The 72,089-nt window shown below is 38.5% G+C and overlaps 3 protein-coding genes across 4 annotated transcripts in view; 1 reads left to right on the forward strand and 2 right to left on the reverse strand.

The window, feature by feature from the left end:
- Nucleotides 1–3,819: 3,819 nt before the first annotated feature.
- Nucleotides 3,820–9,466, reverse strand: Llph (LLP homolog, long-term synaptic facilitation factor). Its single transcript, XM_069988134.1, has 3 exons — nt 9,373–9,466; nt 7,770–7,981; nt 3,820–5,061 (listed from the first exon to the last, which is right to left on the reverse strand). Exons 2-3 carry the CDS (start codon nt 7,972–7,974, stop codon nt 4,892–4,894), a joined length of 375 nt encoding a protein of 124 aa, XP_069844235.1. The 5' UTR covers nt 7,975–7,981; nt 9,373–9,466; the 3' UTR covers nt 3,820–4,891.
- A 2,938-nt stretch (nt 9,467–12,404) lies between these two features.
- Nucleotides 12,405–33,934, reverse strand: Tmbim4 (transmembrane BAX inhibitor motif containing 4). Its single transcript, XM_069988149.1, has 7 exons — nt 33,736–33,934; nt 27,455–27,563; nt 25,632–25,737; nt 23,285–23,318; nt 21,340–21,457; nt 13,612–13,657; nt 12,405–12,683 (listed from the first exon to the last, which is right to left on the reverse strand). Exons 1-7 carry the CDS (start codon nt 33,830–33,832, stop codon nt 12,477–12,479), a joined length of 717 nt encoding a protein of 238 aa, XP_069844250.1. The 5' UTR covers nt 33,833–33,934; the 3' UTR covers nt 12,405–12,476.
- Nucleotides 33,935–41,788: 7,854 nt separating this feature from the next.
- Nucleotides 41,789–72,089, forward strand: part of Irak3 (interleukin 1 receptor associated kinase 3) — a 38,571-nt gene continuing 8,270 nt past the window's right edge. The window contains exons 1-9 of one of the 2 annotated variants that reach the window (XM_069988161.1): nt 41,789–42,021; nt 49,467–49,649; nt 52,588–52,652; nt 53,767–53,821; nt 55,465–55,539; nt 55,634–55,785; nt 59,230–59,294; nt 63,695–63,809; nt 65,021–65,139. In XM_069988161.1, coding sequence (XP_069844262.1) covers nt 41,883–42,021; nt 49,467–49,649; nt 52,588–52,652; nt 53,767–53,821; nt 55,465–55,539; nt 55,634–55,785; nt 59,230–59,294; nt 63,695–63,809; nt 65,021–65,139 — 968 coding nt within the window. In that variant the 5' untranslated portion in view covers nt 41,789–41,882. The remainder of the gene's footprint in view (nt 42,022–49,466; nt 49,650–52,587; nt 52,653–53,766; nt 53,822–55,464; nt 55,540–55,633; nt 55,786–59,229; nt 59,295–63,694; nt 63,810–65,020; nt 65,140–72,089) is intronic. The other variant, XM_069988172.1, reaches the window with a different exon arrangement.

The following is a 72,089-nucleotide window of genomic DNA, read 5'->3' on the forward strand; positions in this document are numbered from 1 at the left end:
AAAGACACCAAATATTAGTTTATTAGAAGCAGCTTCAAATATTGCTGTACAAAGCAGTTCTCCAATGGAACAGATTTATGAAGTAATGGCTGAAAGGTATGCAGATCACAAGATCCATGACAAATATACTTTATTACACGGATCAGAAATTCCATATGTCCTTGCAGTTACTGTACAATGATACACAACACCCAACTAAGACCACTTAGAGGTTTTGCTGATATTGAAAACTATAAAGACTCAATGTGAGAGTAAGAAAGTGTTTCATAAGATAGCATAATGCCAAGACAATTAATCACTTTAGGACATAAAATACATTCTGCCTATTACAAGTCCAATCTATTATAAAGTAATGCCATTCTTTAAATTAAATTCCAAGTGTTTACCCTGATCATTGTTTAAAGCAAATATTTATAACAGTTTTCCATGCTTTAATTTGGTGCTTAATCAAATGAATACTGCATTCAGCATTAACAAAATTTAGGAATTTCAATTTTGTTTTTTCCACCAAAAAAAAAATTAGGTTTACAGCATATAGAGAAAAAAGACTGCTTAGACCAAAATCAGAACATCACATTTCAAACACAATTTTCTATCAGGCATTTCTTGGCTGAAAGGACTTTAACAGCTTTGAACCTGAATTCTTAGTATAGTATTTAATCCATTCTGCTACATTCCAACCAAGTGGAATGCAGCCTGAACTCGATAGGCTCCCAATTCAGCCCATCTCATCCCCAGTGTTCTAGTTAGGAGATTCTCTTCAGATTGCAATCTGTCTCTGCAACTTCCCATCGTGGGCATTCATTCTATTCCTCCTCAAACTCTTTTCTGATCATAAACTATGAATGAGTATTGGCCTCACATCATTGATTTACAGATTCAATAATTTACATTGGCTGCTGTGTTGTTTTGGATAGAGATAATTTATCATTTTATCAAATGAGTTTTATTGGACATTGAATTGTATTTTTCCCCTGCCTTAAAATAAGTATAAAGAACCCTTAGCAATCAACTATGTAAACATTAGGGTTTTTTATAAGTGGACCTCTACCTTTCTGGCTGTCTGAAAGTCCTCCTGGGACAGTAACCTTTAACCTGGTGTGAGTACTTAATACTCCCCACTGACATCCAAATATTTCCCTATAATATTGGTGTCTTTTGCAATGATGTTTTCAAATACTTGAAAATATAAGAGAAAAATTACATTTTCAAATCACTCTACCTGGGCTGGGAAGGTGGCTCAGTGGTAGAGCGCTTGCCTTGCATGCCTGAGGCCATGGGTTCGATTCCTCAGCACCACATAAGCAAAAAGAAAAAAAACCAAATCAAGTCACTCTACCAGATGGCATGAGAAGTCACTTGTAGCTAGTTAAGTCAATAGCTCTGTATCTGCATTCTACTTGTCATCTTTATAAATCTGATAATTCCTTGAGGTTTCCTTTTAAATTTTTAATTTTTTTTGTGAGTCCTGGAGCTTGAACTCAGAGCCTTGGGCACTGTCCCTGAGCCTCTCTGTGCTCAAGGCTAGCAGCAATATACCACTTTTGAACCATAGCTCCACTGGTTTTCTGGTGGTTAAATGGAGATAAAAGAGTGTCAGGGACTCAGGGCTTTGAACAGTGATCCTCAGATCTAAGCCTCCTGAATAGCTAAGATTACAAGTGTACGCCATCAGCACCTAGCTTTCTTTAAGCATTAAAAAAAATTATCTTTATCTAGTCTTAAGATCTTTAAAAACAAGAATGTTCCATTCAATTCCTAATGTGATTTAGCTCAGTCTCATTCCAAAGATGATCTGGTCCTCGAGCTCCACCTGGTGGTTGTATATCAATTCTCTGGAAAAGTAAAAAATGACAAATTTTTAAAAGGTATGGTAATTATAGAAAAGATTATAGAACTATACTATACTTCTCAATTACTCAACCTTGAAGAATAAAATAACAAATAAGTGACCATATAATTATTGAGGTGGGGAGAATGCATGGTATCTTAGACCTACTGATAATATTATACTGGGAAATTTCTCCTCTTGCTAACATGTGATTTCCAAGTTAAATTTTCTTGATAGTAGTATCTTTTATTTATTTTTAAGTTATTGAATCCTGAATAGATCAACTTCACGATTAGACATGCTTAAGCCAATATCCTAAAATTCATGGAGAAGCCCTGGATAAGAACTCAAAGCTTCTTCCACAGGAGTCACATTAGAGGTTATCAGCCATAGATAGAAAAAAATAAACAAATTCCAGATACTTCAACTTAGGAAAAACTACCAAAATTTAAGTGTCAAATGTACATCATTAATGAAGACAATTCCTATGATGGAGGGTAAAAAGAGGATAATTTTTTTGGTATCCCTCACAAATACAGTAGTCATAACATTAATGAGCTCATCTTCCAACTCACATTTAGCTTTTTTTTTTTTTTTCAGTAGTATAGGAGATAGCCTTCCAGGCTTGTACATGCTAGCAAAGACGTGCCACCAAACTACATCCCTATTTCTTAGCTTCTTTAAGAAAAAGTATTGTATGTATTTTATAATAGTCACTAACTTTTCTATGAACTATTGAGTAAATTAAAACCCATTACACTAAAATAATTTAGAGATTTTATTGGCATGAACTTTTGCAGATTCTGATCTGCAGAATTTCAATCATGTGATATCATGTTGCAAGGTCCTGTTTATATTGTGCCCCAACTTGGCACCATATGTATGGCTTGAAGACCAAGTACTCTCATTCATATTTCACCTTTCACATTAAGAAGCTGTCAAGAGCTGGTAACTCAATCTGTAATCAGGAGGCTGAAATCTGAGGGTCACAGTTCAAAGCCAGTCAGGTCAGGAAAATCTGTGAGACCCATCTCCAATTAAGCACGAAAAAAGTTGGAAGAAGAGCTGTGGCTCAAGTGGTACCACACTAATCTTTAAAAATAAGCTCTGGGCCGGGCGCTGGTGGTTCATACCTGTAATCCTAGCTACTCAGGAGGCTGAGATCTGAGGATCGCGGTTCAAAGCCAGCCCGGGCAGGAGACCGTGAGACTCCTATCTCCAATAAACCACCAGAAAACCGGAAGTGGCACTGTAGCTCAAGTGGTAGAGCACTGGCCTTGAGCTGAAGAGCTGAGGGACAGCGCCCAGGCCCAGAGTTCAAGCCCCAATGGCTGACAAAATAAATAAAAATTAAAAAAAATAAAAATAAGCTCAGGGATCCAGGCACTAGGGCTAAATAAGATTACAATTGAAGAAGGCTAAGTAAGTTTTCCAGGAAAAATATTGATAAAGTTTTCCAGGAAAAATCTTTGTTGGCCATGGATCTTGAACTCTGGCCTGGGCGCTGTCCCTGGGCTCTTCAGCTCAAGGAAAGCACTTAAGCCACAATGCCACTTCTGGTTTTCAAGTGGTTGATTGGAGATAAGTCTCACAGACTTTCCTACCCAGGCTGGCTTTGAACGCAACCCTCAGATCTCAGCCTTTTTTTTTTTTTGGGGGGGGGGGGGAATCCCGTCGTGGGCCTGAACTCTGCCTGGGCGCTGTCCCTCAGCTCTTCAGCTGAAGGCTAGCACTCTACCACTTGAGCCACAGCACCACTTCCGGCTTTTTTTTTTTCCTGCTTATGTGGTGCTGAGGAATCGAACCCAGGGCCTCATGCATGCAAGGCAAGTGCTCTACCACTGAGCCACCTTCCCAGCCCCAAATCACTAAGCCACCTTCCAAGCCCCAAATCTCAGCCTCTTGAGTAGCTAGAATTACAGTCGTGAGCCACTGGCAACCAGCCTTGAGATATTTTAATACATCCTAAAATTAAGATTTTTAATATATAGCATTAAAAAAATTTTTATTGCAAAGGTGATGTACAGGCGTTATTTACATAAATAATGAGTACATTTTTTGAAGTGTTACCCCCTCCCTCATGTTCTCACATTCTCCCAGCCCCCTGCCACCCCAACTCCTTTACTCCCAAGTTTGTTAAGTTCATTTCTAACTTAAGTGTCTAGTATCACTGTTGCGTTGGCTGACTCTTTGTCCTGCCATTTCTGTGACTCCCCTCCCCTTCTGCAAATCAGATAAAATTACATACAAAACAAAGCGTACAGAAATAAAAAACAGTAATAATGGCATAAACCAAAGTGGGAAAAAAAGAAAAAAGAAATTACTGTAAACAGTAATTATAAAAACCTGTTTCCATTTCTTGGAGTTAATTTTGATAAGCTTCATTTTACATGGTTATATGCACCTACCTATTGAGCTATTGTGATCCTATACTAAGAAGAGTATCACATTCTAGTTAATATATATTCTAGTTAATACAAATGAGGGAAACTATGCAGCCTATATTTATTTGGGTCTGGCTTGCTTTCCTTAATATAATTGTTTTGAAGTCTTTCCATTTCCTTATGAATGGGGCAATGTCACTAAAATTAAAATTTTTAACAGGAATCTGGTCTCTAGCACTGGGAAACCCTAGGGATATACAAAGATCAACATTCAATACCTATATAGAAAATATTTTTTATTCTGAATTATACAAATTAAACACACCAAGCAAGTACTGTTCATACAATCTGGTATCTTACTTTTAAATATTATAATATCCTTTTAAATACATGAGTTCAGTCAGTTCAACAGTATATCATTTGTTGGATTTTTCACTGATATTACCAAATTGTCAAAATGATTTCAACCATGTTGAACTGTGATGTCTTACAATATCTGGACACTGGAAACATCAATATAGCTTTGACTCATCAAAGGAAATTCAAAAGTTATTTGAGGGTGTAAGTGGAAGAAAATAAACCCAGTTAAAAACAAATAGTTTTCACTCTATGAAATCAAGGTATACATTTTAATCAAACATCTGTCCCACTGATACATTTTCAAGTTTTTAAGAGGCTACCAGGCCAGACCCTTTGCTGCTTTTGCTTTGTTTTTTCCTTTTCCTTTCTCTCGTTTTGCCTTCAGCCGTTTTCTCTGCCTCTGGTTCATCCATACTGGGTACTGTCCATGCTGGTCTAAAAGAGTTTTTTTGTTTCTCTTAATTTCAGTCTCCATCTTCATGTCATCTGAATAAATAAATGAAAACAACTATGAACACCCATGCATTGAAAAAAAAATAAACTGAAGCTGGTCTGAAGCTACAAAAGAAAACAAAAACGAAGTAAAAAGCCAATAAAACCAACCCTTATTTGTGGCATGTTCTTTGACTGCTACTGAAAACTCCTTAAAGGAAACTTAGAAGAATTAAGACATATACTGACACATGTTCTTTTAACCATTAAAGACATACGATATGTCAATAGCTAAGGACACCATTTACTTTGCTGAGAAACTTTCTAAAGAATGTCCTTACTAGAATAGTAAAGTTCAGTAGGAAATACTTTAGGATATATAGCTTTGATTGGCTTCATTAGTGGATAAATGGAGGGTTCTGAATACCTGTGAACTGTCAAAACAATTCCCATAATATTAAGTGATTCTTTGAGTAAAATAAGGCAGTTGAACTAATAAGTGCATCCAAGCTTCATGGCCATTACATATAAGTAAATGTACTCATTAGGAAAGACTGGTTATTTCTTAGGAACCTAACTAACTTCTAATGGACTTAGAATCAGATTCTAATGAACTTAGAAAAGTGGTCAGTGACAGAATTGTGATGACAAAGACAGGCAAACAACATATATGACAGACCTGAATATATACATCCTCAAGCTTCCAAATCAGATCAATGCTATCCACAGGCCAGACTCAGTGCTACTGACAAAGAACTTGACACTGAGCTCTGTGCAACTGCACTGTGGTATGTCTAGCAGCAACCTTATCTACTGTGAAGGAACATCTCCAGAATATTTCCCCCGGATTACATATAAATGATTACATTTATATGTAAATGTAAATCCAAAGAGATGGTTAAGTATTTTGTATACCTAAGGTATTTTGGCATAATGAGGACATTTTGGAACTAAAGGTGATGGTGACACTTTGTGAAAGTACTGAATGCCTCTGAATTGTACACATTAAATTGGTTGATTTCGGATTGGGAGTATGGTTCAAGTATGAGTTCAAGCCACAATACTGCAAAGAAAAAAAAAGTTAGCTTTGTTATATAAATTTGGCCTTAAGAACTAAAGCAGAATAAAAAGGCAGAGGTGGCATGTATGTTTAGAATGGGAGGCAGCAAATGAAGGTCAAGTGTTTCAAACCTTCAAGGAGAGAGAAAGATGAAATCAAGGGATATGTAAGACCATAGTATCTTCCAGCAGAGGGAACCAGGAAGAACAGGATGCTTGAAAACGGTCTGAAAATGCAAAAGAGCAAAGGATTTACAAGTGAAGAAATTAACTTTTAAAAGTTTAATAAAAGAAGGGAAATATTGTAGAACTGAATTCTTAAGAGAGCGAAGTATTTTTTGTTGATTACATCTAAGTTTTACAGCACTTGAAATAAAGAGCTTTCTGTAATTTTTGTTTGTATAGGGAGGGAGATGGAATAGAAAGAGAAAGTTTTAAGGGTCACTTTGAAGAATGGGAAACTTCTAAGATTGAAAGCTTGAAGAATAACGCTCTTTAACTCTAAGACACCTCATAATTACACAGATACTATTTTAAGAATCTGGATGTTGTTAGTGGTTAATTTAGCTTGTGCCAAACTAGTCCATTAGGATATAAAGAACAATGCACATTTTCCAAACTGAAACCAGCATTAGATGTAACTTCCAACTTTAGACTATGATTAAAATACACAGGACTTGTCTCTAGGATCTGTAAAGATTAAATATAGTAAAATTCTCAAAGTAATAGCATTAAGTACATAAGACGCACAGAATGGAAACTACATTTGCAAAGATCCAAATGTGAAACTACCTTTTTTTTGGGGGGGGGAAAGGGAGGGGTCTGGTCGTGGGGCCTGAACTCTGGGCCTGGGTGCTGTCCCTCAGCTCTTCAGCTCAAGGCTAGCGCTCTACCACTTGAGCCACAGCGTCACTTCGGCCTTTTTTCTTTTTGCTTGTGTGGTGCTGAGGAATAGAAATCAAGACCTCATGCATGCAAGGCAAGCGCTCTACCACAGAACCACCTTCCCAGCCCCTGAAACTACTTCTTTTTATCCTGCCTAGATGTTGACTGAATTATGCACCTGTTCCAATCAAGGCATGGTTAAATTTATCTTTTCTTACAGTATAAAATACACCTAGAACAATCAAGCTGTTGTATAACCACCAAAACTCATCGTACATAAAACAGTCTAGCATAAGCCTTCAAAAGAATAAACATGTTGGTAAGATCAGGGGTGTAGAGAGGAAAGCAGATGTGGAGATTGGTTAATGATAGTCAAAAAAATAAAAGAGTGGTAGAGTGCTTGCCTTGCAAGCATGACGCCCTGGGTTCAATTCCTCAGCACCACATAAGCAGAAAAGGCTGGAAGTGGTGCTGTGGCTCAAGTAGTAGAACACTAGCCTTGAGTTGAAGAGCTCAGGGACAGCACCCAAGCCCAGAATTCAGGTCCCACGACAGACACAGACACACAGACACACAGACACAGACACAGACACAGACACACAGACACACAGACAGACACACACACACACACACACACACACACACACACACACACACACCAGGCCCAGAGTTCAACTCAAGGACCAACACACACACACACACACACAGGCAGGCACGCACACACGCACGCACACACACACATACACACACACATGGAAAAAAAAATCACAAAAGAAAATTGATAGTTTTTTTTTTTTTTATGAAGCATATAAACTCACCATTTTCATCCTTCTCCACACAATCCATTTTCTCTTGGCAATGTTTGGGTGCCACCACAGTTGCTATTTCTTCAACATCTTTCATTAAAACATCACCACTGACTTTGAGAATACTTTTAAGTCTGTTGAGTTCCTTTGGGGCATTCTTCTTTCTCTTCTCAGCACGCATTTTCCTTTTCCACTTACTCCGTAAACTTTTAGCCATGCTTCACCTGATAGTTACAAAAATACATATTCAAAACAAACTGTTTACTGTTTTTTTAAAAAAGGATAAATCCTTGGGAAACTAGACCAACAAATATCTCTACAAAACAGTAACAAATGGAAGATAAACGACTTTGTTCAAGAATGGCTTCAAGTGTAATTTCTGTTAGGATCAATGTGGAACAAATAGTCATTAAAGAACAAGAAAGACAAATCAAACTCCCTGTGATCAAGGCAAACTGCAACCCAATTCCAAAAGCTCTTAATCATATGCAAAAAGTACCATTACTTTACATTTATGCAAGTTTACAAATTACAACTGGGGGGGGGGGGTCAGTCTTGTGGCTTTAACTCCGTCTGGAGGCTGTTCCTGGGCTTTTTTTTTTCCCCCTCAAGGCTAGCACTCTAACAACTAAGCCACAGTTCCACTAAAACTTTTTTTTTTTCCCCTTGAGAGGTGGTGATAATTGGAGGTAAGAGTTTCATGGACTTCCCTGCCAGGGCTGGTTTCCAACCACTGTCCTCAGGTCTCCACCTCCTGAGTAGCTAGGATTACAGGGGTGAGCCACTCTCCACCGGCAAATTACAAGGCAATCCTCCCATTATTCTTACCCTTCCCCTCAGGCCAAGCTACTTTAAATTTATCAATTTCCATTCTAACTTCTTACATCATTCCCAGCCCTAGATCCTTTAAAAAGTGGTTAATGTGAAGTCTGAAAAACCTTAGGGTCTGTCACTGCCTTTCTTATTATTCTACTCTACTAAAGAACTTCTTTCCCTCTATGTTCAAGATCATTTGAGAACTGTCCCTGCCTGCTTCCATTCTAACGCATCTCTCTCCCGCCTCCCCCTCCACACACCTGTGCCCTCCACTACATTCCCCATAAGTCCAAACTGTGTCCACTTCCTTTGCGCAGTCTCCCAGGCTTGCAACCTGCTCTAGCCAAGGCTGGCTCTTTTCAGCATCCCAGGACTTCTTTGACCAGGGTAAGCGTCTCTCTGCTCCACCACTTGTGACAACCTCTGGATGGAGGTCCAACCAACCAAGGCAGAGACTGAAGTAGCTCTAGCTCACCGCCGGGCCCTCCGTGCACCGCGCTTTGATATCAAGGGAAGTTAGAAACGTGTGTTCAATGCACGCAACTCTGGAACGCCAATGACCACAAGCACTCTACTCCCCAGTCTAAAGCCACCCAGACACGGCACGGAGAGCTGGGCCCACGTTCATCTCGGCGGGATAAGCGGCTGCCTCCCTGGGCGGGCTGCACTTTACCCGGTGCGCGGGGAGGCCTGCGGGCCCCGGACGCAGCGCTGCGTATCTACGCTGGAGTTCAGCCTGCGGTGAACTTCCCCATGGGCGACAGAACCGAGCCCAGGTCCCACGCCGCCCGGGACTCACCAGAGGCTGCACCGCGCCGGCCACGAGCGACACTCCGCGGACAGGCCACACGCCGACCGGAAGCCCGCGCGCTCCCGGCTTCCGGCCAGGCGGGCGCACTGCACGCCGGGAGCGCTGAGAGGCGGGGCCTCGGGAGCCCCGGCCCGGCGCCGTCTGCGCTGGCGTGGCTCGGGGTTGGGGGCGTGGCTGGCCCCAGACGGGTCCTCGCGTGGGACCTGGAGCATCGTGCGTTCCCGTGACTGCAGGCCGGCGCCACGACCTGGTCTCGAGTGTAAACCCGCCCAAGTCACCTTGCCTGTCCGGAAGCGAGCGGAGAGCCTCCCTTCACCTACCGTCGTCACCTGATACTCTCTCCTTAGATCTCATCATCCTGTTCTTCCAGAGACTGAGTTTAATTTTCCTGCCCAAGCTGATGGACGCTTTACACATGTGCAACGTATCTGTACACTAGTTTGATCTCAGGCAGTCACCCAAACTAGAAAACAGTTCTTCCCAATCCCAAAGGAGAGTTTCAGGAGTAAAAAGATCAACAACCATTTGCCTGACATATTAACAAATAACTGTGCTAAGAGTAGGGTAAGTGTCAGGTCGTGAACACCATTTATTTTACGTAAGCTTCTGAACACTACAAGTCTTCAACACTTGTAAATGATATGGGTGAATGTCTTTAGAATCTGGATTTCCTTGCCACTAAAAGGAAGATAACACAACCTCACTGCCCTAAGTCGGTGGTTAAGAGCTCAAAAACATAGTAGCTCCTTTTCTACAGTATAGTTTCAAACACGTAACTACCCAAGATTATTTGCAGTGTTTTCTAGAGATTTACAATATAGACCAAAAGTCAAGAAAGTGTCCTTAATGACAGCCTAGTAAAATCTTGTGCAGTTGCTAGGTTTGTAAGACACTTTTGTACCTTTTGTTTAAATCTGTGTCCTTTATGAAACCATACACCCATGGTGGTTCACTGTAATCCCAGCACAAGTTCAAGGCATGCTTTGGGCTACACAAAGAGATCCTGTCTGAGAAAGAATGTAAGGGAGAGGAAGGAGGGAGAAAGGGAGCCATACATAGTATGGAAACAACTGAATTCCATACATAGTATGGAAACAACTGAATTCAGAAGACAGAACTTTTTTTCCCCCTTAAACAAAAGCTGAAAATTTTACAATGTGTCATATAAAAAGGAAAAATGCCAGGGAAACATAGCTTCTTTAAATGGGAGATATAACAAGTGAATTTCTACTTTACAAATTAACTATATACCTACCTAGTCTTTCAAGTTAGAATTTAGCAGACTCTCCCTGAAAATGAAATCTCCTTTCCAGATAGTCCAAAATGACTGCATCTAGCTTAACATACCCAAAAGTCAACACTTTTGAATAGAAACTTGACACGAGGAAATAACGTAACCTTTATGCAAACATTATGGTGCTGAACATCTTGCCATAATTCAGTATTACATGTACTTTAAAAAGCTGAATGAGGGACTGGAAAGGTGGCTCAGTGGTAGAGCGCTTGCCTTGCATGCATGAGGCCCTGGGTTCCATTCCTCAGCACCACATAAGCAAAAAGAAAAAAGCCGAAAGTGGTGCTGTGGCTCAAGTGGTAGAGAGCTAGCCTTGAGCTGAAGAGCTGAGGGACAGAGCCCAGCCCTAGAGTTCAGACCCCATGACCAGACCCCACCCTCCCTCCCCCAAAAAAACCGCTGAATTTAAGAGTTGGGAATGTGGCTCAGTGGTGGAGCACTTGCCTCGCATGCATGAGGCCCTGGGTTCAATTCCTCAGCACCACATACACAGAAAAAGCTGGAAGTGGTGCTGTGACTCAAGTGGTTGAGTGCTACCCTTGAGTGAAAAGCTGCTCAGGGACAGTGCCCAGGGCCCTGAGTTCAAGCCTTAAGACTGGCCAAGAAAAAAAAAAAAAAGCAGAATTACAGACTGCATTATTAAGTTACTTACATTCCTCATCAGTTTGTATAAAAGTTGGTCTAACAGAAGTCAAATGGCCTTAGTATTAATTTTTTAATTCTAACACATGCCCTCATTTAAACATTCAAGTATAATAGACAATTTCCTGAATATACAAAGATGAGGGGCCCAAACAACTTTGTTTGGATAGAGGAATAACACTTAAAGGTCAAAATAGGCATTGTTATAACTTCTTATGGAGCTGAAAGGCTGCTATGGAACCAGATACACAATGGATAGTGCTGAATACCTGCCAGTAAAACAAATAACCCATCTCAAAAACACATTATGCTACTGGCACCAGTGTGTGAAGCCATGGAATCCTCCATTTTCATGACTTAATCAGAAACAGACAGATTTCTGAAATTCAGATGGTGACCCCACATTGCCAGTTCCTTAGATACAGGAGACTTCTGGACTAAGTTCTATGAAGATAAAAGGTAAAAGTAAAAGGAATGTAAATGCCTAGTTGTTCAAAAAAAGGCTGCAATGGGTTGATGACACTACTAATCCCCAGAACTGTATCAAATGGATTGGAGACTGGTCTGATGATATGCAATAATGCTTCTCAGCAGGCTCTCAGAACCTACTCTTTTCTCATTTTCCTTCCACTTCCATTTTCTTCTATTCCTCTGTCTTTTGCATAAAATTAGTTGTTGTTACTCTACTTCCTGTTAGTTCCACTTGCTTAGTATTTCTTGGGTCCATATTTTCATCTTTAGTTGATATAAAACAATGAACTTGAACGTGCCCTTATACCTGCCTACTTAGTTTTGAGTGGCACAGAAATAACTATGGCTAATTTAGGTATGAAAAAAATTACAACCAAATTGGGCATGGTGGTAGTACATGCCTATAATCCTAGCACTTGGTGAGTTGGAAGAAGGAATAAGTTTGAGGTCAACCTAGGCTTGCTTTATAGTGAGACTCAGTTTCAAAAATAAATTTTAGCAGAATTCTGATATCTCTTACAAGAGTTTCTAAGTAAAAACTTTACAAATGTGATGTTATGAAGAATAGTAAATTTAAGGCACACAAAAATACAGAATGCCAATAAAGACCATGAAAGTTTTAAACAACATTTAATTATATTTCAACTTTTATTACATAATGATAGTCTCTGTATACTGCTCTCAGTTACTTCTTATTAACTGCTTCCAAAAACCGTAAGAGGTGCAGGAACAGATTGATAACATCCAAATAGAGGCTGATGGCAGCTAATACATACTCTTCAGGTGACAGTTTATGCATCAGGGAGTGTGTATCATAGATGATGAAACCGCAAAAAAGAAGGGCTCCCACTGCAGAAAGGACCAGCTCCACTGTCGCACTATAAAAAAAAATCTATAGGCAAGTGGTTAAATATGTAAATTGGTTCTTGAGACCACCATTAATTAATAATCACACTTCCACTGCTCATCTAATAATACTGAATAGATATCAACTAAATTATCCACTTGATTTTAAATATTATCATTCTAATTATAAATTGCTGTAAAATATATTTCTCAGAATCAATGGGCCATTTGGAAGTTCACAGATACAAGCAAAAACCAGGGTGTTTTTGTTGTTGCTGTTGTTTTGGGGGGAGGTTGTTTTTTATTGGGGGGATGAGTAGGGTACCTTGTGCCAGTTCTTGGGCTTGAACTCTGGTCCATGAACTCTCCGCCTTTTCTACTCATGACTGATGCTCTACCACTTAAGCACTTCTGGCTTTTTTTTTTTTTTTTTTTGTCGGTCATGGAGCTTGAACTCTGGGCCTGGGCACTGTCCCTCAGCTCTTTAGCTCAAGGTGAGCGCTCTACCACTTGAGCTACAGCACCACTTCTGGTGGGTTTTCTGGTGGTTTATTGGAGATAAGAGTCTCACAGACTTTCCTGCCCAGGATGGCTTTGAACTGTGATCCTCAGATCTCAGCCTCCTGCGTAGCTAGAATTACAAGTGTGAGCCACCGGCACTGGCTTTTTGCTGGTGAACTGGTAATAAGACTTGTGGCTAGCTGTGATTTTGTGACTAGATTCTCAGATTTCAGCCATTTATTATAGGCATGAGCAACTGGTATCTAATCCCACACGCACTTTTTCCTATGTAATATAACTCACTCACAGTCATTCATCTTTCTTTCAATAAGTAATAATGATCAATGCAAGACCTTGATTTTTTTTTAGAGATTACTGTATAATCATTCCACATACAAATGTTACAGTGTCTTCTGAGAGTAATTTCAACTGACATGGCCAGAATTATATTTCAACTATACTAAACAACTTACCTTCAAGAATACTGACAAGCATAAAATCCATAAAACAGCAAACAGCCTACAAAAATAAAATTTTTAATAATTTACAAGATTATACCTTACTAAAAAGTCTATAATCCTATTCATTTTTTAAAGAAATAATTCCAACTCAGATGTTTGCCAAAGAATAATTCAAGTATAAGAATTCATAACACAGGGTGACATTATCCAAAAAGAAATGTACTCATTTCCTGACTTATGTAACTATAACCTCTCTGTTTATGACCTTTATAATAACACTAAAAATTTTTAAAAAGAAACAAAAACAAGAATTCATAACACAATGAATACTTAAAATACCCATTTTGTTTTTCTTTTAAAGAAACTGAACTAATTGCTATTCAACTTTCTTATGGCAATCAGTAGAGAGTATTAGTTTTAAGTAAGTTTTCAACTAGCATGCAAAGAAAATATTGATATAACAAATCATTACAAAATGTTTAAATCCTGAGACCTGTGAAAATGATAGGAAGCCAGATCTGATGGCTCATGGCTATAACCCTAGACATTCATGAGGTTGAGTCCTGAGGATCTCCATTTGAAGCCAAGTGGTAGGGCACCAGCCATGAACAAGAAAATTAAGTGAGAGCCTGAGGCCCTAAGTTTAAGCCCCAGTATCAAAATCAAACACACACACACACACACACACACACACACACACACACACACACACACACACACACACACACACACACACACACACACACACACACACACACACACACACACACACACACTAGAACTTTGATGAAATGCATTTTTAAGCCAAATAACAAGAGCAAGTGTACTTTCTAATTTTATTCTTATGTATTAAGAATTTTATCCAACAAATCTACCACTACTCTAATTTTTTGAGTTACCATTCAATTGTTAGATAAAGTCTAATTATATGACAAAATACATCTAAGAACTCAATTTTTTATCAAATATGGGACTTAGCAGCTGCTTCAGACCACAGGGAATTATGAAAGCTAAACTTACCCTCCCTTCTTAAAGAAAACCAGGCAAAATATAAGAAGCAACAGCTTTCAGATGTTGAACAAGACAGTGATTCCAGACATAAAGGAAACAAAGATCTACCCAGCTGTAGAATTTCCAGACTATATTGTAGGACAGGAACCCACACAGAGACCATGCCCTCCTTGAGTTATTAAGAAGACAAAAACTCAGAGGTCAGAGAGAATAAGGTGACTAGAATTTGCATGGCAATATATCAGACATGAGAGAGACAGAGAGAAAGAGCTCTGATGATATGTGTTAAGGCTCCCTAGAATCTTCAAGTTCAGTCCTGATCAATGAATGCAAGTTAAAATGTTATCAAAGCTGGGGAGACCACAGAAATGGAGGGACAAAGGGTGAACAATTGCAGCAGTCAAACTCCCTAAACATTATATTTGTGGGTGAGGATGGGAGGGAAACACAGGGAGAGAGTGAGGGTAAGGGGTGACATTGTCCAAAATGTACTCATTACCTGACTTATGTAACTATAACTCATGAGTTATGTCTGCACATCATCTTTATAATGACGATCAAAAAATAAAGCTGGGAAAAGATTACAATACAGAAGTAGGTAGAATAATCCTCAGAATTCACTCAGACTCCAGACAGAGTGGAAAGACCCCCAAAAATACAGGGGACTGAAGAGTTCTCACAAGGGTACTAAACTCAGTAACGGGCCAAATTAGCTCCAAGCTAAAAAGCTGTTTTGGACCCACCAAATAGAGCTTTAAAAGGTTCAAAGAAATTCCAAAGAATTTAACCAAAAATTTTAATGTTATACAAAAGAAAAAGTAACTCAAAACTTAAAACTTGACTGAACTCTGTAGATGAAAACTACAACAAAAAAAGTAAAAAATAATCCTGTGGTTGATATGTAGTAGATTAGACTAAAGAAAAGATCTGAGTTTAAAAATCACAATAGAAACTAAACAAATTGAGTCTCTCTCTCTCTCTCTCTCACATACACACACACACACACACTCACATCTAGTATATATGCAAATGTAGTTCTAAGTAGTAGATCTAAGTTATTTTTATTTTAAATATTTAAATAAAAAGCCAAAATATTTCCATATTTGTTAAGAACTTTAAATCAACAGATCTAAGAAGAAAGTTGAAAAAATATCAAGGAATATGACACTCAAATTACTATAAACCAGAAATAAAGAAGAAATATTCAATATTAAACGTGAAATTTTTTTAAAAAGAGATACATACGAGGATTTCTTGTCAGAAACTACAGAAGGTATAAATGAGGTATCTTTAAACTACTGACAAGAGTTGTTTTGTTTTTTTTTTAATCTTCAAGCAAGAAAATACAGAAAAGCCTTGAATTCTACACCTAGACAATAGCTTTCAAAAATAAAAGCACACAAGAACTGCCAGGTATTTGTATGTTTTTCTAGCACTATAAGAATTTTAAAAGGAAGACCCTTAGTTGAATGCTTGACAAGAAATGTACTCATTACCTTACTGATGTAGCTGTAACCTTTCTATACAGCATCTTTACAAGAAAATAAAATTTAAAAAAAAAATTTTAAAAGGAAGACCCTTAGTTGAATATTACATAAAAACTTTACAAAAAGAAACAAACAACAAAATGGTGTATGTTGGGAGACACAAAAGTTATTTTTGAAAGAGGTTTAAAAATTCTGCCAATTTGGTTAAAATGAAAAATAAAACCTGTTTCCATTTCCTGGAATTCATTTTGATAAATATTATTTTTTTATTGTGAAAATACCATACAGAGGGGTTACAATTACATGGGCAAGTTAATGAGTACATTTCTTATCAAGCATTGTTGCCTCCTCCTTTGTTTCCCTTCCCATCCCTTCCCATCTCCGGCCATCCCCCGTGATAAATATTATTTTAACTGTTCAAAAGCACATGGACATTGCAATTTTGGGTTCCTCCCCTAAGAGTATCCTCCCTTAGTCTCACTGTGCGCGAGTGCCTACATTCATGTATCATGCTCTGCCAATTTTTAAATCTCTTTCAAAGATAACTTAAACTAGAGCAAATTTAACAGTAGTATGGAGTTGATAACATGCATAACTAAAAGTTACAGCAACAATAACAAAAAAGTAGAGAAAATATTCTGTATATGAAATGAACTATTATTTGATAATAGGATGGTAATTTAAAGTTATATACTATAAAACCTACTTAAAAGAACTACAGACAGTAAGCCATAAAGGAAATAAAACCCAACCATATAACTAATCATATTAAATATAAATGGAGTAAACACATAATGTAAATACAGACATCAAAATTGGATTTTAAAAAATTCCAACCACATGCTACCTATAAGATTATTATTCTAGAAATAAATTAAACAAGCTCTAGGAAATGAGGAAGAAAAGAATATTATTCTGAACAGGAAGAAATAAACTAAAATTAAAAGGATGCACCAGATGCTGGTGGCTTATTCCTTTAATTCTAGCTACTCAAGAAGTTGAGACATGAGGATCATGGTTCAAGGCCAGCCCTGGAAGGAAAAGTCCATAAGACTCTTCTCTCCAATTAACCACCAGAAAAACAGAAGTAGCGCTGTGGCTCAAGTGTAAAGCGCTGGCCTCGAGGTAAAAAGTTTAGGGACAGCACCCAGCACCACAATTCAAGTCCCATGATTGGCCAAAAAAAAAAAAAAAGAAGTATGCAATGATATACCATACTTACACAATCAGAAGAAGATAAGGGGGGCTGTTTTAACAGTGCAGGTTTTAGGATGAAGATATTATCACAAAGTAGGCTAGTTCATAAAGCAAAAAATATTTTATTCCCCAAGAGGATTTACAATTCTTACATCTAAAAAGAGCCTCTAATAATGATATAAAACTAACATTTAGAGGAAACAGATCAATATATACTGAGTTAGAAATTTCAACACCCCTGAATTAGAGGCAGAAAATTACTAAGTACACAAAAGCCTTGAATAACACTACCAACTAACCTGTCCTACCTGAAATTAATCAAATACTCCAATAGCAAAATGTATATTCTTTTCTAGTACACAAAGTACATTTACCAAGATATCATAAAACAAATTTCAATAAGTGCTAAAGAACTGATATCATTCAAAAAATGTTCTCTAAAAATAACATAAGTAAATAAAATACCGCTATAAAGCTGGGCACTGGTGGCTTATGCCTGTAATGCTAGCTACTCAGGAGGCTGAGATCTGAGGATTGAGGTTCAAAAGCTAGCCCAGGCAGACAAATCCAAGAACACTCAAATTAACTACCAAAACACTGTAAGTGGAGGAATGGCTCAAGTGGTGGAGCATAAGCTTTGAGGGAAAAAGCCAAGAATTCAAATCCTAGTACCAGTACACATAATACCAGATATATGTATTATTATATATGTACACAATATATCCATATCTATATATATATTTATATATATATCTATATATCTATATATAGAGATATATAGATATAGATAGATAGATATAGATATAAAACCATGCTTGATAAAAATCCCTGGCCATCACTTGTTTCACTCAAATACACTAAGTTTCTCAAGATACACCTGGTAGAGCTAAACTAGAAAGTGCCATGCCACCTCACAATATAGATCCTTCAGGAATAAGAGACTTAAGGCTTTTTCACTAGCAAGCCCTAAGGAAGTTCCAGTGGAAAAGGTGATGTTAAGAACTATATAGTAGCCGGTACCAGTGGTTCACACCTGTAATCCTAGTTACTCAGGAGACTGAGATCTGAGGATTGTAGTTCAATGCCAGCCCAGGCAGGAAAGAGTCCGTGAGATTCTTATCTCCAATAAACCACTGGAAAACTGGAAGGGAGCTGTGGCTCAAGCAGCAGAGTGCTAAGCCTTGAGCTGAAAAGCACAAGGACAGCACTCAAGCCCAGATTTCAAGCCCCACGACCGACAAAAAAAATAAATAAAAACTATAAAGTACCAGACATTGGTGGCTCATGCCTGTAATTCTAGCTACTTGGGAGGCTAAGATCTGAGGATCAAAATTTGAAGTTGGCTCTGAGCTTTTTTAAAGTCCAAGAGACTATTATCTGCAGTTACACAGACACACAGACACACAGACACACACACACACAGACACACACACACACACACACACACACACACACACACACACACACACACACACACACACACACACACACAGCATCAGAGATTTTACCCTATTTGCATGCTGAAATGTTAACCTGGTATAGTCTCACAGATGTTAGGATAAGACATGAGATTCCCAGGTCTGAGATAAGGAGCATTTTATTTCAGCAATAACAGTAGCTAGAGAATCAGCATTTTCACACCAGAAACACCCAGTTCACACAAGGTGAGGCTAAGAGGGCTAGATGACACCTACTCACACAGTGAATTATGATAAAGAACCACCTTCAATGTAGGAAGCAGTATCTTTTTTATAATGGCAAGTTAGTGTGTTTCCTCATTGCTTCCAAGGCTGTTTATTATAAGAACAACCTTGAAAAGATCATCTAAAAAACAAGTCACAAGACATTCTGAAGACATGCAGCAACACAAAATAAGATATTAAGGAGAAATTGTTCCCAAAAGATGTGAAGATGGCTCCTGAAGGTTTTGATAAGACATTAAAATAAAGCCACCAAAGATGTCTCTCTAGATATTTATTTTTACTATGGCTGCACATGAAAGGTTCTACATTTGAACAGTGTTAAACACTACAGACAATAATGAGAACACACTTTTCTCCACTACAACAAAATTAGAATCTGGCAAGCTTAGTCCTGGGGACATAATAAATGGTAATTTAGGTTCACAGATTCTCCTTGGTGAGGCTGGTAACTTGAGTCTGTTTTCACTTAATGTCAACATTCTCTATCAATACAGTATTAGTCAAGTAAAGATTTGAAGGTCATGTCTTGCAAATATGCTTCCTAAACTGTTAATTCACAAGTTGGATACTTTGACTTATAGTTCATTAAATATTTGAATAACAAAGAGCAAACGTTCTGAGAACATAGATAACATTAAATATTAAATATCAAATATTAAGATTAAATATAAGATTATATTAAGATTAAATACAAGATGAAGTGCAGACTTTGCCATTTTGAAGCAAATTTTATCCTCTTAACAAGGAGCACAGATTAAGGGATAACCTACCTTCAAACTGTGATATGCTAGGGAGAAAAAAACAAACCCTGATTTGTAACACCTTCAATCTTCTTACTCATATTTTGTGTCCCATTTTGGTATTCAGCCTCCATGAGCATTTTGGCTTTGTGATTAGTGCCATTAAGTTTCATTTAAAACAATAAAATAAGCAATAAAATACTATTCTTAAGTATCTGAACCTATAGCATTCTAACATAAAAATCAGTAGGAGTAGTATTTTTCAGGTGAGTTATTATGTGGCAATATCCCATAGCTGACGGCAGTAAAAGCAATTCAATGGAGAACTGACTATATCCACAGAGCAGTCATAAAGTGTTGAAGGATTTAAATAAGCCATGATCAAGTGGCCATTTGAAATGTATCACCTGGTTACTTTGTGGAAAACAGACTGGAAATTGATAAGATAGAAAGTCTTGTTATAATAATAAAGTTAAGACAATTTTGAAAGGGCTCTACTTTCAGTTTTATAGCAGGCAAGCTTCCATCAGATATACCACCAAACACATATGAAACATCTATCCAAAAGAAGGAAAAAAAAAGAAAAAAGAAAGGTCGGAGCCATGGCTCAGTTGGTAGAGTACTAGCAAGTGAGCGAAAGTGTCAGGTATGGCATTCCAGTCCCAATCGACCAAAAAAGAAGAAAGAAAGGAGAGGAAGAGGAAGAGGAAGGAGGTGGAGGGGAAGAGGAAGGAGGAGAGGGAGAAGGAAGAGGTGGAGAGGGAGAAAGAATAGAAGGAAAAGAAGGAAAAGGGGAGGAGGGGAGAAGGGGAAAGGGAAGGGGGAGGGGGAGGAGGGAGAAGAAGAAAAAAAGGACTACCTCCATCCATCCCTCCACCTAAGGTAAACTCTGTCCTAGGGGGAATTTTTTTTTTTTTTAAGAAACATCTAGGCAGCTTGCACAACTGTATTTTTCCCAAAGAGATTCCTGGTAATCTAGACTATGGGGAAACAAAAGGAAGGAAAGAATGTTTCATAAGAGTAGACTTTAGTATTTAGTGTTGCAACAGGAATAAAAACAGGAGAAAATGGGTGAGTGACCATGTGCCAACAATAGGCTATGCATTCAGATGAGGGTAACACAGTAATGTAAAAAGGATCATCTATTCGTTTAGTTTAATGTAAAAAGGATCATCTATTCATATATGTATTTAAAAAAAGGATACAGGCTATTCTAGATGGATCAAAAAAGTTTTAAAGTCCTTGCAGATGTTTCCAGTATCTAGGCTAATTATACTGCCTTTGCCACAAAGATGTAGGTGGCCTTGGTAACATCTGTGCTAAGACAAATGACCAAAATGATTTCAGTGAAGTGCACACATAGGCTTACAAAAGGGGATTTACTTCCCTTTCACTACAGAAAAGAAGAAAATGTCAAAAAGCCACTTTCCAACATCTTGTGTGTTCTGAACAAGTGGGGCCTGGCTCTAGAACTCAAAAGAGATAATAATGTCCCATCGACTTCCATTCTAAGACATTCAAAGTATATAGTATAGTATTTCTCTCTTAAAACTACCTATAATATTAAAGACGTCTATTATACCCAAGAGTATATTAACTTACCCTGCTCCAAATTTGCTGAAATCTCTCTTAGATTGTAGAGTATATACAGTCAAACCAAGAAATACTGCAGTAGTCAGTATAAAAGCTTGTAGAACAATATATACATCATAGAAAGTAACTGTAGAATGAAAACATTGATTTAAAATGTATACAAACATACTTGAGATAAAATAGCATTTTCTGGCATAATAGAAATGTTTTATTTTTGTCTATACAGTTTACCAATAAAACAATTAAGATTTCTTACCTACCTTTGAATATAATGGTACAGTAAAACCATACTTATGTGATAAGCAGGCTATAAAACATTCACACAAAATGATAGTGACTAGAGATGCCTACATGTAATGAGTTAAAGAGTTTTAAAGAGATGGTAGAGTGATTCTCACCCATCTGTTCCAGCTACAGTTTTTCACCATCTTTGGTGATTATACACTATCACTAAATATTGATTCAGATGACTCTAGGCCATCCGGCTAGCTAGGAGTTCTTGGAAGGCAATTCTAGCCATTTGCACCCAATTCACCAGCCCAATTCAAGTCAATTGAACAAGAGAAATATTGAGGCACTCTGGGTTGGCCTACCACATTACACACCCTACAGAGGACAAAAATGAACTATTAATTGTATTATATCTAAATCTGTATTATATTAGAGCACAGTACTGTGGAGTTTATTGAATATGTACCAAGTTCTCCCAAATTCCTTTCTGAAATTTTAGAATGATATCCAGATAATAGCTATTGTAATACAACTGCTTAATACTGTAACAGAATGCTAAATTATAGCCTTCTTAGAAACGGTTAAGTGCTTTGAACCTAAAAACACTTCAATAATTTAAAATTCTCTAAGAGTTAAACATTTACAATATTTCTATTCCTAAATTACTGAAATTTGTAATAGGATTGGGAAGGTAAACATACACAAAAAGGTCAATTTTGCTTCTTGTCAATAATTTCAATTCAATCAGATGGCTAAGATATTACATCAATGGGGAAAATAATATTCTCAAATTATCTCGTCTGTTTTCTACCTCCAGTTCAAATAGGCCTGTGTTATACTCCTTATACATGATGGGTTTGGAGGGGGAAGAGATGGACTGGTATCATTAATAATAAATAACATTAGCAGATAACACTAAGAAGTTAATTTACTTCCTCCTTGCTATGATGAGAAGCTTTAATTCTACTTCATTGAGTATTTTTTAGTATTTATTTGTATTCTAGTCCTTTGAAACGAAAAAGAGTGAGGAATCACCAAGAAAACACAGATTCAAAGTTTAAAAATAGTAATGAAAAATGGGAACAGATAAATATATTAACCTTCAGGATTTACATTTGCTGTTATTGAGAGGAGGGGTTAATGCTGACCTTTTTGGTATCCAAGGTTAACTGAAGATAATCAGAATTGTTACTGCTAACTTATTGAAACTTTAGTCAAGCCTTACACAGTGTACATCAAGTAATTATAACAGAGAGTTGGCTTTGAAACATGTGTTTAACATGAAGTACAGAAATGGATATTATTGCTGTTGTTTGGGCTTAATGATATACAAAGATGCAGCAATCAAGCACAGTTTAACAGGGGCAATTCTTAGGGAGCTTAGCCATGTGATGAAAGTACATATCTTAAAACACATGTTCTCAGTTCCCCCAAGTCTCTTTAAGTTAGAGAAAAGATTGGCTCCATTTGTCTTATTTTTATACATGGGAAAACACTGTTCTACATTCATTTTGTTTTCTTTAAACTTTTCCACATAGTTCAGCTGAGCTATGTAAAGCATAAATATTTGGCTTTTACTTATCTCTTAGGCAATCTTTATTGTATGCCCTATTTTTGAAATACAACATTCTGTGATGTTAAACTTTAACCCCAAATACCTTTGTTATCTGAAAGATTTACCCACATTAAAGTTACAACATAGAGAAACACAATGACGACTTACCAACAATGGCCACAGTCAGAGCTTCCAACAGTGTCTAAGAAAAAGAAACTGAATTAATGCATGTAAAATGCATAGTGACTTGTATTCATTTTCTAATTTCTACTAGTTTAGTGTGATCATAATAGGAATAATGTCCTTTTAGTCCAAGGAACCTTGTAGACAAGACAGTTACTAAGCCAAACAGGAACAACAACAAAAAAATCTGTCTGTAGTAAAAATATTTAAATTCTGTGGATTCATCAACTCTTTAAGCTCTAATCGGATTTTTCATATCTTTATCAGGAAGAATACATAGTAGAATTAATATAGAAAATTCTTTTTTTCTCACTTTATGTAATATAAATTTAAAAGATATTGTAAATTATGCATATATTTATTTTAAAAATCCTCAACATCTCATACAAGTAAGATTTAACACTGTTCCCTGTGTTCAGTACCTCTTTCTCCCCTTGCATCAGTTTTTAACTGGAAATAGGGATCCTCAGATTAAACATTACATTTTCAGTATCCCTTGCAGCTAATTCTGGCCACGTTACTATGTTTTAACTAGGCTAACCTAAGTAAAGAAATGTTTAGACCCTACTGGATTGCGCTCTAAAAGCCCAAAGCTCACACTCACTCTCGCTCCCCCTTCCCCTCTCCTCCTCTCCCCTTCTTCCCCCCTTCTCTCTCTCTCTCTCTCTCTCTCTCTCTCTCTCTCTCTCTCTCTCTCTCTCTCTCTCTGTCTCTCTCTCTCTCTCTGTCTCTCTCTCTCTCTCTCTGTCTCTCTCTCTCTCTCTCTGTCTCTCTCTCTCTCTCTCTCTCTCTCTCTCTCTCTCTCTCTCTCTCTCTCTCTTTATTTGCCAGTCCTGGGGCTTGAACTCAGGGCTTGGGCATTGTCCCTGAGTCTTTCTGTATTCAAGGCTAGCACTCTACCACTTGAGCCATAGCACAACTTCCAGCTTTTTCTGTTTATTTGGTGCTGAAGAATGGAACCCTGGCCTTCAAGCACGCTAGGCAAGCACTCTACCACTAAGCCACGTTCCCAGCCCTCTTTCTCCTTTCCTTTTGTTGTGTCCTTAACTGAATACTATGTGAGGATATGGTAATGAGGTATTCTACTATAGCATGTAAGCTTTAGGAATGCCAGAGCCACAGTTAACCCTTGCTAATTTCTCTAGTCATTCAGATTTTTATATGAAAGAAAAAAAAACTATCTTAAGATACCTCTTTTATCATTGCTTAAACCATGTAAAAAGTAAATGAATTCATATCCTAAATACAACATAAATAAAACTTTGTACAATAGCCTTTCTTTCCCTTAATTACATTTTCCTTACTTCATCTTCTTTGCCTAATGCAGTCACATCTTCCCCATCTGATAGTCTGTATCAAAGATAAGCCAGAAGTGTCAGCAGTATCTGTATAGTTATACTTGGAGAAGCATTTCCTGTTCTCCCTCCTGCCTGACCTCAATGTTAGGTTTTTAAAAAGAGGTAGCCGAGTAAGAACAGCAGCACGCGCACGCGGTATTCAGGTAAGGGGTAGGTTTATTCAGTAGACCTGCTGGGACCAGGCAAGGTTAGCACTCCACGTGGCTGGGAAAGGCCTGGGAATGAGAGAGAGCTGGGAAAGAGGAAAGAGAGAGAAAAGAGCTAGAAATTAGCTAGAAAAGAGCAGCGAGAGAGCAGAGAGAGCTAGAAAAGAGCAACGAGAGAGGGTCTAGGCCTGTGCTAGGCCTTATCTAGGGTATGGGCGGAGAAAGGTGTGGCCACATCAAATTCAGATGTGACCTCAGCAGATGCAGATGTGACCTCTTCCAGGTGTCCCAGTTGCCTAGGTAACACAGGCACTGGGTGGAGACTTTGCTGCGAGGAGGGTGGAGTCTGCTAGCCATCCAGGAGCGGACCTTTCACTCAATAACCATCAACCAGAGCAAAGTGGAATGGGAAATTGGAGATTTCTCACTGTTCTAGTGAGTACTCTTCCTGCTGGCCCAATGTTGGTCTATATGCTCTCCCTATAGAGAAACAACTCCCTCTGAAAGAAGACAATAGATGGATTTGAAGAAATAGTCTACATTACCCTATTTGTGAGAGAGAGAGAGAGAGAGAGAGAGAGAGAGAGAGAGAGAGAGAGAGAGAGAGAGAGAGAGAGTGTGTGTGTGTGTGTGTGTGTGTGTGTGTATTTCCTTTCTCTCTATTACATAACTGACAGGGGTGAAGAACTGGAATCTGAACCAAAGACTGGCAATCTGAACATTGGTTAACCATTCTTCTGTCATAGTTGTATTTGTATATACATTCAGTTAAATAACAACTTTGAAAACTCAAGCTAACAAAGAAATAAGCATTGTCAGAGTACTCACAAATCCAAATAGCAAGTAGAGGTTAAGGGGATGCTTATGTCTGTTTAAAGTCAATGCGAAAATCAAACCCAAAGATCCAAGAGCAAACACCAGAATTAAGGCAGGACTGAAAAACATAATGTTAAAAACATTTCAAATTCTAAAATAACGAGTAATGTTATCCAATTTAATAAAACCTATTTTATATGTTCATAAAACTATTTTTAAAAATCTGGCCGGACATTGGTGGCTCACTGCTATAATCATAGCTACTCAGGAGGATGAGATCTGAGGATCATGGTTCAAAGCCAGCCTGGGCAGGAAAGTCCATGAGACTCTTATCTCCAATAAACCACCAGAAAACTGGAAGTAGTGCTGTTCTATTGGTAGAGCACTCGCCTTGAGCTAAAGAGCTCAGGGACAGCGCCCAGGCCCAGAGTTCAAGCCCCATGACTGACAAAAAAAAAAAAAAAAAGGCTGGAATGATCTACCCCAAACTATCAAGAAGTCATTTTCATTTATATCTGGAAACATTGAAGAGTTATGAGCAGAACAAAGGAAAGAACCCATAGGAGTAGGAGAAGAATTCCTCTTCTTTTTCATGATCATATTTGAGTAATGCTTATAGTTAGTACATTACTTTTATGATTAAAATACAATAAAGAAAAGATATTTAAAAACTTTTGTGCCAGTCCTGGGGCTTGAACTCAAGGCCTGGGCACTGTCCCTTAGCTTTTTCACTCAAGGCTGACAGTCTACAGCACTCTACCACTTGAGCCTCAGACCATGTCTGGTTTTTGGTGGTTAATTGGAGGTAAGAGTCTCGTGGACTTTTTTCCCCAGACTGTATTTGAACCATATCCTTAGTTCTCAGCTTCCTGAGCAGTAAGGGTGACAGGAGTGAGCCACCAGCACCTGGCTTTTAATAAACAGATGTTACACATAGCTACTCTTTCAGGGTACTTACCACATGGCCATAATTTAAATTATTGTATCTCAAATGTCAAACTAATAGTTTAAGACTCTTGTTTGGTAAGGGGAAGAGAAGCAAATTCTTTATTTCTAAGAAAACATTCTTTATTTGTTTTATCTTTCCTTTAAAATAAAGAAATCATGTTTTTAGCTATAGAAATAGTAACTTTGTAAGTAAAATATTTAATAATGGATGGGTCAAGTAGAGCCTTTCTGAAATTTCTCAGTGAACTCCTCATCACAAAACAATGAAGACACATTTATATTCAATAATTTTTTAAAGCAATGTCTTAGGTTTCAGGGACAGAATAGTCTGATAAAAATTAAAATTAAAAAAAATTAAAAAGTAGGACTTAACTGAATGCAGTAAAAACTCTTATTTCTATTGTGGGAGATGAATGCAGTAAAAACTCTTATTTCTATTGTAGGAGATGAAGGTTGAACCTTTTTTTTTGGGGGGGGGGTCCGGTCGTGGGGCCTGAACTCTGGGCGTGGGCACTGTCCCTCAGCTCTTCAGTTCAAGGCTAGCGCTCTACCACTTAAGCCACAGCGCCACTTCCGGCTTTTTTCTTTTTGCTTATGTGCTGCTGAGGAATCGAACCCAGGGCCTCGAGCATGCAAGGCAAACGCTCTACCACTGAGCCACCTTCCCAGCCCCAAAGGTTGAACCTTAAGAAACTATAAAAAGGTAAAACATCAGATTATAAAACATTTTCCTTCATTAAGAACTAATGTGGTTTATATGAGTTACATGATGGACTTTTTGACACTTTAACCCCAAAAGTTAATTTTTAAAAAAAATCTTTGTTTATATAAGCAATTTAGATAAGATGAAATGTCCACAATGACTCAGAGTCTTCTTGTCACCTTACCTCGCATGGACAAATGTCCGTATGGACTCAAAGGATAAGAACACTGCAGACATCACTGTAGTTAAGAGAACTTGCAGAGACAGGATGCTGTAGACTTTTCGGAGAAAGGCTGAAAGAAAAACATATTACGTATGACTGTTTTCTTCAGTTTTATCACAGAACTGTTAGACCAAATTTCTTCTTAGAAAAACTTTATTTTTCTGGGAAAGGATGACATTGTCCAAAAAGAAATGTACTCTTTACTTGGCTTACCAAATAGTAGCCCCTCTGTACATTACCTTTATAATTACAATTTTTAAAAATACTTAAAAGAAAAATTAAGTTTTTTTATTCATTCTTTCTTAAATCTTAATATAAAGAATATAATAACACTGAAAAAATTCAAGAATTATGAGAGATAGCCAATCTTCCAAAATACATGGGCTTAAAATAAATTAATAGGCCCAATAATAAAGGCTTTCATCAAAATACAAAAAAGTACCCTATCTGTGAACAACACACAATAAAGCAAAGGATTAAAAACACACAATTTATGCAAGAATAGTTCTACCTAGGACATGAAAATTAGAAACAGAAAGTATATAGTTAGATCAGGCACAGTGGTTCATGCCTGAAGTCTAACATTCTTGGAAGGTAGCGATAAGAGTCTTGTCAAAAAGGGTGAGACCTTAACTCAAAGAACAGACCGAGTATGGTGGTGCATGCTGGCAAACCCAGCTATGAGGGAGACATAGGTAAGAGAATCACAGTCCAAGGAATGGCCCAGGGAAAAGCACAAAACCCTATCTGAAAAATAAAGCAAAATGGAATGTAGGTGTGGCTCAAGTGGTAGAATGCTTGCTCAACAAGTACAAAGCCCTGAGTTCAAACCCCAGTACCTACAGTTAGCCATAACTTTTTTAAAATCTTAATTTCTACAGCAGCAAAAATGTTTCCCCAAAATGAAACTTATCTTCAAAAGGCAGTTAAAATATATATATGCCTTAGCCCATCAATTTTATTTCTTATTTATAATAATTCTATGTCTAGTTTCTATACAATTTTGGGGGTTTTGTTTTGTTTTCTTTTCTTTTTTTGGCAGTCATGGGGCCTGAACTCTGGGCCTGGGCGCTGTCCCTCAGCTCTTCAGCTCAAGGCTATTGCTCTACCACTTGAGCCACAACACCACTTCTGGTTTTCTGAGTGGTTTATTGGAGATAAGAGTCTCTTGGCCTTTCCTGCCCAGTTGGCTTTGAACCAAGATCCTCAGATCTCAGCCTCCTGAGTAGTCAGGATTAACGCCTGGCACAACAAGAATTCTTGCTTTACAAATATTTTATTAGCCAGGTGCCAGTGGCTCATGACTGTAATGTTAGCTACTTAGAAGGCTGATAATCTGAGGATCAGTTTGAAGCCAGCCAGGACAAAAAAAGTCCCTGTGAGACTCTTATTTCCAATAAACCACTCAAAAACTGGACGTGGTAGTGTGGCTCAAGTTGGTAAAGCACTAACCCGGAGCACAAAGAGGCTCAGGGAAAGCACCCAGGCCCTGAGATCAAGTCCCACAATCAACAAAAAATATTTTATTACTAACATCTATAAACCTACACCAAAGCACAGCAATATAATAAAGTATCAAATAGCCAAGGCAAAAAGAGAAAGGCAGCCAGAGAGGCCCTATATAATCCTAGCCAGTCCAGAGGCTGAGATTTAAGGATCCAGATTATAAACCAAAACCCAGGCAAATAAAACTAAGAGACTCTTATTTCCAATTAACCACCAAAAAGCCAGAATTGGGGCATGGCTCAAGTGGCAGAGTGCCAGTCTTGAGTGAAAAGATGAGCAAAAGTATATTGCCCTTAAGTCAAACTCCAGCACCAACACAAAAAACTGAGAAATACTCATTTAAAATGTTCTGATAGATACATGACATAAATAATATAGTACACTAGCACAATTCCAGTCCTCTCTCTTTGGACACATACTCTTTTGTACATATTCTCTTCCCCTACAGTCCTAGCTAACTTATAACCAATCAGCTCTCAAAATTCAGCCTTTCACAGTTCATAGTATGAATTACATGTTTTTCCTTCATGTTCCCAAGAGATCCTAACATACACTTGGGCACTGCATAATTAATAAGTCTACTTGTCCTTCTCCCCAGTAGACAATAAAGTCTAAATACCTCAGAGTCTTTAACTCTCATTTCCTACATGGAAAATAGGAAATGTTTGTGTTTTTCTATTTCTCCCTACTGTAACCCTGCTATACTAAAATAAATCCTTGCTAAAATAATTCCCATTGTTTTCTAACAATGGGAAGCAAGTCCTATTCATGTTCAGTAAACTTATATTGGATTAGTGAAGGGAAGATTTTACAACTCAAAGATGAAAAAGAAATAGAAATAACAGAGCCATCACTTTTTAGAACATGTTTAGGTAGGCAATGTAAATCATGTTGAATGACTAAAAAGTCACTGAGAGCTAGAAGAAATACATTAAAGCTACTTTTCATGATACATTTACAGGTTTCTTTTAAAACACTGCTATGGTAAAAAAAAAAAATAGATGGAGAAAAGATGAACAATACAATCACGCGATTTAGTATACACTATATGGAAAATGTTCTATATAACGTATGGGAAGGGATGGGAAACTAGGGTAAGGCAGACGAAGGGGTGACATTGTCCAAAAAAATATACTCACACCTTAATAATAACAATAACATTATATATTTTTAAAAGTAAAAAATATGTTTGCTAGTTCATGTCTGTAATCCCAACACACAGGAAGTTGAAGCAGGACAACAGGAAGCTCAGGCCCTCCTCTGGAAAGGGCTTGAAGAGTCCTCAAACCATCACAGAACCACTCTATAATCCAGGCAATACCACTCTTAATGAGTTTACCCAAAGATTACATGCCAGGATACAGTAAAGCCACGAGCACAAACAAGTGTTCACAAAGAAGCTTACTCAAGATGTTCCTCAGCAGATGAATGGATAAACTATGGAACATACTAACAAAAGAACATTCTTCAATAGTGAAAGGAAATGAGCTATCCACCCATGAAAACACATTGAAGAAATCTTAAATGTATGTTACAGTAGGAAGTGAAACACACCAATCTGAAAAACAAAATACTGGTGGTCCTGACTATATGGTATTGTGGAAAAGGCAAAAGTATGGAGACAATAAAAAGGATCAGGGTTCACCAAGGTTTAGCTAGGAAGAGTCAATGGACACCGCACAGCTGTTTAAGAAGTGGAAACTATGGAGGGGAAGGGGAAAAACAAGTCGTTTAAATAAGGATACAGGTGGACCTGTTGCAACAATGAGAAGTACAAGTCCACGAAAATGAACTTTACAACTTTGGTGGGGGTGGGGGTAGGGGGGGGGGATGGGAAGGGATGGGAAGGGGAAACAAAGGAGGAGTCTACAATGCTTGATAAGAAATGTACTCCTTATCTTGCCCATGTAATTGTAACCCCTCTGTACAGTATTTTCACAATAAAAAATAAAAATTAAAAAAAGAAGTGGAAACTACTCAGTGTGATACAATAATGGTAGATACATGTTAGTACACATTTATTAGAACCCATAAAACACGTGACACTAAGGGTGAGCCCTAATGCAAACTATGGACTTTTGATCATAATAATATGTCAGTCTAGTTTCACTGACTGTAATAAATATGCTCCTCTGGAACAGGACATTGATAAAGAGACTTGGTAGAAGATAAGGATTATATGATAAATTTTCTCTACTTTCTCAATTTTTCCAGGACCCTAAAATTGCTTTTAAGAATAAAACCCATATTTAAAGTTAGGAAAAGGACTTGAACAACATTTTTCTAAACAACATATACAAATGTCCCATGAAATATATTTTTTAAATGTTCAACATCACTAGGCCTTAGGGAAATACAAATCAAAACCAAAATGATGTGTTATTTCACCATCATTTGGATGTCTACTTTCATTTCAACAGAGAGAAAAAAAAGAAATATTGGCAAGGATGAACCTCTGTATGCTGTTGATGGTCTCATGTAAATGGTGCAACTACTAAGAAAAACAGAATGGCAGATCCTTAAAGAGCTACAATAAGAGTTACCACACAAAACCCAGCAGCTTCAATTTTGAGTACACACATAAAAGAATTAAAGCAGGTTCTTAAAAGAGATATGTGCACACCTGTATTCATAGTGTTACAATTGCCAAAAGGTAAATGTAGTGGAAATGTTCAAGATTAGATGAACAGATAAACAAAATTTGGTATATACGTGCAATGTAATATCAGTCTTAAAAAGGAAGGAAATTAGGCAGGTGTCAATGGTTCATGCCCCTAATCCTAGCTACTCAGGAGGCTGAGATGTGAAGATCAAGGTTTAATGCCAGCTCCAGCAGGAAAGTCTGCAAGACTCCTATCACCAATAAACTATCCCCCAAAAAGCCAGAAGTAGAGCTGTGGCTCAAGTGGAAGAGGGCTAGCTTTGAGCCAAAGAAGCTCAAGGGCAGTGCCCAAATCCTGAGTTCAACACTCAGAACTGGCACAAAAAAGAAAAGGGAAAGGGAAAGGGGCTGGGAAGGGATGATTTCATACACAGTACAATGCAGATGCACTAAAGAGACATTATGCCAATTGAAATAAGCCAATTATAAAAAAAACAGTGGGAGATTCTTTTTATATGAAGTATTTAGAGCAGTCAATTTCAGACAGACAAAGTAGAATATAGTTGCTCGGACAGAGGTGAGAAGTCATTGTTTAATAGCACACTTTCATTTTTGCAAGATGAAAAAGTTCTGGAAACTGAGTGCACAACAATGTAAAAATACTTAGCATGGGGCTGGGAAGGTAGCTCAGTGGTAGAGCACTTGCCTTGCATGCTCAAGGCCCTGGGTTCGATTCCTCAGCAGCACATAAGCAAAAAGAAAAAAGCCAGAAGTGGTGCTATGGCTCAAGTGGTAGAGCACTAGCCTTGAGCTGAAGAGCTGAGCAACAGCGCCCAGGCCCAGAGTTCAGGACCCACGACCGGAACCAAAAAAAAAAAGAAAAGAAAAAGAAAAAACCGGAAGTGGCGCTGTGGCTCAAGTGGTAGATCACTGGTCTTGACCTGAAGAGCTGAGGGACAGCGCGGAGGCCCAGAATTCAGGCCCCAAGATTGGACTGAAAAATAAAAAAATACTTAGCATGACTGAACTGTACTCTTAGAACTGGTGAGACTGTAAAGTCTTTATGTTACATGTATTGTGCCACAATTTAAAAAAAAAATATTTTGGCAGCTGAACTCACGTGTCACAACAACTTCAGAATTCAGGAATTTAGCTCCAGGCACCAAGATTCTTAATAAATCAGAACTATCCTCATAATTCCTTTCGGGAACCAGTTCCAGCAGATTTACAGGCAGGCTGTAAATCTGGGTCAACTTCTGTGACCAAAATGCTGAACCAGGGCAAAGAGTGAATTCTGTTTACCTGACACCAATTTTAATATATAAAACTATGTCTGCCTACTGGGTAATGTAAAACTTTAAACTACCAGGACATTTTTTGTTGTTGTTGTTTTAACTGATTTGGGCAGCATTGATCTCACTAATACCCCAACCTCTGTTGGATTAGAATTAGTATGTCTGCCCAGAAAGGGGCGGGGGGGGGGGGGGGAAGGGGGGCGTGGAGACCAAGACAGGTAAGGTCGCTGCCCTGACAGAAATAAAAGTCCAGTGCACAAGAGACAAGGAAATAAACATTTACAACGGGTTTCACTCCCTCACAGTGAGCAGAGGAAGGAAACAACCCTACTGGGGACAAATGTCACAAAGGACAATTATCACACAGTAAAGTTATTGGCATCCAAAAAAGAATTTTTTTTTAAAGGAAGCTTTCCTTTGATTTACGAATGTCAGATCAGGCTGGGCGACGGCGGTTTACAGCTGTCATCCTCACCACCCGGGGGGCTGAGGTCGGAGGACCCAGATTCAAAACCAACCCGGGCAAGAACCACCAAAAAGCTGGAAGTGACGCTGTGGCTCGAGCGGTGGAGCGCCAGTCTTGAGTAGAAAAACAGTTCAAGACCCAGGACTAGCACAGGAAAAGGAATCCATCAATACACTGGGGTAGTAAGCAAATGTACAAGTAACAAAACGCCAGGGTCGGGCCGCTCGAGCTCTCCGCCGCGGGCCGCAGCGGGCCCCGCGGACTGCAGCTCCCGAGCCCCGGGAGACGAGGCCTCGGGGGCCGCCACACAGCGGGGAGCCCGGGCGACCGGAGCTCCGGGCGGCCGGAGCCCCGGCGCCACCGCGCCACCTACCCATGCGGATGTGCACGCTGGCAGACGCCACGCAGCTGCCATAGTTGAAGTCATCCTCGATGGACGAGCAGGGATAGCGGGGGTCAGGGTCGGCCATGTCGCCAGGAGAACCCCCCCGCCGCGGACCCGCGCCAAGCCTCGGGGACTAAACTGACCACAACGGCCTGAGCCCCACTTCCGGGATAGAACCTTCCCAGACGGAGCGAGCCGAGCTGCCTGGGTGGGGCGAGCCCCGAGCGAATCGATTGGCTGGCCTTAAACATTCCCAGGGGACGGCGCAGACACACCGCTGCCCCAAAGAAGAGCTGGAGCGGGGTGACAGCTCACACCCCACCTCCTCGGAAAGAGATTGTCCTCGAAACGGTCTCTTTGCTGGAAAGCAGACAAAACATATCCATCCCACCCACCCACTTCTTCAATAATCACACCAAGGATGCTCTTCAGCCCTATGAGTTTAAGTAACTATTATCCCTGAAATACAGAATGAGCCCTTCTTCAATAATCACACCAAGGATGCTCTTCAGCCCTATGAGTTTAGTAATGAGCCCCTCCTAGGAGGTCTTGAGAACCGTCAGCTTCACGGCCAGCTAAGATTAATGACCAAGGAGAAGATAGGTAACGCCGGTTCCTTTTTTTATTCACTAAATCCTAATACAAAGTAAAGGCAGAGAAACCATTATAATGTACGCAAACCGAGAAGCAAAACGAAAATGGTCCTTCCTCTTATTCCCCTTTCGTCCAGTTCTTGAGAGAATGAAATACACACGTTCAAGCTCTGAGATAAAACTTGTCTCGTTTACATGATTCCACAGGGGAGCTAAATACTCCTTTATATTTACAAACATATTGTAGTTGTAATATTGCAAAGTGTAAAACTAGTGGCAAAGTTTGTGCTAAGAAGTTTTATATTTACATATATAATTTATTTATATAAACAGATTATATACATATAAATTACATATACATAAATTCTAAATTATGTTATATTCTTATATAATATACATATAAATTACATATACATAAATTCTAAATTATGTTATATTCTTTTATATCCTTATATGTTATATAAATTTTAAATTAAATATATCAATTTATATATTATTAAACAATATATTTGAATATATTATATATTTATATATACTAAATTATAAGCTTTGCTCACCCTATGACATAAAGTAGCAAGTTAAAAAAAACATGACAAGTGAAGAGTTTGCAAAAGAAAAGAAAAAGGGAGAAAAACATGGCTCAAGTGGTGGAGCCTGACAAGTAAAAGGACTCAAATGGTTTTTCTTCCTTGCGATTGTTTCTAACATATTTATAAGATGATTTCTTTGTTGCTTTGTATGTCCCTCCCCCATGGTATATCCCCTGTTTTCACTGTATTTGATGTTGGTATAATTTGGGGAGGGGAAGGGAAAAAAGAAATTGTTAAAATAGGGATTCAGGTGGACCCATTGCAACAATGAGATCTACAAGACATTAAGTCCAAAAACGAACTTTACAACTTTGGCACAGTGTGGGGAGGGGGATGGGTGGAGGGGAGAATGGGGGAGATGGGAAGGGAGGTAAGGGGAAACAAAGGAGGAGGCAACAATGCTTGATAAGAAATGTACTCAGGGCTGGGAAGGTGGCTCAGTGGTAGAGTGCTTGCCTCGCATGCCTGAGGCCCTGGGTTCGATTCCTCAGCACCACATAAGAAAAAAGAAAAAAGCCGGAAGTGGCGCTGTGGCTCAAGTGGTAGAGCGCTAGCCTTGAGCTGAAGAGCTGAGGGACAGTGCCCAGACCAGAGTTCAGGTCCCACGATGGACCCAAAAAAAAAAAATAAAAAGAAAAAAAAGAAATGTACTAATTACCTTGCTCATCTAATTGTAACCCCTCTGTACGGTATTTTCACAATAAAAAACAAATGCCAGAATTACTAAAAAGGAAAAGAAAAGCACTATATGATCATACTGTGTGTGTGTGTGTGTGTGTGTGTGTGTGTGTGTGTGTGTGTGTGTGTGTGTGTGTGTGTGTGTGTGTGTGTGTGTGTGTGTGTGTGTGTGTGTGTGTGTGTGTGTGTGTTAGTCCTGGGCTTGAACTGAGGCCTAAGTGCTCTCCCTGAGCTTCTTTTTGCTCAGGTCTGGTGCTCTACCACTTGAGACACAACTTCTCTTCTGGCTTTTGGGTAGTTTGTTGGAAATTACAGTCTCACCAACTTTCCTGCCCAAGTTAGCTTCGAACTATCAATCCTCATATCTCAGCCTCCTGAGAAGCTAGGATTATAGGCATGAGCCACCAGTGCCTGACATATGTTAGTACTTTTAACCAAGCTTTTTTTCTTGCATTTTATTTATTTTTGTTGGTTGTGGGGTTTGAACTCTGGGCCTGGGCTCTGTCCCTGAGCTCTTCAGTTCAATGTGAGTACTCTACCACAGCACCACTTCCTTTTTCTTGCATTTTAAAACAAGAGTTATTCTTACTTGCCCTGGGCCCCATGAATAACCTAACTTGCCCTGGTAGTATAAAATGGAGCAATCCCTCTGGAAATCTGTTTCACAGCATCTACTAAAGTCACTATAAGTTCTGTAACTGGGCATGTCCACTCCTAGGTAAAATATATACCCTACAGAAGCACATATATATATGCTTACAGAAGTTACATTCAATAGTACACATAGTAGCATTACTTACCAAAGCTAGAAAAAAACAGGCCACTAAGAAAAAAAGGGACAAATAAACTGTGGTGTGTTCATATACTTGTATGCTTTATACAGTGAATAAAAACAAATAACTATTGAACCTAGCATGGAAAACTCACAAGCCATGCTGAACAAAAGAAAGAAAATTTAAATAATATATTCCACGCAATACAATGGTAAAATTGAAATCAAATACAAATCAATCTAATATTTTAGATATGAGGAAGTTATTCTTCTCTGGGGAGGAGATACAAATAATAACAGAGGAAATAGTACAGACGTTTAGAGTTGGGTGTGGTGGCACACATCTGTCATCTCCCTAGGCAGAAAGCATAAATGAGATTGCAGTAAAGGTTAATATAGGTATATAGGTAAATCTTATCTGAAAACCAGAATAAAAAGGACTGGGGGTGTAGCTCCAATCAGTAAATCACCTGCCAGGCAAACACAGGATCCTGAATTCAAACTCAGAACTATTTTTTAAAATGGGATTCTGGTAATGTTTTGTTTCCTGAGTACATGTATTCACTTTGTGACAATGTTACAAAATGTTTATATTTAGAGTTTGTGTGCTATGTTGTGTATTAAGCCTAAATTGAAAATTTTTTAATTAAGAAAATATTCTGCTTCCCCTTGATTTAGATAAATTACCTTGAGATTTAACTTCAAATCCAATAACTTCAAGTCCTACTGTCCTTCTATTTCTTTTTAAACTACAATCTCAAGAAAAGTAGTGTGTAAATAAAAATAATTAATCTAAAGTAAATTTGAGGGTTAGGGATTTAGTTCAGTGGAAGGGTACTTGCCTAGCAAGTGCAAGGTCTTGAGTTCAGTTCTCAGCACCAGAAAATAAAATTAAACAAATAAATAAAATGTGAAATAATAAAGTAAAATTAATAAAACAATAAAATAAAATTTTAGTGTTTTTTTCCTAATAGCTAATCCTATAGGATTATGAAGATAAGCCCTGACAAAGGCTTGTTTAGGTTTTCAAACATAAATATGCTAAATCTTTCATATTCAAAATTGCTATTGCCTTCATTATCAAAGAACCAAATTAATTAAAGCTTTTAATTTTCTTTCATAATTTCAGAATGAGCCAGTCATGGTGGTCATGCCTATAGTCCTAGTTACTTCAAAGGTTGAGCTTGTGAGGATTGTCCTTTTTGAGACCATCCCAGGCAAAATCAATCCAATTAAATCTCAACCAATTAAAAGCTGTGTGTAGTATATGCATGTTATTTTTGCTACACATGAAGCATAAGTTAGGGATATAGAAACCCAGGCTAGCAAAGGCATAAATGTGTGACCCTATTTAAGAACTAGCTGGATGCTGGTATCTCCCTTCTGTAATCCTTCTTTTTTTTTTTTTTTTTTTTTTTTTTTTTTTAATTGTATTTTATTTTATTTGAGAACATACTGTACAGAGGGGCAACAATTACATGGGCAGGATAATGCATACATTTCTTACCAAGCATTGCAGCCTCCTCCTTTGTTTACCCTTCACTTCCCTTCCCCGCCTCCCCCCTCCCCCCACCCAATTTTACCCCCCTCCCCCCACCCAATTATACCCCCCTCCCCCCCCACACCGAAATTGTAAAGCTGGTTTTGACATGACATTTTGTACTTCTCATTGTTGCAACAGGTCCACCTGAATCCTTAAACGACTTGTTTGTCCCCATCTCCTCCACATGTTATACTAACATCAAATATAGTGAAAGCGGGGGTTACACTGTGGGGGAGGGACATACAAAGCAACAAAGAAATAATCTTATAAATGCATTAGAAACACATGCATGAAAGAAACGAAAACATTAAAATACATATTTAAGGTTTCATTTTCCTAACATCACATTATCTGGCCTTTTCCGCTTGACTCATACCTATACTAGATATTGCAAATAAGGGAAACCATGGGACCTATGCTTCTTTGGGCCTGGCTTACTTCACTTAATATAATTTTTTCCAAACCTTCCCACTTCCTAACAAATGGGGAAATGTCACTCTTTCTGATGGAGGCATAGAATTCCATTGTGTATATATACCACATTTTCTTGATCCATTCATCTACTGAGGGGCATCTGGGTTGGTTCCATATCTTAGCTATGGTAAATAATGCTGCAATAAACATAGTTGTGCTGGTCTGTAATCCTTCTTGAGGCTGAGATTATACTTCAAGGATTTTAGCTCAAGGGCAGAAAAGTTTTGGGAAACTGTCTCAATGGTAGCACATGACTTGTCATCTCACTAAGGATGAGAAAACTAATGTAGGCTGAAGGCTCTGGAGTGCACCCAGATGGTAAGCAAGACCCTGTCTCAAAAATAACCAGTGAGGGGCTGGGAAGGTGGCTCAGTGGTAGAGTCCTTTGCCTTGCATGCATGAGGCCCTGGGTTTGATTCCTCAGCACCACATAAGCAAGAAAAGCTGGAAGTGATGCTGTGGCTCAAGTGGTAGAGCACTAGCCTTGAGCTGAAGAGCTGAGGGACAGCGCCCAGGCCCAGAGTTTGGGCCACATGACTGGAAAAAAAAAAAAAAAGGGAAAAAAAGGCTGGATGTATGGCTCAAGTACCAGCCTGGCAAGCATGTAACCCTGAATTCAGACCATGTACCACACACAGAAGGGAGGGAGGGAGGGGATGGAGGGAGGGAGGGGGAGAGGGAGGGAGAAAGAAAGGAGAAAAGAGAAGAGAGAGAAAGAAAAGAAAGATTTCAGAAACATAGTATAAACTCAGTACAAGAGAAAATGAGGAACCATAGGACATGAAGAAGAACCATAGGACATGAATAAGTAATTACCAACTGCTGTTAGGGTGTATGTTTGGAAACCTAATGGTATAACAGAATTTCCTAAACTTGCAGGCAGAAGCTTTGTTGTAGACTGAATGTTTATTCTCTTGTGCTGTCCATATTTAGATGTTGCCCAGCCCATATTTAGATGTTGGAGCTCTAGTCCTTAGCACAGTGTCATTGGCTGTATTTGGAAATGGAGCCTCTAAGGAAGTAATCCAGGTTAAATGGGGACCTTCCTTTCTAGCTGTCACCCCTGCCACACATTCCCACTACAGTGTACTACCTTGACATGGGCCAAAAGCATTGGGGACAAGCAACTATGAACTGAACCCACTTAAGTCATGAGCCAAAATACATCTTCCTTTTAAATTGATTATGTCAGATCATCTGTCACAGGGACAGAATGACATACTTACTGATAGGGGAGTCCTAGTTCATCTCTATTTTTATGTGAGCCTCCCTTGTTCTAGAAATTCAAAACCCACCCAATACTGTCCTTAAACGTATTTTCTCCTGTGGTACTCAGCATAGTCAAATGGCTCCTTAAAAACATAGGGAATGTACGGAAACAGCCTAAATGCTCTACAATAGATGAATGAGTAAAAAAATACAGTACCTATACGCAATGGACTTTTACACAGCTATGAGAAAGAATAATATTATGTCATTTACAGGAAAGGATGGACCTAGAACAAATCATGTAAAGTGAAGTAAGCCATGCTCAGAAAGACAAATAACACGTTTTCTCTCATCTGTGGAAGCTAGACCTAAAATGCACTGGAATGTGAGATATTATACAGGACTCTAAACATGAACACACAGTGAAACCATGGGAAGATGCTCTTGGAGGGAGAGGAGGAAAACACACAGGGCCAATAACTGTGTGCCCCTGATCAAATGAAATAGTTATTGAAATGAACTCCAGACCATGGAAAAAAGACATAGAGAACTGTGTATGAATATAGTTTTACAGCAAAAGCTCAATCATCTGAATGAAGAACTATCAAAACTTTTGCCCAAACAGTATAAGCTTTACCAATTTTCAGTGAAGTTTTTATGGAATCCAACTTCTGGAATTTCAGGTATGTATGCTAAATGCACACATACACTACTGTTGAGCTCTAGGGGAGCTAATCCCAAACACAAAGACCTGAAATGTTTCAACTGATGCATTTTTTCAGGTGATACCTCATGTCTATACTTCCAAGATGTAGATTGCCATTTTTGTCACCATTTCTGAAGTATCTCTATCTTTTTTTCTTTTTGCCATGCTTATGGTGGTATAGTACAGTATACTATAATGGAATATTTCAAATCAACAGTCCATTTTGCTTAAACCCCATGTTAAAAGCAACAAGAAGATTCTGCAAAGCACTTTGAGGAAGGAAAATGTGGTGGAAGTTTCATCAGGGAAGAACAAGGTGGAAGTTTCACCAGGGTAGGGCAAGGAGAAGCGAGTGTGGTGAAATTGAGTCGCTCTGGGAGGAGGAACTACTCTCAGAAGGAAGGAAACACAATTTTCCTGATTTGATCCTTTTCTGTAGTTGGTGTCTACATCCATATTTACCAGCAGCCACCCCATGCAGGCACATTTTAAACCAGTTAAATTCCAGAAGTGTTGGGAGGAACCTTTGCCAAAAGGTTGGGAGTGGTTGAGTGAGAAGGGAGTGGTTGGGTGAGAGAAGAATGAATAGTTATTTTCTTCTTTATTTTTTTCCTGTGTTTCTGTGTTACTCAGTAAACCTGTCTCTTTTTTAAAAAGTTTTTTAAAATTGTTTTTATAAAGGTGATGTACAGAAGGGTTACAGTTCCATAAGTCACCTAAAGAGTACATTTCTTTTTGGACAATGTCATCCCTTCCCTCACTCTCACAGATTTCCCCTCCCACCTTCATCCACAAGTTCTGTAGTTCATTTTCAATGTAATGTCCAGCCAGTACCATGACTGCATTCGTTTACCCTTCGTCTCTCCATTTCTGTGCCTCCCCTTGCATCTCTTTCTTGACAAAATAAAATGACATCCATTTTTTTCTTTCTTTCTTGCCTGTATGGGGCTTAAACACAGGGCCCTGGATGCTGTTCCTCAGACACTTTTTTGCTCAAGGTTGGCACTCTACCACTTGAGCCACAATCCCACCTCGGGCATTGTGGTGGTTAATTGGAGATGAGAGTCTCCGGACCTTTCCTGCCCAGGCTAGCTACAAACCAAGCGTGATTTTTCAAATCTCAACCCTCTGAGTAGTTAGGTGCTTTGAGTCACCCACGACTGACTGAAATCAATGATGATCTCATATTCAAAGCAGCCCAGAAGACAGCTCACCCCGGGGCAAGCAGAGGTGATGGCAGGCGCGCCATGATCGCTGTCAAGGCCGTTTTCATTCTTTGGCTGCCTTCTTCAGTCACGTCCTCAACTCAAGGGGCCTGCAGGGGAGCTTCCAGCCAAGGAGCAAGGCAGAGCCAGGCCAGAGGTCCCAGGGCACAACTCCGGGGGAGCGGCGGCCTGCGTCACGAGAGGACCGCCCCTTCCAAGACTCGGGGCGCGGCGCGCTCGGAGGTCTTGGCAGTGGTGGTGGCTGGAGGATTTCCGCGGTTGTGTAACGCCGTCCGCGCGCGCGCGCGGCCCTGGTCCTAGAGGAGCCTGGGCTCCGCATCCTGCATCCCAGGGGGTGCCTGGCCATGGCCGGGCGCGGCGGGACCCGCGGTGCGCCCGCGCTGTCGGCGCACACGCTCCTCTTCGACCTGCCGCCGGTGCTGCTGAGCCAGCTGTGCGGGGTCCTGGACAGCTGCGACGGCGAGCTGGGCTGGCGCGGCCTGGGTGAGTGAGCGCCTCCCTGACTCCGCGGTTCCTCCGCGACCCGATCCCCGGTCCCTGCTTGAGCACTTTCTGGGGATCGCTGCAGGGGCAAAGGATCAGAGGCTGGGGAAAGGCACATCCCCCGCGCCTAAGCTAGGATGTTTGTAAACTTTCCCGTAGCAGTGCTTGGCAAAATGAGAAGAAGAACGCATGCAGGAGGAGGTCTACTTGTTACCGCAAGAGCGCCGCAGAGTACAATTTCTATACGAAAACTTGTGAGATGTTTATCCTCTGGTGTTTCCAATGCACCACCCCCCGCCCCCGCCCCACTCCAATTAATTACATACAAGGGAAGTGCTAACGTGAATTACATTTCGTAGTGGACATGGCTCTTGGTGATCTTTATTAATTCTTGTTTATTACCAATCTTAATGGAATGACAAATGTAATCTAAAGGACAGCTCTTATTCGAATCTAGAAATTGCCTTCAAAACTCCATTTGAACTAAGCAGACACTGGAAAGTTGAGTAACTGCCTGTTAGAGTGTTGAATGTAATCATCACACACTACACAATTTTGTTTTTTGAAATGTGTGAGTGCCAGTTCTGGTTCTTGAATTCAGAGTCGAGGTGCCATCCCTGAGCTTTTCTTTTCTTTTTTGTTGTTGTTCAAGGTTGGTACTCTCCCATTTGAGCCACACCTTCCCTTTAGGCTTTTTGATGGTTAATCAGAGATAAGAGTCTCAGGAACTTTCCTGTCCAGGGTGGCTTCAAATCATGATGTCTCAGATCTCAGTGCCCTGAGGAGCTAGGATGACAGGCATGAGCCACTGGCTTCTAGTAGTTTAGATTTTTGTCTGAATTGTTTGGCTAGATTTGATGCCCCATGTGGTCGCACCACATCTAATGTTAAAATAAGAGTACATCAAAATAGTTTTTGTCAGAAACAGTGATTTTTTGCTGGGGGAAGGGGGAGGTGGCACACAATGTCAGTTGATCTATGAGGAGAAATTGTTCTTTGTTCTTTGACAAACAGTATGACCATGCTTTCTGGAACTGTAGCATGAACTTATAGTTACATGAAAGTTGTGTGTGTGTGTATATATATGCATATATATACTGTAAACACTTATTTTAAGATAATTTTACTGTATTTATTATTAAGGTGTCAGAGGCGTTACTGTTTCATGAGTCAAGTAATGAGTACTTTATTCTTTAGATAATGTCACCTTTTCCTTCACTTTCCCCCTTCTGTCCCTGCTCATTAAGTTGTATAGTTCATTTTCCACATAGTATTGACTGAACACCAAGACTCAGCACTATAATTTTTAAATTATGGCTCTTCAGTAAAAACTTAAGAAAAAAAGTACTTCACTGATTTCTGGAAAACACAAGTTTCCAGTATGCATTTAAGAGATAAGATCCTCCCATTGCAGCAATGAGGCATACAAGGCATATGTCAAAAACGAACTTTATAACTTTGGGGGGGAGGAGAGTTGGGGGGGCTGGGAGGAGGATGGGATGAGAAGGGGAAACAAAGGAGGAGGCTACAATGCTTGATAAGAAATGTACTCATTATCTTGCCCATGTAATTGTAACCTCTCTGTACAGTATTTTCACAATAAAAATTTTTTTTAAAGAGATAAGATCCTTAAGGGTGAATGATGAAAAAAGTGATATCAATCAATATGCACTAGACTTATAAGCTGATTTGTTGAATGATAACTCCTATGTACAACTACTTAAAGATAATAAAAATATAATTTTAAAAAGACAATAAAAAGAGATAAGATCCTCCCCTTTCCCATCCTCCACTAGATTACTTCAAGCTAGATGATGAATGGAAACATTTATACCTACAGTTACTAATAGAGTTACTGAAGTTAATAATTTTACTCTGAAATTTCTAGCCCGTCTCACTCATTGGCTGTCGCCATCATCCATCTATTTGCCAACTTGATGGAGGTCTCCAATGTAACATTCTAGAAACGTCTCTTTTCTCAAAGTTTTCCCAATCTCAGTTAGTGGCAACCCTCCCTTTCAATTATTTTGGCCAAAATATTCATCTTTTGTGACTTTTCATTTTCTTTCACAAACCACATCCAGTGTCTCAGCAATTGATGTTTGGTCTGTCTTTAGACTCTAACATCTAACTACTTCTTAACACTGTCACCACAGTCACCCTAATCCAAACCACTGTCAGATCTTAAACTACTTTAATCCCCTAAACGGGGATCTTTAGTACTACCTGTTCCTTGATCAAGTCTTTTTCCAATTCACTGAGCCTGTTAAGCATGCAAAGTATATTGTGTTATTATTCTACTCAGAGTCCTCTGATAACCTCCCATGTTGCATAAAGTAAATAGTGAAGTCCTCCATAGCTTCTTTCACTTCCTTCCCTATATTTGCTTGACTCCAGCCACAATATCATTCTTGTCACTTGAATAAGCAAGGGCATATTTTCCTGCAGGTAATCTTACTGCTCCTGTCTTCACTTGTTTCCTGCTTTTGCTTAACTATTACCTACCCTGAATACTTTAAAAAAACGGATGCATCCTCCTCCCGTAGGCTCCTTAGCTTTTATCTATATTCCTTATTACCTCTCACATCCTTCATAATTCATATTTGTTTACTGGCCATACAGAAATAAGCTTTATGTGACAGTTTGTCTTGACTGTCTACCTGACTGGACTGAGAGATTAGTAAAGCCCACACCTAGGTGTGACTATAAGGGTGATTCTATGTATGATTAACTAAGCAGGAGAAGTCCTGCCCTAAATATGATTAACTAAGCAGGAGATAACATGACCTGAATATCCTATAGATGAGGTTTTACATGGAATAAAAAGGGGAGAGAAAACTTGCCAACACAGTCATTGTCTTTCTGCTTCATGGCCCCCATGAGGTGAGCTACTCTGCTTGACTATGTCCTCGCTGTTGTGATGGACTGAATCCTCTGAAACTGTGGGCTAAAATAAGTCTGTCCTCCCTTCAGTAATTTTGGCCAAGTATTTTGTCATAACATGTCATCAATCTGACTAGCAGACTTAGTACAGACAGGGTTATTTTTTGTGTTTTGTTTCATACAGATTCTCATGTTTTGAATGAACTAATGGATCAACAGATACCTGTTAAACATCCAAATCTCCAAGAAAGCACTGTGCTAGAGAAAATATCATAGTTCTTACTTGGACAGATTTTCCAATTTAGTGTAGAAAGTAGATCTATGTAAATGGGAAGAATGTGTAGAAAAATAGTATTGATTATCTCTAGGTATGAAATTACATAGTGTCTGAGGTTGCAGATGAGTACTGGCATTGAGGGGAAGCTGTTCTAGAATTCTCTCCCTGAGATAGTATTAGGTACTTACTTGGCTTGGAATTGAAAAAGGAAGACAGATGTAAGAACATGGGAGAAATCATATGTTGCTGACTTCCTTCCTTCTTCCCTTGTTAAACAATATGTATCACATGTGTGTATGCCATAAAAAGTACTAGGAGCAGGGCTGGGAATATGGCTTAGTGGTAGAGTGCTTGATAGCATGTATGGAGCCCTGGGTTTTGATTCCTCAGGACGTAAGCAGAAAAAGCCAAAGTAGCTCTGTGGCTCAAGTGACAGAGCACTAGCTTTGAGCAGAAGCAGCTCAGGAACAGTGCCCAAACCCTGGGTTCAAGCCCCAGGACTGGCAAAAAAAAGTACTAGGAGCTTAATTATGGAGGTGTTACTTCTTATAAATGTATTTGCTAGTGGGTATTAATGCTTACAGTGGGGTTTGAGAAACAGAGCTAACATTCTTTTGAGTTTTGTTTTACTTTTGTGGAGTTAAAAATATATTTGATCTTAAAGACTCATTTAAAATTTGAGTAATTTCTGCATGTGTGCTTTATATAGAGAAAAAAAGAAATGCATTTTACCTTTTTTATTGTGTTATCTAAAGACAAACTTTGCAAGAATGCTGTCTTCATTTCCTAGGGGTTTTAGCACATGGTTATATGCAAATACAAAGATTCCAAATAGAGGTGTGTTGCATTATTCTGAAAAACCCCTTCAGAAACAGATTTGCATATGGAAACATGATTTCTAATACTGAATTCCCCAGTGGTTAGCTCTATTCGTCTGACCCACAGTCTCCAAACAGCCTCCAGGAACCTCAGATCATCCAGCAATATTTATTAAGCAATCATTATCTTCGGTGAACCGATTTCTTAATTTCTCAGGTCATCCTTTCTATTATATCAAGATGCCTTTCAACAAAAGTTTTGCCTTGCAAAAATTGGCCTTTAACATTATTCAGCCACAGCTTATTTTTCTTTAATTTACCTTTTCAATTTAAGATATTCCTAACTTTAGCAATACAATTAGTGGGGGCTTGGTTCTTTATTTTTAATTGGACTTGTACTGTGCGTAAACGACACTCTGTATTCTGAAAGAGAACAAACAAGGCTTGGAGAAAACGATGAGCATTGAATGCAATTAACATATCAACATTTACATTTTGGTTGCCTCAAATTGGAGTTTTTGCTTTATAGAATTCGGTCTAAATGAATTATGTGTTTTCTGGACACTAATAATGCTCTTTAATGGTGTTACTATTCAGAATGTGTCATCCTTGGGGAAAAGCTATTAAGGTTGCTCCATGAATCATCAGTTAGACAAAGAGAAAATATATTTCATTTCTAGTCTCGGAAGCTGTGCATGCATGCAGGCAGGCAGAATTCATTTTCACTGAGTCCTGACCATTTTTGCACTATGAGCTTAGGCTATTCAGAAACAAAAAAATGCCTTTATACCTAATCTAGCGTTCCTCTGGTTTTAATGCAAACTCATTCTCCTTTGACCCAGTCAGTGTTAGGGAATTGAAATCCCTAGCTCGTTTGACATCTGTTCATTCATGTTCTAGCTGGAACTCTTGAGTTGTGCTAGAGGGAGGGTATATTACAGTAGCAGTTTCTTTGCCAAGACAACAGGATTGGGAAGCACGGGGCAAGGCCTGCTATGCTTTTAAAAGGGAAAATGGAAAAAAGAAAAGAAAAAAGAAAGAAAAAGAAATATGACCAATGGGAATATGTGAGGAAATGACATCTTTTGGGAACTGGAAAGTTAACCCTGGATTTCCTTCATATTTCTAAACTCTTCCTTTCCCAGTGCGAGCTATTGCATTACTGATAAATTCTACTTGTAGCTTTTTCTGTGTAAGTGTCATACATAAAACTCTTACAGAGGGGCTGGGAATGTGGCTCAGTTACGGTAGAGTGCTTGCCTAGCATGCATGAAGCTCTGGGTTTGATTCCTCAGCACCACACAAACAGAAGAAGCGGGAAGTGGCACTGTGGCTCAAGTGGTAGAGCTCAACAAATGTATATGGAATATTTATGTACTAAGCATGTCTCTGAAGATCTAAAGGTAAACATAGGGGGTTTGTACTCTTTGATACAACCTTTTTTTTTTGCTCCCTCATGGATTCTTTTGTTGTGATACTGGGGCTTGAACTCAGGACCTCAAACTCTTATTTTGCCTTTTCTGCTCAGTATTAACACTCTACCTCTTGAGCCACACTTCCTCCTCCTGTTTTTTTTTTTACTGGTTACTTGAAGATAAGAGGCTCAGATTTGTCTGCCCTTCTGGCTTCAACCATGATCCTCAGATGTCAGCCTCCTGAGTAGCTAGGTATGAGCCACCAGCACCTAGCCCTTATAAACCATTTCCTCTATCTGATAAGCCCTCTCTCTTGCCTCAGCCTAATGAACTTTGCATCAATCTATGTGTGTTGCAACGTCAGTTGAAGTCTGGTCATTCTTCCTATTCTTCCTCTGACCATCTAACCTACCAAAACATCTTCCTCTTCAACCTCTGTGAAATCATGCACCTGTGTCTTATTTCAAAGGCTCAAAGTATAAAGGAAACTGATTTATTTAGTTTAGAAAGGCAAAACCTATTGTGTTATGTAAATATTATCACTTTATATGGTGTATTATTTCCAATGTTCTGCAAATATTAGCCAATTAATTTTCTCACGGAAATGTAACTAAGTTTTCCCTTTCCTGAAAGGGAATGTATCTTCAGTATTTGGGGTTGTTTTTTGCAGTGTTTGTTTTTAGAAGGAGAAGTATTTTTAAAAATGGAGTGTGTGTGTGTGTGTGTGTGTGTGTGTGTGTGTGTGTGTGTGTGTGTGTGTGTGTGTATGTATGTAAAATCAAACTAAAGGTCTTGAGCAAGTTAAGCGAACACTCTGCCAGTGAGCTATAGCCCTAGACTGAAGGAATTTTCAAGTCAGGATTCATATAATTATTAGGCCAAGGAAGAATAACCAAGTTTATTATAGTTTTAAATTTCAAGTTTTAAGTAGAACAGCTTCATGGACATTTGCTCATGAGATCGAGGCCATAAATCGCCTTGTGTTGCACTGTAGGCAGACCTACCACTAAACACTTCTCGTTTTTTTTCCTATATCCTCAAAGTAGCTTTTCCTATATAGTTATTAGTTATACACAGAAAGGTAAATTTTATATCAGAGCAGCCTTGCATGCACCTCTTCAACCAAATAGCCCAGGTAAATATGTTGTTTAACTGGACATCCTTATTATAAACCCTGGGTATCAAACACTGAGATGGACACAGAATCATGGCATTGTCCTAAAAGATGAGGAAAAACTGAAGAATCATCACAGATTGGAGAAGACTCGAAAGAAGCGATGAATGCAATGAGGGAAACTCAAAAGGAATTGAGAAAGAAAAGCTTACTAGTGCATCAAGTAGTGGAATTAGACTACAGTCTACAGTTTAGTTATTAATGACTGATTATTTTACTGAGGTTTTTAATGTGAGTATTCATGGAGGGAAGATGATGAATATATACTAAGTTAATTCAAATTTAAAGTCACAAATAGCTGGGTGTTTGTGGCTCATGTTTATGATTCTAGCTATTCAAGAGGCTAAGATCTGAATATCATGGTTCGGGCAACCAGGAGCTGGTGCCTCATGCCTGTAATCCTAGCTACTCAGGAGGCTGAGATCTGAGGATAATGGTTCTAAGCCAGCCGGGCAGGGAAGTCCCTGAGACTCTTATCTCCAATAAACCATTCAGAAAACCGAAGTGGCTCTGTGGCTCAAGTGGTAGAGCACTAGCCTTAAGCTGAAATGCTGAGGGACAGCAGCCAGGCCCAGAGTTCAAGCCCCAAGACCACCACCAACAACAACAAAAATCTCAGGCAGAAAAGTTCATGACACTCTTATATCCAATGAACCACCAAAAAAGCAAGAAGTGGAGATATGGCTCAGTGATAAAGCACTAACCTTGAGCAAAAAAATAAAATAGAATGAAGTAAGAGTGCTAGGCTCTGAGTTCAAGCCCCAATCCTAGCACAAGAAAAAAAAAAGTCACATATAAAATATATTGGTAACAAAACCAAGTATTTCCATAAGAGTAAACAAACTGTCCTTTGATTCTTTCAATTGCAATTTCCACAGCGGAGCGACTTTCAGACAGCTGGCTAGATGTTCGTCATATTGAAAAATATGTAGACCAAGGTAAAAGTGGATCAAGAGAGTTACTGTGGTCCTGGGCACAAAAAAACAAGACGATTGGTGACCTTTTACAGATTCTCCAAGAGATGGGACATCATCGAGCTATTCATCTAATCACAAAGCACGGTAAATACATTGTTATAATATACTTCCTAAGTAGTAATATAATATTTCATACTATGTGTCAGTGATTTCTGAACTTTGCTTTTATGTGCAGAGGTTCTTATAGTGTTACATTTGAGTATATGTGATATTTTCTCCCTTTATTGCCTATTTTCTACAACATGTTTCTTTCTACCACTTTATAGTTTGGTATTTCAACTTTTGCATACACAAGTATGAAATTTTTAAAGATTCCATTTTTTATCAGCAGATAGTAACAGTTTTCTTTAAAAACTCAGAAATACAGTATTTAGGTAAAATAAACATAATGCTCTATCCTTAATTTTACCATATGATTTGATGTTGGTAGTATAGTTGGATCTTCTCTTAGTTCAGGCATCATCTCCAGAATAAATTTGGGATTTTTCTTTTATCGTTATTGCTGTTTTTATGCCACAGACTTGAACTCAGCCTTAGTTATCTGTCATTATTCCACAATTCCTCCTTACTTGTCTGTTCTGGATGCTACATCTTTCCTTATTGTTTAGCAGAGACACCTACTAAGCAACATCCATGAAAATTTTTCCATTTATTCTTCTCAGTCTTCTCTTATCATCTTTTCTACTTGGATTTATCATTTCAACAATAATGAACTTGAGTGATCTTCGTCCTTTGTGTTATAAACTCGGGACTCTTAGGTTAGAAACTTTTGAGTTAAAATCTTCATTCTTTGACTTGTTTCATCCAAGCATGTTTATACCTTTGTTGATTTTTCACACATGTTTTTGTAATATTGTTAGTAACATGAAATTCTCTTTTGCTATTAAGAGAATATTTATACATACAAAGAAGAAAACCCGAGAAATTTGTAACACAAAATTATAGCTTCAGGACAACTTTATCTGGAAGATTTTTATATAAATGGACTACAGGTTTCTTTATTTCTTTTTTTGTTATGCTGGGACAAGGGATTGAACTCAGGACTTCACAATCTTTCTTGGCTGTTTCCCTCAGAACTGGTGCTCTACCACTGGAGCCATACCTCCAGTCTAGTATTTTGCTGATTAATTACAGATAGAACCTCACAGGATTTTCTACCTTTCTGCTTGGGCTGGCATAAAACCTCCAGGTCTTAGTTTTGTCACTGGCATCTAGCAAGTAATATTAGTTTCTGGTAAACTTCACTATGATATTATCTGTATAATTTAGCAAACTGCCCTTTTCCTATTCTTTACACCAGGCCTTCACTTGGCTTAGGACAGTAGAGTGCTTCACTTTGTATCTGAAAAAATAAAATGGTATGAGTCCCTAGGACTCATAAATGGCAGGCCTTTTCATTATCTGAGCCTTTCTCCAACCACTGAACCCATTCACATGGCCTGGTGTTCTCGATATAAACCTACGCCCATTTAACAGGATGCTTGGGTATGTGTTTTCTACTTCGATGTCCTGGAATAGATTTCAGGGTAAATGATCATTCTATGTTGTTTACTAATGCAGCAGATAATGATTTGGATTGAATGTAGACAAAAACTCTACATTCCTGGTTGATTCCTAATTAGTAGCACATGCTAAGTTGATTTCAGTTTCAAGATTTGAGATTAGAAGTTGAATAGAAGATAATTATTTACTGATCTAGTATGATGAGATGGGTAAATCCAAAATGAAAGGGAGAGTTCTGTGTTCTGACCCTTTTAAATATAGAAAATGGCATTATTTAATTGTAACTTTGTGAGTTGATGGTTTGGATTTCATCATAATCTTGGAAATGTATCCTGTGTTTTCAGTTTTATTCATCTCAGTGTGTTTTGTAACTTACATTGTGGTTTATTCTTGAACTCATCTGGTTGCTTGTTTTAAATTTTCACATTCTTGTGAATTCCCCCCAATTTCTTCTTATTGTTGACTTTTATTTAAATCCCTAGTGGTCAGAAAACATACTTTGTAGGATTGCAAACCTTTCCTAATCAGTCGAGCTTCATTGACTTGTCTGACTTATGGTCTGCCCTGGGGAAAGTCCAGAGTACACTGGCGAAGAAGCTTGGCTATGTTTTGGTTTAAGATGTGATGTTATACAAATGTTTCTTAGATTTGTTTTGTTTATAGTGTTAATGAAATTTTTATTAATCAATTATTTTTTGTTGCTAGTTTTCCAAGCAAAATAATTTAAGAAATGCTAGAAAATAATCTAAGAAAAACTAGTAGGCACCACAAAACTCTATTCTAAAGCATAAAACAGAACTTTAGATATGAATATAGAAATGATTTTTTATTACCTAGTTGTGATTGTTTCTAGAAAGCTACCTAGATGATCTCAGTTCACACAGAACTATAAAAATACCAAATTTATAGTTTGTATTGGGGAAGTTTTGGTGATTGATGATGTACACACACACACACACACACACACACACACACACACACACACACACACACACACACCATTATACCCATATACACAGAACCACTTCTAATATTTTGTAGTATAAAATAGTATAAAAGTAAACAAATCTAGGGAGATATAATCTCAGAAAACATTTTAAATATATATTCAAAAAGCTGATAATGATTACATCTTTCTTTCAGTCTTCTACTGTTTACCATTTTAATAGTGTCTAACAATAAACTAGCTAGCTATTCAGGTTTTAAGAGAAGAAATGCACATTTGTAGAACAATCATTGGAAATCTATTTTACCCATGTAAAATTGTAACTATTTCATTGGAATGAAATTGAACTTTAGAAATAAACTGACTAGTGAGATATCTATTTTTACTGTCTCCCAGAGAAATAAAACTATATTAGGAACATAGACATTTTTATATCTTATTCCCTTCACTTTAGCTTTGTTATTGTTATTATTATTGTTATTGTTATTTATGGTGCTAGAACTGAGCCCAGCATCTTAGGCATGCTAGGTAAACATTCTACTAATGAGCTATATCCTTTTATTTCTTTTTCAGGAGCAGCCTTGACTACTTTAGAGGCTAGTAATGAGGAGCTTGGATTTCCAAACATATCACCAAAGGTAGAAGATATGTATATAGAAAATGATCCTGGAGGACTGGGAAGGTGGCTCAATGGTAGAGTGCTTGCCTGCATGCCTGAGGCCCTGGGTTCAATTCCTCAGTACCACATAAGCAGAAAAAAGCTGGAAATAGCACTGTTGTTTAAGTGGTAGGGTGCTAGCCTTGAGCTGAAGAGCTGAGGGACAGCACCCAGGCCCCTATGACTGACAAAAAAGAAGGAAAAAAAAGAAGTGATAGAAAATGACCCTGGATCTTCAATATAGACAGTTTTATAAGAAATGAAATTCTAGATTTAAAAACATACTTCAGGATTTTTCTTTGGAGCCTCTCACTTTTTAGAGGCTCATTACTTTCAAATAAACTTACTTTACTATATAAAAAGTCATGAAAGTAAAGTGTGTGTAGAAAAAAAAATATATAGCAAAGTATATATATATTACATATATTATATATTATATGTTTATATATATATATATATATATATATATAGTGGATACACAAAGACTCTTTCAAAACCAGAAATGCCTTAGTTTTGTCATTATTCTTCATTTAGCTGAGGCTTCAGGACATTACAGATCTGTAAATATTTGAAGACTTAGAGCTTTCCTCCTCTGATCTGTCAGAGCTGAGACAGCAATATTAAGGCTGCTGTGAGTTATGCATTTGCTGTAACTCAGCTTTTAATTTTCTTTTTCTAGCTGATGTCTACATATTGCAGTTTGTATTTTAATTGATATATTAATTCTGTAGAACAGCTTGTTTCGTTGTGACATTTTCATGTATGTCTTGTCTCTATTATTTTGTCTTCCCTTCCCCCAAGTCCCTTCCTGTAGCAAATTAACTGTCATCACCTTTTAGCATTAGAATTCAGTTAATATTGACTGTAACTGGCTGACAGTAATTGTAATACATCTTAGTTTTTACAGTTGACACAGAAGCCTTAATTTTATATGGAAATTAATGTTACTGATTTAAGTGAAATGATTGCTTTACACTAACTTTATTCTAAATTAGATTCTCCTCTCTCGCACTATGTAGTCTCACAAGAATTCTGTCAAATCTCTTTTCTTTCTTACAAGACAGAGTTATTTTTGTATTCATTTCTTCTTTTAGGGAGCAACCAGTGTTATGGCAGATAATGCTATTATTCCTGAATGTAATAAAAAAGGTAAAAAAAAATCTTTTCTTTAAAGTGTGCTTTTATGCAGGTGAATTTAGAGGAGGAAATGTCCAAATAACACCTAAGGGTAAATCAGGTTTAGTATAAAACTTTCATATATGTGAAAATATTTTCAATATTGATTGATATAGTTCTAATAGATGTTAAGAATCCATTGACTAGGCTGGGTATCAGTGGCTCACACCTGTAACTCAGAAGGCTGAGAACTGAGGATCTGGATTCAAAGTCAGCCACAGAAGAAAAGTCTGTGAGATTCCATCTCAGTTAACCACCAAAAAGCCAGAAGTGGAGGTGTGACTTAAGTGCTAGAGCTCCAGCCTTGAGTAGAAAAAGCTAAGGGACAGCACTGAGACGCTGAGTTCAAACACCAGCACTGGCATGTGTACACAAAAAGATTATAAATTTGCAGATTTTGCCATAACATAAGAGAGACTTTCCTTGTTAGTAAAACTTACCATTTTTTCCAGGTGCCAGTGGCTCAAGCCTGATATCCTAGCTACTGAAGAGGCTCAGATGAAAAGATTGAGGTTCTAAACTAGCCTGGCAGGAAAGTCCATGAGACTCCTATTTCCAATTAACCACCAAAAGGTGGGAAGTAGTGCTGTGGCTCAACTGGTAGAAGACTAGCCTTGAGTAAAATAGCTCAGGGACAACTCAGAACCTGAGTTCAAGCCCCAGGACTGGAATGATAAAAGACTAAAAGTAATTTGCCACTTTTCATATATCATAAGAAAACTTTTAAACTTATCTTGAGTCTTGTTTAACTGTACATATTGTTTCAGCAAAGATCTTTTGAGATACTTATATTACAGTGCTGAAGGTCTATGTGAAATCTGTATTTTCCATATTAACTTCCCTAATTTATTAGTAGAAAGAATAATTGGGTCCCACTAGGAGGCATTCTGATAAAAAATTAAACACTGTTAAAGATTACCTTACCTATGTTTTGCCCCAAGATCTGATGCTCCTTTGAAATTAGATAAATTATATAAGATTTGGTTCCTTAGGATACTGAGTGTGTCTTTAGAGAATATTTTATTTTGACTACGAAAACACAGACAAAATTGGGCTCTGAAGGATGAAGCCAAGGGTTTTTTAAATGTTGTTATTGTCATTATTGTTTGTTTTGGGGGAGGATTGCTTGTTAGTTTGTTAATTTGTATTTTATTATCCTTAAATACTTTTCCCCAATCTCTACTTTAGGTGATTTTTTTTTTAAAGCAGAAGCAACTGCTAGTCTTCTCAGAGAAAGTCAGTTAGGCAGTTGGAGGCTTTGACTGATGAAAAGTATCTCCTTAAGTCAAGCTTGGAGAATATTGTGCATTTTTAACATGAATTCTCTTTCCAGAGTTTGTCCTTCCATCCTTCCTTCCTACCTTCCTTCCTTCCTTCCTTCCTTCCTTCCTTCCTTCCTTCCTTCCTTCCTTCCTTCCTTCCTTCTTTCCTTCCTTCCTCCTTCTTTCTTCTGAAGCTATTTTAAGGTCACAACCGATCAGCAGTGATGTATTGACCTAATGAGAAAGAAACAAAATCTTGGAATCATCTCTTTGGCTGATCTCTTAGAGAGGTAATAAAAATCATAATACTAGTGCTTAGAGATCTAAAAATCCATTTTCTGTGTGAAATGACAGAACCGGACCCAAATAAATGTACAAAGAACACATCACATGCTGGACTTCATTTAGGTTCAGGACACTCCTCTATAGGTGAGTCTATCCACTTTTAATGGGCTCTGAAGTTTAGTTACAATAGTGATATTGGTTCTTAGTGATTTGTCGTCTCCCTATTTTCCTTCTTAAGGACTATTACTAAAACCTTCCATCAGCTTCCAGAATATCATAGATGGAACCAAAAATTTCCATGAAGACTTCCTAATCGGTGCAGAGGAGTTTTTTGAGGTTTACAAAGTGAAGATTCAAAGCCGTACATATGCCATTAAATTATTGAAACAGGTACGGAAAGACTTACTATCACAGGATATACAGTCCATTTATTTGCTCATATTTCACATTTAAATGCACCATTTTTCATCAACATTGAGAAGAGGTATATTTGAAAATAAAATTTCACAAGTGGAAATAAGACATGATCTCAGTTACCTAGAGAAATGAGAAATGACTGCGTGAATGTAGAAACTAATTTCTTCCCATCCCCAGATGTATTGCATGTAAAAGACTCTTCCATTGCCTTGCATGCTCGAGGCCCTGGGTTCGATTCCTCAGCACCACATAAAAAAAAAAGCCGGAAGTGGCGCTGTGGCTCAAGTGGTAGAGTGCTAGCCTTGAGCTGAAGAGCTGAGGGACAGTGCCCAGGCCCAGAGTTCAGGCCCCACGACCGGATCCAAAAAAAAAAAAAAAAGACTGTTCCAGAAGCTGGTCTCTGGTCTCCAGAACTTAGCTGAAGAGGATCAGGTTGTGCTGTACTTCAGAGGAGCTCTGTCCTTCCAGGCAGTGTCCTGTTGGCATTAACAGGGTAGTGTAGCAAATTGCACATTTTCTATCATAGAAATTGTCTTCTCTCACAGTTCACGAGGATAGGAAAAAAGGAAGTTTCAAGCAGGGGTGTGTTAGTTTTTCATTACTATGACAAATACCTGAGGAAATCAATTTAATAAAGGGGCAGTTCATTTTGGCTGGCCGTTTCAGGGGTTTCAGCCCATTGTCAGCTGGCTGCATTGCTTTGGAGCCTGTGCTGGGGAAGAACCTAGTGTTAGAATGCCTAGCTACAGCAATAAGACAAGATGCAGACATAAAGGGGATCCAAATAGGGAAAGAAGAAATAAAACTCTCCCTCTTTGCAGATGACATGATCTTGTATTTAAAGAATCCCATAGACTCCACTCCCAAATTACTCAAGCTGATTCAAAACTTTGGCAAAGTAGCAGGTTATAAAATTAACCCCCAAGGCAAACAAGTCATTTAAGGATTCAGGTGGACCTGTTGCAACAATGAGAAGTACAAAATGTCATGTCAAAACCAGCTTTACAAAGTCGGTGGGGGGGAGGGGGGTATAATTGGGTGGGGGGAGGGGGGAGGCTGGGAAGGGAGGTGAAGGGTAAACAAAGGAGGAGGCTGCAATGCTTGGTAAGAAATGTATGCATTATCCTGCCCATGTAATTGTAGCCCCTCTGTACAGTATGTTCTCAAATAAAATAAAATAATATTAAAAAAAATTAACCCCCAAAAATCAATGGCTTTTCTGTATGCCAACAATGAGAAAAGTGTGGCTGAAATTAGGAAAGCAACTCCATTTGTAATAGCCCCACAAAAAATAAAATACCTAGGAATTAACTTAACTAAAGAAGTGAAGGACCTCTATGATGAAAACTTTAAAATCTTGAAAAAGGAAATCAACACAGAACTTAAAAACTGGCAAAACCTCCCATGCTCCTGGATTGGAAAGATTAACATCGTGAAAATGGCAATACTTCCCAAGGCTATCTACAAATTCAACGCAATACCTATCAAAATTCCAACCTCATTCTTCAAGGAAATAGAAGAGGCAATCCCAAAATTCATATGGAACAATAAAAGACCCCGAATAGCAAAAGCGCTCCTCAATGGAAAGAACACTGCTGGGGGAAGAACAGTTTGGAAGGGCACAGTAGAAGGAGTCTGCTCAACTCAAGTGAAGCCAGGAAGCAGAAAAGATACAGCCAGGGACAACAGACTGTGTGCATCTTTCTGTGGCATTCTTCTAGGGATCTATTTTCTCCAACTGGGTTCACATCCTTGTTCCCTGCACCTCACAGTAAAAAATACCATCATATGATGTACTCATCAAGGTACTACTCCTTTGATGAAGTCAGATTCTTCGTGGTCCAATGGCTTCCCCAAATCCCTATCTCTTAATATTGCTGCAATGGGAACCAAATTTTTAACACAGGAGTTTTTTAGTGGACACATCATCTCCAAACTATAACAAGGTTATGGAAACTACAAGCCATTAATAGAGTAGTGTAGCAACTTACAAATGTAAACATTATAGCGGTGGGTGGGTGAAGCCTAGGAGCATACTTAGTGTCACTCTTTCATGGTAGAATTTAGCAACCTGAGATCTAGGAACATGTGTGGACTTAACTCTGTCCACATTAAAAAATATACGTCAGGCCAGGCGCCCATGGCTCACAGCTGTAATCCTAACTACTCAGGAGGCTGAGATCTGAGGATTGCGGTTCAAAGCCAGCCCAGGCAGGAAAGTCAGTGAGACTCATTGCCAGTTAATCACCAGAAAACCAGAAGTGGTGCTGTGGCTCCAGTGGTAGAGTGCTTGCCTTGAGCTGAAGAGCTGAGAGACAGCGCCCAGGCCCAGAGTCCAAGCCCTACAACTGACTAAAAAATAAACAAATATATATACATATAGATATACATATATATATACACACACCACACACACACACACACACACACACACACACACACACACACACACCAGGCCCAGAGTCCAAGCCCTACAACTGACTAAAAAATAAACAAATATATATACATATAGATATACATATATATACACACACACACACACACACACACACACACACACACACACACACACACACACACACACACACACACACACACACACACACACACACACACACACACACACACACACACACACACACACACACACCAGGCCTGGGTGCTGGTGGCTGATGGCTATAATCCTAGCTACTCAAGAGTCTGAGATCTGAGGATTACAATTCAAACCTAGCTCCAGCAGGAAAGTCTATGAAACTCTTATCTCCAGTAACACCAAAAAGAATTGAAGTGTGACTCAAGTGGTAGATTGCTAACATTGAGTGAAAAAAGCTAATACAATGGCCAGGCCCTGAATTCAAGCCCCAATACCAGCTCACACATACAAAATTAATAACATACCAGGAACTGAATAGGTACCCTATATAATGTTAATAAATTTAATAATTTATTCAATATTCATATATCAGGCTCTAGGCTAGCCTCTGACACTTTTTGAGTTGACATATGCAACTGAGCCAACTTATAAATAATGAAATTCTCAGAATACAGGTAATATGAATTGGATTCTTTGTAAGATCAACAGTTTCTGTCATTGAATCTTTCTTGAATACTTTTTTAATATTTTTGAATTTATGTAAATTATGAAAATATGCTGAAAGTGTTTTAATCTGGAATTTGGCAACATGACATATGTGTGAACAATTTTTTAGCAATGATTGTAACTCTGTTTGGGGTTGATGAATTTTTTTTGAAAATCTGATGACAGCTAAAGATCTATCAGCCAGAAAAAGAAATTCAAATTCGTTTATACCAAAAAGTTTTAATATTATCTAATTAAATTAATTCCCATCTAATTTCAGACCCCTCAGAAATAGATTTCCTTTTGTTAATCTTACTCTATGTTTTCCATATATTTAGGACAAGAAAATACAATATGAGAAACATTGGAAAAGATTTTTATCTGAACTTGAAGTTTTACTTCTGTGAGTATATTTTTGTCTGAATTTTCCCCTTCATGCCTGGGTTCATCTCTGTTTATCTTTGATTTTAAATCACAGTGATTAGCATTTAATTAATGTGGGTTAGGTGTTAGAACACTGGGTTCCTTTTTTGACATGTGCTTCAATATATTCCTTAAAGTACATTTTAAAATAGACCATTTACATAATTCACTTCAACATATTTCAACAAGAAACTGTCACAAGGAAGTAGGTTAAATTGTGTGTGACTAACATGACTGAATAGTAATTCTTCGAACAAAAATTGTATGTATTTCCCCCTTCTCCTGTTCCTTAGAGACATTTCAGTTGAGAAACAGTTTCATCACTGAGACTTTCTTCAGGAAGAGAGTTCTAGACAAAGACATCAAATGCTTTTAATGTGCATATCATTTTCTGGGAACTCATTCATGAATCTTACAGTCCTTGGAGACAAATTTAAATGACTTCATTTTCATAATATATTCCTATCTGTAGCTATAAATTCTTCTTCATTGAAGGCTTCTAACCCTGTGGAGTTCACTCATCACCCTTCATATACATAGAAATGTTCTTTTCAGCTGTTCTCAGAAAGATATGTAGAGTTGGGGGTTGATGGAAAGGGAGGGACGGAAGACATTAATTATACTGAATTCCATGGCTTTATCCACAGGAACAGAAACTAAAACAGCAGAAGCTAAATACCTACTATATAGCTGGTTTAAAAAAATGTTTCAAATTCCAGTGATTGGTCATTTGCATATAAAAGTAAGATTCAGACATTTTCTAATTCCAAAAGGGCAAAGAAACCAAGAAAGACTTTCTCCCACAATCCAGGTGGATCTCCAAAGGCAACAGTTATCTGTTTGTTGTATATATTCCTAGAGATATTTTATGTATAGTCCAACAAGTATTTGCCTTTTTATTTTCCTCCTCTTATACAAAAGGTAACATAGATACATTACTCATTTTGCTCATTTTTTTTATATTTAGTCTGTGCTCTACAGTATCCTATTCCTCTTCAGGGATTTAAAGTTTTTTATTTTTTTCATTTTCCCTAGTCTTTTATGAAAGAAAGAAAGAAAGGAAGAAAGAAAGGAAAGAAGGAAAGAAAGAAAGAAAGAAAGAAAGAAAGAAAGAAAGAAAGAAAGAAAGAAAGAAAGAAAGAAAGAAAGAAAGAAAGGAAGGAAGGAAGGAAGGAAGGAAGGAAGGAAAGAAAGAAAGGAAAGAAAGCACTGATGGTTCATGCTTCTAATCTTAGCTACTCAGGAGGCTGAGCTCTAAAGAACTCAGTTAAAAGCCTGCCAGAGCAGGAAAGCCTGTGAGACTCTTATCTTTAATAAACTACTCTGAAAAGGCTTAAAGTGGTGCTGTATCTCAAGTGGTAGAGCACAGCCTTGAGCATAGAAAGATTCAGGGCCAGCACACAGGATCTGAGTTCAAGCCCCAGAACCAGAAAAAATAAAATTGCAGCAAGATTGCTTTTATTCTTGTTGTCATCTCCAAAGGTATTGCAAAAACCAATGTCAAGGAGGCTGTTTTCTATGTTTGTTTATTTTCCCAAAAGCCTTGTGGTTTTAGACCTTGCATTCAGTCTTAAGTACATTTTCAGTTAATTTTTGAATTTGAGGTGAGACCAGTGCTATTTCCTGCTTTCCCATGTCAGTTTTCCCAACACCATTCATCAAAGAATTTTTTAAATTTCCATCTGCTATATTATATCTTCCTTAAGGATTAACTAACCATGTATGTATAAGTTTATTTGTAAACCCCATTCTGGTCCATTGATCTATATTTTTGTTGTAATGCCATCACATACTATTTTGATTACTATAGCTTATACCAGGAAGCAAATGCCTCTAGCTTTATTCTTCTTACTCAAAATTGCTTTGACTGTTTGGGGCCTTTCATGATTTAAAATTTTTAGAAGTTTTTTTTTCCTATTTCTGGGGGAAATGTAATTAGAATTTTAATAGTGATATATTGAATCTGCAAGTCATTATGGAGATTTCACGGGCTTCAAACCAGCAATTTCTCTCCACAGCATCTCCATGTTCACACCTCATTGACCTCTACAGTATCCATTGTTCTGTTTGGTTAGTAATGTTTAAAAATAAGCAAATGAGCTAGCTGCCAGGGGCTCACACCTGTAATCCTAGTTATTCAGGAGTGTGAGATCTGAGGATCACCATTCAAAGCCACAGCCCTGGCAGGAAAATCCATGAGACTCTTTATCTCCAATTAACCACCAGAAAACCAGAAGTGGCACTGTGGCTCACGTGGTAGAATGCTCACCTTGAGCTGAAGAGCTGGGGGACAACACCTAGGCCCAGAGTTCAAGCCCCACTACTGACCAAAAAATAAAAAAAGCAAATGATCATTTCTATTCCGTGGGCAATGGAGCAGAGGATCAGGCCATGACAGTATCTATGTCTCTACATTTCTGCTATCTTCTGCCTCCCAAAATACTTTGTCTCAGAATTATTTTAGATTGTGAGAGAACCATATAGCAAGTGGTTTAGATCAGCTGTTGAAGTAGCTGAATCTACCTCTTCTATTTCTTTTCTGTCCATTGCTTTTCATTTTAATAGATCTAGTACAAATAAAAATATGTATAGGGACCTTAAATCAGAAAAATTAAAAATAAGTCTTTAGGTGAGCCCAGTGACCTGCACCTGTAATCTTAGCTACTCAGGAAACTGATCTGAAGATCACAGTTCAAAGCCAACCCCAGGCAGGAAAGTCCATGACTCTTATCTCCAATTAACCAGCAAAAAGTTGGAAGTGGAGCTGTGGTTCAAGTGGTAGAGTGTGAGCCTTTAGCAAAAAAAGCTCAAGGACAGCATACAGGCCCTGAGTTCAATCTTCAGGAATGGCACACATGTATATATACATGTGTATGTATTTATGTATACATACAGACACACCCTGAGATGAGGGATAAAACTAATCCCAAGCTATATACACATTATTTATAGCCACACACACACACACACACACACACACACACACACACACACACACACACACACACACACACACACACACACACACACACACACACCGTACATACATTTGTATATGTGAGAGACAGAGTATAAGTTGCTACAAAAGCAAATAGTCCTTTATAAGTAGAATATTTTTTAGCCAAGCATGACTTTGAGATCTAGAGGATTTCAGTTTGAAGCCAGCCTAGGCAGAAAAGTCTGAATGACTCTATCTTCAGCAAAATTCTGGACTGGAGGTGTGGCTCAAGTAGTAGAACACCAGCCATGAGCAAAAAGACCAGTGATCTCAAGCTCTGTTAGCAGCATGCATACATATACATAAAAAATAAACATTTTTCCACAGCCTCATTTGTTTTAATATTCCCAACCATGTCCAGGACATCATAGTATTTAATAAATGATTGTTGAATTACACAGAATTTCTAGTAAATGTCACATGTTTTATATTTCATAGTGATTATCTGTCATCCAGAGGTGTTCATAGCAATGGCACATACACTCAAGGAAGTAGTTTTGTTAGTAGGCTAATAAATTATTATTAGGAAGGGAGCCTGAGAGATATTCTACACTGATATAGAAATCTGTGGCTTGTTTTTCTCGGCATGAAATTACTAGTTACATGGATTTTATGTAAGGATATAATTTTTGTGAAGACTTGCTGTCTCGTCCCAGCTTGTAACCGGGGACAGATCTAGTACCTGACATAGTAATACTCAATAAATGAATGAATAGAAACCAGTTTCTATTCAGATACTGTAACTTAGTGATTTTATTTACATTGTACATTTAAATAATCAGATGATCAATTTCTGTTGCATTATTTTTTTATCTATAAATACCAAAAGTATATGGTGTTTCATACTGATAAAAATAAATTATTAAGTCGGGCACCGGTGGCTCACACCTGTAATCCTAGCTACTCAGGAGGCTGAGATCTGAGGATCACAGTTCAAAGCCAGCCTGGGCAGGAAAGTCTGTGAGACTCTTATCTCCAATAAACCATTAGAAAACCAGAAGTGGCGCTGTGGCTCAAGCGGTAGAGCACTCGCCTTGAGCTGAAGAGAGCAGAGACAGCGCCCAAGCCCAGAGTTCAAGCCTCATGACCAACCCCCCCAAAAAAAATTATTGAAGGGTTGTCCAAGTTTTCAAAATTCAAAACTTGATGAAATCTGTACATATTTTCATAAAAATTTGCCCACATATACATATTTCATTTTATGTGCATAATTGTAGTACTTGTACAGAAAGCAAATCTGTGTCATATGTCCAGTGGAATTGCTTCTGCCTTGGCTGTGTTTATCTACTTTTTGATCTATTCTCCATGTTTCCAAAGCAGTGAATTGTTCGTATCCTATCCGAACAGACAGTTTGATGGTTCTCAAAACCTTCTGTTTCAAGGTTCCATCATCCCCACATACTAGAACTGGCTGCGTATTTTATGGAGATGGAGAAGTTCTGTCTGGTCTATCCATACATGAGCAATGGAACCCTTTTCGACCGACTACAGTGTGAAGTAAGTCATGTCTATCATTTGCCTGGTCCTGTGACCTGCTGAAGCACAAGGGTAAGGGAGGGTCTGCTGAGATCCATGGGAACTGGAAAGTCAAGCCATATGCACATGAGGGCTCTACCAAGAAAATAGGCTTTTCCTAGTTCTGTAGGGAAGATGGAACCCAGGGCCTCAAGCATGCTAAGCAAGCAGTGAGTCAGCAGAGCCCTGTTTCTGTTTTTTTGTGTTGTGTTTGTTTGCTTCCTTGTTCATTGACTTTTTCTGAGCCAGCCTACAACTCCAGATTCTCATGCCTCCACCTCCTGAGTAGTTATGATTACAGGGATGTACCACCAAGCTGGGCTCAAGAATTAATTTCTAACTCATAGAAACTGCATAAATACTTAGAGGGTTTGAGTTCCAAACAACATGCATGCCACATATTTGTTGGTTTCTTACTCCGTACTGACTCTAAAAACCTGGCTATTCTTATTTCCCAGGTAACTTTAATTTGCATAATTTTATAGAAAATATCATTGTGTACAAAGGTCAGACATAAAAGTGATGAGTTATACCCCCTGTATATCACCTTTATAATAAAAATAACAAAATAAAAATTTAAATAAAAAAGAAAGAGTTAAATGAATGCCATAATCTTCTCTATGACATATTTTAAGGATAAGTTTAAGAATTGATTGCAAATAGTTTAATTTTCAGGGAGAGTGAGAACAAAAAACTAGTTTTAGTTATTGATACTATTATGGCCCCAAGTAATTTTTAAATCTTCTTTAAGGGGCTTTTGAATAGTATCACCTTCCCATGTGTATCTTGTGGATTTGGGAATCAAATCCTGGCCCTTTCACATGCTAGACAAGGGCTCAACCCCTGAGCCATATACCTACTCCTGTCATGTTTCATCAAACTAAAATTTAAAAAGTATTGGGTGAGAAGGTGAGGTTGCTTACGTGTATGGAAATGTCACACAGAGTCCCCAACACCCCCAGTAATGTATGTTAATAAAAAAGTAAGAGAAGAAGGTGAAAAGTAAAAAAAATTAAATATTTCTATCATGTCTAAAGAAGTAGGCCCATCATCAGTAGTAGATAAGAACCCATTTGGAACTCAAAATAGGTTCATAAGAAACCTACATGTTTGTCCCTTACCCTTCTTGACATATTGGAAAATTAGCTTATATTCAGAAAATGTAACTAAACTTACTGCCACTGTCTTCTTAGGGTAACACAGCCCCACTCTCTTGGGACATCCGAATCAGCATATTAATTGGTGTATCCAAAGCCATTGGATATTTGCACAACATTCAACCATGCTCAGTCATCTGTGGCAGTATATCCAGGTAAATGATCACAGAGCTTTAGACTATACCTTTCACCACCACAGGTGGGTCATATTTCACATATTTCTATCTATACTTTTCCTCATTGGAAGTGGAGGCATGGCTCAAATTGTAGAGCACTAAGCTGTAGGTTAAAAAAAAAAGCTGAGTAAGACAGCAAAGCCCTGAGTTTGAGCTCCAGAAAAAACACACATAAAAGCATTTCCAAGCAAGAAAGACAGATTTTCTTGAGAAGATTTGCAGGTTGGAGGATAAAACATGATTGGAGATAAAGAATGTGGTAAATAGGAGATTAGAAGGAGCCTTATTCATGAGAAGAATTAACTATATTTGCTAAACTGAGCTGTGGTGAATGACTCTGAGACTTGTCTGGAGTTGTGTGTGGGAAGAGAAAAAATCTGCTTTCTCTCAAGTAGTATCACAACTGAAGAGGCCAGTTCTTCCAGAACAGTCTCCCCTATACTGGTTTATAAAATAATTTTAAGTAAAACTGGCAGACAAAATCCTCAATAAGTGAATATATCCAAAGAGGATATCCAAAGAGATCTAATCAGAGCTAAGGAAAAATACTATGGAAGAAGCAGAAATTGAGGTGGAAATGTAACTAATGATGGATTCATTTGGAAGAGCATTCAGTCATGTCCGTCAATAGACTATACCCACTCAGAATGTTAATGTGTTAGAGTACAAAGTTCTGGAGCTATAAACATCAGCTTGAGAACTGTGGTTTTACAAAGGCTCATCAGTGTATCCCTGCTGCTCTGTCACCTATCAACCCCTTCTCACAGCCATTGAACTCCAAGTCTTTCTGCTGAACTGCAAGGCAAAGATGTTAATTAGTGCCAACTCTTACCATAGACTTAATTCTCTTGTTTGGTGACCTGCACCCCTATTCTCTAAGAGCTGGAATAAGACTAACACCGTTCATTCAGGTCATCGAACATGTGTCAGATGGTAATGACAATCAATCCCCAGACAAACATCAGTTGTCAATCGTCAGACCTAGATTACTCACCTTCATCTCTCTTAAAGGAAAATTCCACTTCATTTTAATCCTGAACCTCTGTGGTTCTTGGCCTTGTATGTGCTGGAATACATGCCTCTTTTGTTTTTGTTGTACAATTTTTTTGGGGGGTCCGGTCGTGGGCCTGAACTCTGGGCCTGGGCGCTGTCCCTTAGCTCTTCAGCTCAAGACAAGCGCTCTACCACTTGAGCCACAGCACACTTCCTGCTTTTTTCTTTTTGCTTATGTGGTGCTGGGGAATCGAACCCAGGGCCTCAGGCATGCAAGGCAAGCGCTCTACCACTGAGCCACCTTCCCAGCCCAGCTGTTGTACAATTTTTTAACTGTTTGTAGGGAATGACAGCTTTCAGGAGGAATATCATCTATTGGATAGCCTGATAACTGGCTCAATAAAAACACTTGTCAAAATCTATATAGAACAGAGTGACCTTTTTCCTGAGTAAATCAAGGAAGTATTTTTGCTGAAGGAGTGAAAAATAGAAGATATTATTTCTTTTCTTTTCTATAGTTAGTCTTCAGATTAGTGGGCCATGGAAAACCTTATCATAAATCAGTTGACATTATAAATAATGTTATTAGTTGATGTTGTAAGTATGAAATAACACGGAACAATGTGTATAAAGTGAAAAAAGAAAGAAGACAAAATGAAATAGTATATAGTACATACTTGTATACATAATTATAGCTCTATAGAACTACAGATTACTTACAAGAAAGATTGAAAGTATAACGTACCAAAATATCAACAAGGGTTTATTTAGATAGAGAGACTGTAGGTTTATTTATTTATTTATTATAAAAGTGATATTCAGAGGGGACACTGTTTCATAAGTCAGGTAATAAGTACATTTCTTTTTTTACAATGTCACCCTTTCCTTCACTCTTTCCCAGTTTTTCCCTCCCACTCCTGCCCACAAGTTGTAAAGTTCATTTTCAACATACTGAGTACCAGGTTAGTTTTCTAATAGATTATTTTTTTCCTTCCATCCATTTAAAAATGTGCAAGGAGTATTTCCATTCTTATAATAAAAGCAAAATTATTAGAAAAAATAACTATCAGAAGAAGTTCCAAGACAGTTTCAAATTACTAGATAAAATTTTTAAGTCTTTACCTCAGTCATTCTTCATAATTAATTCTATCTATATAAAAACTTGGTTAAAAAGCTGTAAAATGCCAGGCAACCTTTATGCTGATCAGACTCTCTACGGGGTGGAGCTTAGGAGTGTTGAAGGAAATACCTGCAGCTGCTATCCCACACTGGAATTGCTCTTTTAAGAAAACTTCTGAAATGATTATTTTCTCCCTGATCTTTTCTCTCCTTCTCTCCTTCCCCAACTACCCCAGTGATCTCATTATTGTCCCTGTCTCTTGTTACTCTTTAAGAGTATGACCTTTGTGCCATCTGGAGGTAAGCATGACACCACTGCACCTGCTAGATGGGGGTATGAGTTTGAAATGAGGTCGTAAGTGGAATGTGCAGTCCAGATCTGATTCCCCCGTAATGTTAGACTCATCTCTTCTACCTCCTGTGTGCTCCTTCCAACCTGTGTTTGAACTCCAGCCATGAGGGAGGGTCTAGCACATGGCGTTCCTTTTCCATTTGAGTGCAGATCTAATTACTATAGTTTTTTTTTTGTATTTAAAGCTAAAATCCAATGTCTGGGTGTTAGTTTATTTTGTCTTTGGAACAGCTAAAGAAAAAAAAAAGTAAAAATTCATCCTTCCTCCTTGTAATCGACAGTTTCTTAATCTTTTATTCATATAATTGAATGAAAAGGTCCCCCCCCCCCACCTTCCTTAACTGTAGTAAATAAAAGAGCACCAAACAGGGAATTAGAAGAGCTAGGTTTTAGTCCTGGTGCTGACATTAAGCTATTTTGCATGAAATAAGTCATGTCAGCCATGTGGGCTTCGTTTATCTCATCTGAAAAAGAGGCAGTACACTCTAGCAGCCATGACAAATCAATTTTAGCTCACATTCCATCTATGATGGATTGGTAATGATTTCCCAAGTGCAGTGTTGAGAAGGATCTTAGGGTGGGTGCTTTCTGAACTCAATTACTGATGTCTGCCAATCACATGGAAGGATGGTTGGCACCATTTGGGCTAAATATTTGCTTTATCCAAGTTCAGAATGTTTACATAATACCTCTAAATAAATAGAGATCCCATTTATTTTGGCTCAGCATTGTGCTGTTGTAAACAACATGCGATGGCCTCCAGTTAAGGACCAAATGGTACAGTTGAGGTTGTCCAGTGGGAACAGTGAGGGAGGAGCACAGGAATTCAGAGCAGTACAGGGAGATGCATGTGGTAGAAGCACATCTTATGGCTGTGTGGAGGATTGGATGAACATTAGGGAGGGAGACGGACTTTCAATATGAGAGGCACAGCATAAAGAACCCCCGAAGAGAACAAATAAGTTCAGTTTATCCTGTCTGCACTGGTAAATACGAACGTATTAAGAGTGACAGAAAGACTTCAGGTTTGCGGATTAGGGAGCTCAATGAAAGCCAAAGGACATTAGACCTGATGCAAACACCCACTAAATACCTTGTTCTTAATCTGCCGACAATGGTGACTGTAGGTTTTAATTGTTATCATCTCAGTTTGATAGGAGAAAGTCCCAAGTTAATAACTTGCCTCTGTCGCATGGTAGGGAAGAGGAGGTGACATTCCATGCTTGTGTGAGTCCAGTAATCATCCTCTTATTATGAGATTAATGGTTTGGGATTACTTGGAGCATATTGGCTTCTACCACTCCACCTCTTAGAGGGTGTGTGAAGCAGAAACATTGAGGAGAGTAGATTGGATTTATGGTGCAAAATTCGGTAATGTAGTCAGTGAACACATAATGAAAATCATAGCAGGCAGCCAGCCATCTTTGAGAGGGATATTAGGCCTGGAACTCTGCATTGTCAACCTTGGTTTGTTCAAGCAGCATGAGTAAATGGCTTTCTAAGGAAGAAACTGTGGAGGTCTCAGTTGGAGAACACCCACAGGAGGAAGCCAAACCCACGTTCCAAGGGTATTTTCAACAAGTCTAGTGGTTTATTTAGCCCCCAAAAATGCTTTAGTAATTTGAACTCTTCAAATAGAATGTTATAAAAACAAAACTCACTTCCAGATGGTGGAATTTGAGGAGGAAAGGATTTAAAGAAAAGAATCCCAAAGAGTTGCAATCTGTATTCTTGGCAAAGGGCCTCTTACATTTTTATTTGGGCAACGAAGATGTTTTTGAATTACAGGATCACATAAAAGCATCTGAAAGCAGTAAACCTACTTGTTATTTCCATCCCATCCTTTAGGAAACTTAATTGTTTTCACATTTATGAACAATTTTAAATGGAAACACATTTTATCCTCAGCACGTTTCATTCCTGCTAATGGTTCCAAAGTGAGGGGATAATCTTGGTGAATATTTCTAATGTGTCCTATAAAATCTTTTTCTTTAATTGTATTGCCATTTGTCTCCTGCCAAGTTAAACAGAGTTCCAAGAGAAAGGAAGGAAAAAATTGCTTAAAAATGTGATTTTTTTTAAAGTGGAAATTAATCATGGCTCTAAGGTTGGAGTGAGTAAATGCATGGATCATTTCCTTTGTGAGAGAGTAGAAAGACTGAGTAGTTGGGAAAACTGGGCAGGAAGCAACAGATTAGTGTTTTCCCCTGCTCACCCCCCCCCACAACTCCCTAGATACAAGAACAGTTTTGCCTAAGGACGCAGCTCCCTCCTGCCTTTATTATTGTACCTAAACCTCAACATTGATTTGATAGACATAGATAGATATGTACATGCAGGTACAATACATGCCAAAAAGGTTTTTTTTTCCCTCTCTATTGTCAAATTACCTAGAAATATTGCTTCAGTTAAATGTGTATAAGACTTTGGTTCCTTGAAACTAATTAACATTGTACTGATTAACCAAAGGTTAGAGTGAGCAGGACTTGAGGACCAGGATATACCCTGTTGTACCACTGTCATCATCAATGTAATGCCAAGGCCTCAGGACCCCCCCCCCAAGAAGACCACCGAGAGTCAGACTCTACAGCTGTTTTATTTAAACAGGCTGCAGCTCGGGCCTCGTCCTACACTCCGACACAGCAGAGCCCAGGAGGAGAGCCCCGAGCTAAGGATTTGCAGGTCTTATATGGGCACACAATCAACCAGGTGCTTTGATTACCACCACGTGTTGCTTTGCTAGACAGAAACAAGCAACACGTGGTGGTCACTGCCTCAAACTTTAACCTTTCAATCAATACCCTTGAATTTCTAATATTACCCAACCCAACCTCTTGAATTTAAGATAAGGTATAAGAAGGACAATGGCCAATCTATATTCAGTGTTGACCGTGTGTGGGTGGGAGGTGTGGGTGTGGGTGTGTATGTGTGTTATTAGGATTTAAACATGGTTATTTGACTTGCTTGCTAGCTTGATACTCTACCACTTGAGCCAAGCCACTAGCCTTGATTTTTTGTGGTGATATTTGGAGATAGAGTCTCACAACCAATGCTTCTGCTTGAACTGACTTGAACCATGATCCTCCAGGTCTCAGCCTCCTAAGTAACTAAGATTATAAGCTTGAGTCACCAGTGTCCAGCTACCAGTCCATATTATTTAAACTGTATCTTGAAGTCCTTTCTAAATAATAGGAGCTTTACTTATAGTTTTTGTTGTTGTTGTTTTTGTGTCTTTGTACTTGTCTCAAGGTTTGGACTCAGGACCTTGGCAGTTTTCCTGAGCTTTTTTGCTAAAAAGTAGCATTCTACCACTTGAGACACAGCTCCATTTGCAACTTTCTGGTGGTTAATTGGATAGAAGAATCTCATGGGCTTTCTTGCCAGGTTGGCTTTGAACTATGATCCTCAGATCTCAGCCTCCTGAGTAACTAAGATTATAGGCATGAGCCATTGGTGCCCAGCTTTACTTACTTTTTAAAGGTTTAATCTTGATGAAAACCTAGTGAAGTGGACATTGCAAGATCCTTTTACTTGCATGGAAAGTGAAGTTCAAACAAACTGTGTTAGTTTAGTGAGGTACATTATCTCACAGAGGAACATCTTTGATGAAATTTCTGCACAGAAAGCTTAGGATCATCAAGCTGTAAAGCACCAACTAACTTTCATTCTAAAACATTACCTGGGCTCACTGGGGGAAAGAGAAAAATCCCATAAACCAACAGGAAACTAGGTTTAGGTCCATATGATTCCAGGCAAGAGACCATGCATGCTGAAATGGAGGCATGTGTAACCACTTTTCCAGTAACACGCATGTCTGAGGAAACTGGGCCTTGCTTCATCTGAGGGGAGGCAGGACATCTGTGGAGAGGTGCAGCACTGTTGTCACAGCTGTGACATACGATATGTGATCTCACGTCAGGCCACCAAAGCGGCCTGAGTTGAGTTCTCTTGGTCTCTGGGGCCAACTTGGGGAGGGGAGCCCTGAGCTTTCTTGAGGGTTCATAAACACAAAGGCTGAGTATTGGTAAATTCCGTTAAGTATAGTCACATAGACACATACACATGTACATATATTGGTTATGTTCTTACATGTCAACTACAACATTGGCACCTAAGTTCAAATCCTGCCTTTTAATCTAGGTGTATCATTTTTACTTTTTAAGGCCCGGAAGCTTGGAAGCAATCTGACACACAAAACAATTCTCACTATAAAAGGGTGTTGCATAGAAGATTCAGATCCTCCAAAGGAGTTGTCAAGACTCCACCTTAATAAAGAGATAAAGTAACAAGCCCAGAGCCAGGACACAAACTCATCACCTGTGATGAATTCCCCTCATGTCTTCAATGTATAACCAAGAGTCCTTCTGCTAAGAAACCTACCAGGAGAGCTGATGGTCTCTGGGTGTTAGTAAATAGCTTGCAGTCAAGCATAGAAAAAATAAGTTGCAAAAACAGCAAATTGAAA

This window comes from Dipodomys merriami, unplaced genomic scaffold, assembly GCF_024711535.1.
Source record: "Dipodomys merriami isolate MVZ:Mamm:240054 unplaced genomic scaffold, mDipMer1.0.p SCAF_10, whole genome shotgun sequence".
Taxonomy (NCBI): domain Eukaryota; kingdom Metazoa; phylum Chordata; class Mammalia; order Rodentia; family Heteromyidae; genus Dipodomys; species Dipodomys merriami.

What these genes read in the sequence shown, in the direction of transcription:
- Llph (XM_069988134.1), bottom strand. Translation starts at nt 7,974, where the DNA reads ATGGCTAAAAGTTTACGGAGTAAGTGGAAAAGGAAAATGCGTGCTGAG. An exon ending in TGTGGAGAAGGATGAAAATG is followed by an intron (nt 5,062 to 7,769) that starts GTGAGTTTATAT and finishes TTATTTATTCAG; the next exon opens with ATGACATGAAGATGGAGACT.
- Tmbim4 (XM_069988149.1), bottom strand. Translation starts at nt 33,832, where the DNA reads ATGGCCGACCCTGACCCCCGCTATCCCTGCTCGTCCATCGAGGATGAC. An exon ending in CAGCGTGCACATCCGCATGG is followed by an intron (nt 27,564 to 33,735) that starts GTAGGTGGCGCG and finishes TTTTTCTTTCAG; the next exon opens with CCTTTCTCCGAAAAGTCTAC. An exon ending in TTCAGCAAATTTGGAGCAGG is followed by an intron (nt 13,658 to 21,339) that starts GTAAGTTAATAT and finishes TTATTTTTGTAG; the next exon opens with GCTGTTTGCTGTTTTATGGA.